The 72,089-nt window shown below is 33.4% G+C and overlaps 4 protein-coding genes and 1 pseudogene across 4 annotated transcripts in view; 3 read left to right on the plus strand and 2 right to left on the minus strand.

Moving 5' to 3' along the window:
• The window catches only part of LOC114194810 (uncharacterized), a 585-nt gene extending 222 nt beyond the window's left edge, over positions 1-363 (plus strand). Inside the window, exon 1 of the mRNA XM_028085221.1 lies at positions 1-363. This exon is cut by the window's left edge and continues 222 nt beyond it. Coding sequence (XP_027941022.1) covers positions 1-363 — 363 coding nt within the window.
• A 24,295-nt stretch (positions 364-24,658) lies between these two features.
• Positions 24,659-26,348, plus strand: LOC146884114 (uncharacterized; annotated as a pseudogene).
• Positions 26,349-30,772: 4,424 nt separating this feature from the next.
• LOC146884115 (uncharacterized) lies at positions 30,773-31,635 on the minus strand. The gene is made up of 2 exons (XM_085665857.1): positions 30,904-31,635; positions 30,773-30,820 (listed from the first exon to the last, which is right to left on the minus strand). Exons 1-2 carry the CDS (start codon positions 31,630-31,632, stop codon positions 30,773-30,775), a joined length of 777 nt encoding a protein of 258 aa, XP_085521983.1. The 5' UTR covers positions 31,633-31,635.
• Positions 31,636-41,463: 9,828 nt separating this feature from the next.
• On the minus strand, positions 41,464-47,054 carry SIGC (RNApolymerase sigma-subunit C). The gene is made up of 7 exons (XM_028085195.2): positions 46,757-47,054; positions 46,117-46,274; positions 45,373-45,897; positions 45,060-45,290; positions 43,113-43,253; positions 42,812-43,012; positions 41,464-42,126 (listed from the first exon to the last, which is right to left on the minus strand). The coding sequence occupies exons 1-7, from the start codon at positions 46,854-46,856 to the stop codon at positions 41,845-41,847; spliced, it is 1,638 nt and encodes a 545-aa protein (XP_027940996.1). The 5' UTR covers positions 46,857-47,054; the 3' UTR covers positions 41,464-41,844.
• A 16,115-nt stretch (positions 47,055-63,169) lies between these two features.
• Positions 63,170-72,089, plus strand: part of LOC114195681 (uncharacterized) — a 10,315-nt gene continuing 1,395 nt past the window's right edge. Inside the window, exons 1-13 of the mRNA XM_028086227.2 lie at positions 63,170-63,414; positions 64,358-64,402; positions 64,729-64,769; positions 64,861-64,942; positions 67,566-67,610; positions 67,967-68,023; positions 68,574-68,633; positions 68,720-68,847; positions 69,267-69,534; positions 69,626-69,692; positions 70,344-70,414; positions 70,480-70,569; positions 71,197-71,305. Coding sequence (XP_027942028.1) covers positions 63,289-63,414; positions 64,358-64,402; positions 64,729-64,769; positions 64,861-64,942; positions 67,566-67,610; positions 67,967-68,023; positions 68,574-68,633; positions 68,720-68,847; positions 69,267-69,534; positions 69,626-69,692; positions 70,344-70,414; positions 70,480-70,569; positions 71,197-71,305 — 1,189 coding nt within the window. The 5' untranslated portion in view covers positions 63,170-63,288. The remainder of the gene's footprint in view (positions 63,415-64,357; positions 64,403-64,728; positions 64,770-64,860; positions 64,943-67,565; positions 67,611-67,966; positions 68,024-68,573; positions 68,634-68,719; positions 68,848-69,266; positions 69,535-69,625; positions 69,693-70,343; positions 70,415-70,479; positions 70,570-71,196; positions 71,306-72,089) is intronic.

Here is a 72,089-nt window from a genome sequence, read left to right on the forward strand (position 1 = left end):
GCTGGGATGAAATGTTGTGTGTTGTATGATTTTGGAGCGACACACTCCTTTGTGTCAGATACATGTGTGGAACGTTTGAATATGTCGATGTGCGACCTGCAGTGCGAGCTTGCGGTGTCTACTCTGACATCGGGTTTGGTCAAGACGTCGTCCTTATATGCTAGGTGTCCGGTGGAGGTAGAGAGACGTAGGTATAAAGTGAATATGATATGCTTACCTATACAAGAGCTGAAGGTGATCTTAGGGATAGATTGGTTGTCTGCTAATTGCATTCTTATAGACTGTCGAGAGAAGAAGTTGTTATTTCCCAACTCAGAGGAACCTGAGTTGTTATCATCTCACGAGGTTATGAAGGAGCTGTAGGACGGTGCTCAGTGTTTCATGATCTTCACACATCTAGAAGTAGAGGGAGAAGAGATGAAGTTTGTCATACCAGTGGTGCAAGAATTTGAAGACGTGTTCCCAAATGAAGTACCAGGGCTACCTCACAATAGAGAGGTGGAGTTCTCAATCGACTTGGTGCTTGGAACCGGTCCAGTATCGATGGCTCCGTACCGTATGGCTTCGGCAGAGTTAGTGGAACTCAAGAAATAGATAAAGGAGTTGCTGGGAAAGCAGTTCATACGACCGAGCACTTCGCCTTGGGGAGCGCCAATGCTGTTGGTGAAGAAGAAGGATGGAATTTCACGTCTGTGTGTGGACTACAGACAGTTAAACAAGATGACCATCAAGAACAAGTATCCTCACCCAAGAATTGTTGACTTGATGGATCAGTTGCATGGATCGTCAGTGTTCTCGAAGATCGATCTACGGTCGGGATACCATCAGATATTGGTGAAGGCTGATTATGTACAAAAGACAACCTTCTGGTCCCGATATGGGCACTATGAGTACGTGGTTATGCCTTTTGGCGTGACCAATGCTCTGATAGTGTTCATGGACTACATGAACATGATCTTCAGACCATTCCTGGATAAGTTTGTCGTAGTCTTCATAAACGACATCCTTATCTATTCCAGAACTTAGGAGGAGCATGCCGAGCACCTGAGACTAGTGCTTGGTGTCTTGAGAGAGAAAGAGTTGTATGCCAAACTGTCTAAGTGTGAGTTCTGGATGGATGAAGTGCAATTCTTGGGCCATGTGATATCTGCACAGGGCATAACGGTGGATCCGACAAAGGTTGATGCAGTAGTAAAATGGGAGAATCCTAAGTCAGAAACAAAGATTAGGAGTTTCATGAGTTTAGCTGACTACTACAGGAGATTCATAAAGGGATTCTCCAAGATAGTGGCACCTCTGACATAACTTACCCGGAAGGACCAACCTTTCACCTAAACGGATAAGTGTGAGGAAAACTTCTAGGAGCTGAAGCGAAGGTTGACTAGTGCCCCCATATTGATCATCCCGGATGTTGGGAAACCTTTTGAAGTATATTGTGATGCCTCTCACTTGGGGCTAGGTTGTGTGTTGATGCAAGAAAAGAAGGCGGTGGCCTGTGCTTCAAGGCAACTTAAGGTGCATGAGAGAAACTACCCCACTCATGACCTGGAGTTGGCAGTTATAGTATTTGCCTTGAAGATCTATAGGCATTATCTCTATGGTGCCCAATTCCGTGTGTCTAGCTATCATAAGAGTCTCAAATATCTATTTGATCAGAAGGAGCTGAACATGAGGCAGAGAAGGTGGATGGAATTCTTGAAAGACTATGACTTCGAGCTACTATATCACCCGGGGAAAGCAAATGTAGTAGCAGATGCCTTGAGTAGGAAGACAGTGCACACCACACATCTTATGATAAAGGAGGCAGAGCTACTAGAGTAGTTCAAGGATATGAAGTTGCAGGTTGAGTTGGGATCCGAGTCCATTAGGTGTAGTACCTTAACTATATCTAGTGATTTCTTGGACTTAGTTAGGGAGAGGCAGTTGTTAGATGCCAGCTTGAACAGCGTGTGAGAATAGCTCATATCAGATGAAGTGAGGTATTTTGCCTTGGGTAATGATGGTATATTGAGATTTCAAGGCATGGTGTGTGTACCAGATGACGCAGAAATGAAAAGGTTAATCCTTGAGGAATGGCACAAAAGTCGTCTTAGCTTGCATCCTGGCATGACTAAGATGTACCAAGATCTCAAGGAAACCTTTTGGTGGCAGGGGATGAAGAAGGATGTTGCACAATTCGTATCAACTTGTTTGACATGCCAAAAGGCGATGGTTGAGCATTAGAGACCCGGTAGGATTCTACAGGCCTTGGAAATATCAGTGTGGAAATGGGATAACATCTCCATGGATTTTGTGACCCATTTGCCACGAACTTTTAGGGGGCATAACACCATTTGGGTTATAGTGGACCGACTGACGAAGAGTGCTCATATCTTGGCGATGAACTTGAGGATGTCCATGGCCAAGTTGACCCAGTTGTACATTAGGGAGATCATGAGGTTACATGGAGTGCCTTTGAGTATAGTATCCGATAGGGATCCGCGGTTCACTTCCCGATTTTGGCAAACCTTGCAGAGTGCTTTGGGAAACAAGTTGACAATGAGTTCGGCCTATCATCCTCAGACCTATGGCCAGTCTGAGAAGACGATTTAGTCGCTTGAGGACTTGCTGAGGACATGCGTACTGGATCATTTGGGTGATTGGGATGAAGCGAGTTCACCTACAACAACATTTTCCACGCGAGCATTGACATGGCACCATATGAGGCTTTTTATGGCAGGAAGTGTAGGACTCCCTTATGTTGGTATAAGGATGGGGAGGCAGTATTGGTTGGACCAAAGTTGTTGGAGCAGACCACCGAGAAAGTGAGATTGGTGAGAAACATAATGAAGGCTTCATAGTGCAGACAAAAGGCTTATGCAGACCGCAGGAGGAGGCCCTTGGAATTCGCAGCTGGAGATCACGTGTTCTTGAGAGTGACCCGAACCACTGGTATAAGAAGGGCTCTCCGCTCAAGGAAGCTTTCTCCAAAGTTCCTTGGCCCGTATTAGATATCAAGGAGGATAGGGCCAGTGGCTTACGAGATTGCCTTACCTCCACAGTTGGCAAATCTCCATCCAGGATTCCATGTATCACAGTTGAAGAAGGATGTGCAGATTAGGGAGGATCTCACTATGGAGGTACCACCAGTGGCTTTGGAGGATAGCAAAGTTGAGGAACGCCGAGGAAAACACGTCAGTCTAGTCAAAGTCATCTGGGATCGGAGGACAGATGACTCTACTTGGGAGCTTGAGGAGGATATGAGGAAATCACATCCGCATCTTTTAGCTGGTAAGTTTTCATTTTCGAGGTCAAAAATTTTCTTGTTGAGGAGAATGTAAGGCCCACTATTTTCTCTAATTTTTATTCTACCCTAATTTAAAGGGGCTGCCTAAATCAGTTGGGCCTAGGATTGGCCCAAAGGGAAACCAGACCCTAATCTACCCTAACACTCCCATTCCCATCTCATTTCAGAAAAACAGATCTCCCCTACTCCTAAAGTAGCTGCAACTCTCTGCTAGGGTTTTGGATCTCATTCGTTCCCAAGTTCATTCAACCATTTTCTACTCAAGTAAGTTGATACTCTAACCGTACCTTCATTGTTCTGGCTCTATGGTCATGATTCTAGTTAGGGTTTCACCCTAGTAACCCGTTTTGAACCTGTTATGCCTTTTTCCAGTTCGTAAATCTGCTCCGAGGTCCGTCGTACTCACTAGCTTGGGGTCGAGGTATTCTTCTAGCTATTTCCAAGTAAAGGAAGCTAGGACTTACTCGTATATCTCGATTTTTGTTTGTTCCGTTGTCATTTTTCGGTTATATGGTTAGTGTGATATTATAAACGCATCAAAGGCTTTGGTATGTTGGTTTGGATTCGTGTGTGACTGTTGCAGGGAAACAGTGACGAGAAAACGATGCTCTCGCCCAAGCGAGCCTGCCTCGCTAGGCGAGACTCGTAGAAAAAGGCCAGGTCCACATTCGAGCTCTCGCTCAAGCGGAGAGATCTTGTTTGAGCGAGGTGACATCTCACTCAGGCGAGAGAGGCTCGCCTATGCGAGAACGCGTTGAGACCTTGGCACGTCGCTGCAGTTTTCAGCCCAGGCAAGGAACCTCACCTTTGGGCGAGGGGTGGCTTCGCTCAGGCGAGAAGGGCTCGCCTAAGCGAGAATTCGCGTGATCAGTGACCTTCACTGTTCGCCGCCTCGCTTAAGCGAGAGCCTGTCGCTTGAGCGAAAGGATGCTTTCGCTTGAGCGAGGATTCCTGGCTTGAGCGACACTAATGCAAGTGTTTGTTTAGTGTAGGTTCTGTCTCATGTTTTTGATTGGTGATTTACTGTATGATTTTATTATCCTGTTAAAGCATGAATGGGTTAAGTATGCATTTGTTAATTGAGTAATGGTTTGGAAATTATAAGTTTGACAAGATCTCAGTATGTAACTTGAATGGGATGGTTGGTTATAAAAGTGACATGGGTTTTTGCATGATCCTAAGATATGATATAATTGGAGGGAATATATTATCAGTATGGTTATGGCATGATAGAGGATTTGATGTGTTTATTGGAAATCTGATTTGTATGAGGTTAGGGCGTAATTCCTTGAAATCTCTATGTGAGATTTCAGGGTGGTGCCTTAGTTGGTCGGGACGTAATTCCATGACCCATGTTAGTGGGAGTTCATGGTGCTGCCCCATCTATATAATTTAGTAAGGATTCAAGGTAAGGTTGTATCCTGACGCTCTAAGGAGTCAGTTAGTCTCACATAGAGCGGACTGACTCTTGTGGTGAGAGTAGCAGGAGGCTTGAAATTCATTAAGGGCTAACCTTTTGTGTGGAGGATTGAGACATTGTAACACATAGCTCGAGGGTGAGCATCTCGGGGCGAGCAAGGAATTCCACCACAAGTGCAAGCATCCGTTGAATCCGACTAAATTATACGTACCTGGATGAGTCGTGTCGAGTCTTAGTGTATTGTTTGGGAGGTCATTACATGCTTAGGTGACGTATGTATAATTGACTGTGAAAGTGTATATGATTGCATGATAAAAATATTTTCTTGGCTCTAGCTTACCCTTCTGTTGTTTGTTGTATGTTCCGTATGTGTGATTTTCTCTTTTTGCGATGATCATCAATTTATTGATGGGAGCAGATGCGAGAAACCTCCGTGGTCAACAGGGAGGTGATGGTTCCGCTGCGTAGCCCACCTGAGCTGGATTCTACTGTTTTAGGCTTTATTATAGGGCTATGATCCATGTATTGACTTGTCCTTTAGATCTAAAATTTGATTACTGTTGACCTTTGGCATCGTTAGGTGCCTTGAATATTGTAAGGAGTAAGGTTTAAACTCCAGGAATACGCTTCTGTATTATTCTGTGTGACGCTTCCTTTAATTATGATTATAAATTAAATGGGATGTTACAATTTTCGATAATTATTGTTAAAATTATTAGTAAAATTTATTAATATCATTAGTAGTTGTAAAATAAAAATTATTATTATTAATAGTAAAATTTAATATTATTATTATATATGTTTATCGTTAATATTGTAAAACAAGTAACTAGAAAAATTATTATTACTATTATTATAATTATTGTTGTCATTAAATTAATTAATATTATTAGTAGTAATAAAATTAAGGCTTAAATATACATTTGGTCCCTATTTTTGTCAAAATTATTCAATTTGGTCCCTATTTTCGTTGTTTGTTCAATTTGGTCCTCATTTTTGTAAAATCGCATTCAATAGAGTCCTTTTGGCAAACGGTGTTAAAATTATTAACGGCGCAGTGACACGGTGAAACTGTTTGGGTTACGTGTCAAATTTTTGAATATATGATGGCACACGTTGGCACAATGTTTAGTTAAAAAGAAATTGGGGAAAAAAGTTTGAATTACGTAAAAAGATAAAACATGGTTAAGTGAAAAAAATTAAAAAGTTTGAATTGAGGGTTTACTACAGCGAGAGTTATCCTTGAGTGAAAAACTGAAATTGGGTATTGGAGTGGTCGAGAGATAGGGAAAAATTAGGGTTGGTGAGAAAGGGGAAAATTAGGGTTCTTAGGTGGTGGAGGTTCTTGTTCATCAATTAGGGTTCGCGAAGAGGGGAAATTGCGCTTGGAGAGTGATTTGTGATTGAAGCTTGGAGATTGCGCTTCGAGATTGCGCTTGGAGGTTGTCATTCGAGATTGGAGCGTCAACTAGGTTCAGGTTAGTGTTTAAAAAGTTATACTTTTTTGGTTGATTTCTGTTCTGGCTTTTCGTTTGTGGTGGCGAGACATACCTCTCAAACAGGAATTCCAAATCACCAACTGGATTGTACACAAGTTTCTTGCTAGCCACAGTTTTGCTTGAAACCCTAATTTCTTCCCCAAATCAATTTAACTAACTTTTAAACCTACAACGGTCATAAAATTTCACTGTGCCAATGTCACTGCCAAAAATTTGACACGTAACCCAAACAGTTCCACCATGTCACTGTTCCGTTAACATTTTAACACCGTTTGCCAAAAGGACTCGATTGAATGTGATTTTACAAAAATGAGGATCAAATTAAACAAACAATGAAAATATGGACCAAATTGAATAATTTTGATAAAAATAGGGACCAAATGTATATTTAAGCCTAAAATTAATAGTGATAATTGTAATATTAATTAATAAATAATATTTTAACATTATTGTTATATATTATTATTGTTATTATGAGTAAAAAGTAATTAGAAAAATTATTAAAAAATAAATACTTAAATTAGTAGTAAAAATATTAGTATTACTACTAGTATTATTACTATTATATTTTATTATTATGAAAATTATTAATATTAACGGTAGTAAAATTTTATTATCATTAGTAACATTATTATTAGTTGTAATTGTTATAAAATAAAGGTAATAAGAGAGACAAAGGAGAGGAAGAATAGAGAATGAGAGAGTAGGGAGCAACTTCTGTTTGTATGTGTGTCTTATTACTGATAGGACGAGTCCTATTTATAGATACAACATGGTAACCCAGAAAGGATATAAAATCAAATAGTAAATACAAAATATTACATAAAGAGTAATGAATAATATGATTATCAATCATATGAGTAATTGTATAAATCAATAGACGACCATTAATTCATAACACTCCCCCTTGGGTGTCCATTGATAAAAGAATGTGCCTCGTTAAAACCTTACTAGGAAAAACCCTTTGGAATAAAAACCTAGTGAAGGAAAAAGAGTACATCATTCTATATAATATTGTTCTTTGCATCTTCTATTTCTCCCCCTCATGTAAACTTACATCATTAAGATGGCGGAGTCCAATCTTGTGAACCAATTGCTCAAAAGTTCTCCTTGGCAAAGACTTTGTAAATAAATCTGCTAGATTTTCACATGAGCGAATCTTTTGGATCTCTACATCACAATTTCTTTGAAGATCATGAGTGAAAAAGAATTTTGGAAGAATATGTTTTGTTCTGTCTCCTTTAATATATCCTTCTTTCAATTGAGCAATGCATGCACTATTGTCTTCATATATCGTTGTTGGTTTCATTTTTCCCAAGGATAAACCACAAGTTTGTCGCACATGTTGAATTATAGACCTTAACCAAACGCATTCACGACTTGCCTCATGTAATGCTAAAATTTCTGCATGATTTGACGATGTTGCTGTTATTGTTTGTTTCACAGATCGCCATGAAATCGCTGTGCCACCACATGTGAACAAATATCCTGTTTGTGATCGACCATTATGAGGATCTGATAAATAACCTGTATCTGCATAACCCATTAGATCTAATTTTGAATCATTTGGGTAAAATAAGCCCATATTCATAGTGCCTTTAAGGTAACGGAGTATTTGTTTTACTCCATTCCAATGTCTTCTTGTAGGTGAAGAACTATATCTTGCTAACAAATTTACAGCAAATGCTATATCAGGTCGAGTATAATTAGCAAGATACATTAGTGCTCCTATAGCACTAAGATATGGTACTTCAGGACCAAGTAGTTCTTCATCTTTTTCTTGAGGTCTAAAAGGGTCTTTATCAACATCTAATGACCTCACCACCATTGGAGTGCATAGTGAATGTGATTTGTCCATATAGAACTTTTTAAGCACTTTCGTTATATACGCTTCTTGATGTACAAGAACACCTTTGTTTAAATACTCAATTTGTAATCCCAAACAAAACTTTGTCCTTCCAAGATCCTTCATCTCAAATTCTTTCTTTAAACAATCAATTGCCTTTGTGAGCTCATTAGGAGTTCCAACTATGTTTATGTCATCTACATAAACAGCAATTATGGCAAATTCGCTCGGATCTTTTCGTATAAATACAAGGACAAATAGGGTCATTTTTATACCTTTCCTTTAATAAGTACTCACTTAGACGGTTATAGATCTTGAGGTCTAAAAGGGTCTTTATCAACATCTAATGACCTCACCACCATTGGAGTGCATAGTGAATGTGATTTGTCCATATAGAACTTTTTAAGCACTTTCGTTATATACGCTTCTTGATGTACAAGAACACCTTTGTTTAAATACTCAATTTGTAATCCCAAACAAAACTTTGTCCTTCCAAGATCCTTCATCTCAAATTCTTTCTTTAAACAATCAATTGCCTTTGTGAGCTCATTAGGAGTTCCAACTATGTTTATGTCATCTACATAAACAACAATTATGGCAAATTCGCTCGGATCTTTTCATATAAATACAAGGACAAATAGGGTCATTTTTATACCCTTCCTTTAATAAGTACTCACTTAGACGGTTATACCACATACGTCCTGATTGTTTCAATCCATAAAGGGACTTATTCAATTTTATTGAATAATCCTCTTTAGAATTTGCTTTATTGGGTACATTAAATCCTTCAGGGAGTTTCATATAAATATCATTTTCCAAAGAGTCATACAAATAGGCTGTAACAACATCCATGAGGTGCAAATTCAAACCTTCTTGTGCAACAAGGCTAATTAAATATCTAAATGTTGTTGCATCCAATACTGGAGAATATGTCTCCTCAAAATCAATACCAGGTCTTTGTGAAAAACCTTGAGCAACTAACCGTGCTTTGTATCTAACAATTTCACCATTCTCATTTTGTTTTTGTACAAAAACCCATCTGTACCCAATAGGTTTTACACCCTCAGGTGTGCGAACTACAGGTCCAAAAACCTTTCGTTTAGCAAGCGAATCTAATTCTGCTTGGATTGCATCTTTCCATTTTGGCCAATCATTTCTTTGCCGACAATCTTCAATTGTCATTGGTTCTTGATCATCATTATCACTTATAACATCCTTTGCTACATTATATGCAAAAACCTCGTCAATATTGACTTTATTTCGATTCCATATTTTATGATTGATGACATAATTTATTGAGATCTCATCATTTTCAACAATTTTAGGTACCTGAGGTTCTTCTAGAACCGAATCATTGATTATGTCAAAAGAATCTTTTGGGACTTTTACCCCCTCGATTAGGCCATCTTGCCTTTTTTCCCTTTTTCTCACACGAGGATATTTATCTTTGGAACCCACAGGCCTACCACGCTTTAGGCGTGTTTGAGATTCATTTGCTATATTAGATTGTCCAACAGGAATATCAATTCTGATTGGAGTATTAGCAGCGGGTATATGTGACTTAATTACCCTTTTTGTGTCAGTAAAAGCATCTGGTAATTGGTTGGCCAATTTTTGTAAATGAATTATCCGTTGAACTTCTAGTTCACACTCTTTTGTACGAGGATCAAGATGAGATAATGATAATTCATTCCAACCAATATCCTTTTCCAGTTTCTTTCTTTCTCCCCCTAACGTTGGAAAAACTGATTCATCAAAATGACTATCAGCAAATCGAGCTGTAAATAAGTCACTTGTTGATGGTTCAAGATATTTTATTATCGATGGAGAATCATATCCAACATATATTCCCAAACGTCTTTGAGGACCCATCATAGTCCTTTTTGGTGGGGATATTGGGACATATACAGCACACCCAAAAATTCTTAAATGAGAAATATTTGGTTGCTGACCAAAAACCAACTGTAAAGGAGAGTGTTTGTGATAACTTGTTGGTCTGATGTGAATCAATACTGCAGCATGTAGAATTGCATATCCCCAAGTAGTCATTGGAAGATTAGCTTTCATAAGTAAAGGTCTTGCAATCAATTTTAGACGTTTTATCAATGATTCTGCAAGTCCATTTTGAGTATGAACATGTGCTACTGGATGTTCAACTTCAATTCCAATTGACATACAATACTCATTAAAAGCATGAGATCTAAATTCACCAGCATTATCAAGACGAATTTTCTTAATTGGATAATCTGGGAAGTGGGCTCTTAACTTGATCAATTGTGCTAATAACTTAGCAAATGCTTGATTTCGAGTTGATAGTAAACAAATATGTGACCATCTAGTGGACGCATCAATTAATACCATGAAATATCTAAATGATCCACATGGTGGATGTATTGGACCACAAATATCACCTTGTATTCGTTCTAAAAATGAGATTGACTCATTTCTAATTTTTTCTGGTGATGTTCTTATTATCAATTTTCCCTGCGAACATGCAGTACATGAGAAATCATTGTACTGAAGAAGCTTTTGACTTTTAAGTGGATGTCCACATGAGTTTTCAGCTATTTTTCGCATCATGATATATCTAGGATGACCCAACCGATCATGCCAAACAAGAAATTCATTCTTATTTGTAAGCTTCTGGCTTACAATAACATGCGTCTCAATCGCATTAATATATGTGTAGTACAAGCCATAAGAGAAGGCTGATAATTTCTCCAATACACATTTTTTATTTGACTCAATTTGAGTGATATAAAGATATTCAACATCTTCTTCATTATTTGTCTCAATATGATATCCATTTAGACGAATATCCTTGAAACTTAATAAGTTTCTATTGGACTTAGGAGAATAAAATGCATTTTTAATATGCAATCTTGTACCTCTTGGCAGAAGTACTGTAGCTCTTCCAGAGCCTTCAATTATATTTGTAGTACCAGAAATAGTACTAACATTGACTTCTCGCATTACCAAACAAGAGAAAAATTTATTACTCTTGAGAATTGTATGAGTTGTTGCACTATCAGCAAGGCACAGATCCTCATCATTGGTGTTAATGCCAATATTCATTCTTCATATAAACATAAATATCAATATTAGAGATTACTTTGTAAGAGGAGAAAAAATAAAAATAAAATAGAGGATTTTATTCATAAAAACATAAAAACTTGTACATATAAAAGCAACATGAATTAAATATAAAACATTGTCTTAAAATTTAATAACATAATATAAAATAAAATAAAACTATTTTCTAACACTCCCATCACCAATAAGGTGATCAATGCTTCCATCGGGTTTAGAAAAGAAATCACCAATATCAAGATGAGTAGTATCCATATGACCATAATCAGAATCACCATCTTCATAAGCAAAGTGTGTTTCTACATTCTTCTTTTTAAGTGATTCTTGGTAGAGTTCAACAAGATGCTTTGGTGTATAACAGGCACGGGTCCAATGACCTTTATTACCACAACGGTAACATATATTTTCAGCCTTTTTGCCATTATTTTCACCCCTTTCTTTTTCCTTTTTTTGCATTCTTGTTCCACTTTTGTTGATGAAGTTTCTCTTTGAAATTTCCTTTATAACCATGTCCACGACCATGATTAATAGCACGACCACGACCATGACCATGGCTACGACCACGACCAAAATTACGACCACGATTATTATTATGGTCTTGACCTCGTCCATGATTATATGGATCAGATGTTGTTGCATTCACTTTTGGGAATGGAGCAGAACCAGTTGGTCGGGCCTCATGATTTTTCATCAAGAGTTCATTATTTTGTTCAGCCACAAGAAGGCATGAAATCAATTCAGAATATTTGTGAAAACCTTTTTCACGATACTGTTGTTGCAAAAGCAAATTAGTTGCATGAAAAGTTGAGAATGTTTTTTCCAACATATCCTCATCAGTAATTCTTTCTCCACATAGAGTCAATTGAGAAGTAATTCTAAACATTGCAGAATTATATTCACTTACAGTTTTAAAATCTTGCAACCGTAAATGCATCCAATCATAACGAGCTTTTGGCAAAATCACAGTTTTTTGGTGGTCATATCTTTCTTTTAAATTTTTCCATAATACAGAAGGGTCTTTTATAGTAAGGTATTCAATTTTCAACCCTTCATGAAGATGGCGACGAAGGAAAATCATAGCTTTAGCTTTATCTTGTTCAGATGCTTTATTTCCTTCTTTAATAGCATCACCCAAACCCATTGCATCTAGATGAATCTCAGCATCTAAAATCCATGATAAATAATTCTCCCCCGAAATATCAAGGGCCGCAAATTCAAGCTTTGAAAGATTTGACATGTTTTAGAACTAACACATAAAATATGAATATAATCAAATTTCATGTATGAAATTATTAAAATCAAATAATAATAATAATAATAATAATAATATGACAGAGAAAAAAAATAAATCAAACAATTATCATTACACAAAAAAAATGAGATAAAGTTTGTGAATGAGAAAAAGATTAGAAAGAACCTCGGTTGAGGAATGTAGAGCGTTGTTCTTAGGGAGAAAAAAAAATGCCTTCACGCTCAGTTGGATAACCCTCGTGCTGATAACGTGTTATAAAATAAAGGTAATAAGAGAGACAAAGGAGAGGAAGAATAGAGAATGAGAGAGTAGGGAGCAACTTCTGTTTGTATGTGTGTCTTATTACTGATAGGACGAGTCCTATTTATAGATACAACATGGTAACCCATAAAGGATATAAAATCAAATAGTAAATACAAAATATTACATAAAGAGTAATGAATAATATGATTATCAATCATATGAGTAATTGTATAAATCAATGGACGACCATTAATTCATAACAGTAATGATATTATAATTAATAACATTATTATGATTATTTATTATTATCGGTAGTAGTACTATACTTATAAATAATATTAGTGTTATTACTATTATTTCAATTTTGACACATGATTATATTTTAATTACTTGCATTTTTATTATTTGGATTGTAGTATTTAGATACATATTTTACTTTTAAACTATGAGATTATATTTTAATTATTTGTATTTTTATTTACATTGTTGTTGATTTATCTTTACATTTGAGTAGTTAGTAATGTATTTTTTTAATATGAATAATCATTTAAATTTAAAAAATAATAATTAGTATTAGTATTGATATTAATATAATAATAATAATTATTAATATTTGTATTTTTATTTTAAATAATATTAGTGTTATTATTTGAATTGTAGTATGTAGATTCACTTACATTTTTATTTGTTTTATTGTTGATTATCTTTACATCTGAGTAATTAGTTGAATTAAAAAATGTAGGTACTAAAATTAGTAAAATAATAAAACTAAAGATTAATTGTTTTTATTAAGAATAATCATTTAAATTTAAAAAATAATAATTAAAAGGATATAATAGTAAAAACAAAATAGGACATCGTGTATCTCTATATATGTAGCTGTATTATTATTATTATTATTATTATTATTATTATTATTATTATTATTATTATTATTATTATTATTATTATTATTATTATTATTATTATTATTATTATTATTATTATTATTATTATTATTATCAATACGAAATATTATTATTATTAAAATTAAACACACATTTTATTTTTATTTACTACATGATCATGTTCGAATTACTTGCACTTTTTTTGTTTCGTTGGTGATTTATCATTATATTTGAGTAATTAATTCAAAAAAATAGTTACTAAAATTAGTAAAATAATAAAATTGAAAAATAATTTTTTTTATTATGAATAATTATTTAATTTAAAAAATAATAATTAAAAGGATAAAATTGTAAAAACAAAAAAAGACACCAAAGATGTGTATTCATATATGTAGTTGTTGTATTATTATTATTTGTATCATTATAGAATAATATTGTAGAGTGGTATTATTATTAATGTTGTTATTATTATTATTATTATTATTATTATTATTATTATTATTATTATTATAGTTAGACACACTTACTTTTATTTACTCCGGAATCATATTTCAAATACTTGAATTTTTTATTTATTTTGTTGTTGATGTATCTTTTTATATAGTTATACATTATTGTTGTTAACATTAACATTAGTATTAATATTCTGTTATAAAATAATTGAGAGAAAAAAAATAGAGAGTAAAGACTGATTTTCTGTGTGTAATTATCAGTAGGAGAAATCTCTATTTATAGATACAAAAGGAAACTCAAGGGATATACAACAACTCAATGGTTACAATACTAATGATAACATCAATAGCAATCAATCATAGGTAACTGCTAGCAACTCAATGGACATCTATACATTTCATAACACAACACTCCCCCTTAGGTGTTCATTGAGCAAAGAATGTGCCTCATTAAAACCTTAATAGGAAAAACCCTTTGGGATAAAAACCTAGTTAAGGCAAAAAAGTACATCATTTTTCATTCTTCGATATAATATTATTCATCACATCTTCTATTTTTCCCCCTCATGTAAAATTTCATCTTTAAGATCCCAAACTTGTGAAGAAATATCTTGTTTATCATCAATTGTTGTGAGGATTAGATAAATAACCTACATCTACATAACTCATTTGATTTTGAATCATTTGGATAAAATAAGGCTATATTCAAAGTACCCTTAAGGTAACGAAATATATGTTTTACACTAATTCAATATCTTCTTGTAGGTGAAGAATTATATCTTGCTTAACAAATTTATAAAAAATACTATATCAAATTAAGTATAATAAGCAAAATACATTAGTGCTTTTATAACATTAAAAATATGATATTTCTTAACCAAGAAGTTCTTCATCATTGTGAGGTCTAAAAGGACATTTATCAATTTCTAATAACCTCACAATCGAAGTACAAAAATGATATAACTTGTCCATATATAATCTTTTAAGCACCTTCATTATATAAACCTCTTGATGTACAAAAATACTTGTATTTAAATACTCGATTTGTAATCTTAAACAAAACTTTGTACTTCCACGATCTTTTATCTTAAATTCTTTCTTTAAACAATCAATTCATCTGTGAATTCATTAAGAGTTTCAACGATGTTTATGTTATATGCATAAACAACAATTATGATAAATTCATTTTTCGATATTTTCACATAAATACAACGATAAGTATCTTTCCTTTAACAAGTACTTACAAGGAAAACTATACATCTTGATTGCTTTAATCCATAAAAGGGACTTGTTCAATTTTATTGAATAATCCACTTTAGAATTTGCAATGTTGGGTAAATTAAATTCTTCAGGGATTTTCATATAGTTATCATTCTTGATAATATTGTTTTGCGCAAAAATTCATTTTTACTCAATGAGTTTTACACCTTTAGGTGTGCGGACTACAGGTCCAAAAACCTTTTGTTTAACAAGCAAATCTAATTTTACTTATATTCAACTTTTCATTTGGCCAATCATTTCTTTATCGACAATCTTGATCCTTATTGTCACTCATAACATTCATCGTTATATTATATGCTAAAACATCGTCAACATTGACTTCATTTTTTTTTGTTCCATATTATCTTATTCATGACATAATTTTATTGAGATCTCATCATTATCAACAATTTCAAGTACCTGTGGTTCTTCTGCAACCAAGGTTCTTTTAGAACCAAATTATTAATTATGTCAAATGAATCTTTTGTGATTTACAGCCCCTCGATTAGGTCATCTTGTCTTTTTATCTCATTTTCTCATTTGAGGATTTTTATCTTTGGAACCAATAAGCTTACCACGCTTCAATCATGTTATGAATTAATATCAATTATATTTAGTGCATTTAGCAATTGATATATGTGATTTAATTACCCTATTTGTGTCAGTAAAAATATTTGATAATTAATTGACTAAGATTCAAATGAATTATCATTTGAACTTCGAGTTCACATTCTTTTGTACGAGGATCAAGAGAGACAATGATAATTCATTCCAACCAATATCCTTTTCCAATTGTTTTCTTTCTCCCCCTAATGTTGGAAAACCTCATTCATCAAAAATGACAATTGACAAATCAAACTATAAATATGTCTCCTCTTGACAGATCAAAATATTTTATTATTGATTTGAGAATCATATCCAACATATATTCTCAATCATCTCTATAGACTTATCATAGTCCCTTTGGTGGGGAAATTCGACCATATGTAAAAATTCTTAAACGAGAAAATTAGATTACTAACAAAAAACCAATTGCATAATAGGGTAATTATGATAACTTATTGGCTTGATGTGAATCAATACTGTAGCATGTAAAATTGTATATCTCCAAGTAGTCATTGGAAGATTAGCTCTCATAAGTAATGGTTTTGCAACTAACTTTAGACGTTTTATTCATAATTCTACAAGTCCAATTTGAGCATGAACATATGTTCTACTGGATGTTCAACTTCAATTCCCATAGACATACAATACTCATGAAAAGCATATAAGATGTAAATTCACCAGCATTATCAAGACAAATTTTCTTAAACGGATAATCTGGGAAGTGATCTCTTAACTTAACTAATTGTGCTAATACTTTTCAAATGCTTGATTGCAAGTTGATAATAAACAAACATGTGACCATTTAGTTGATGCATCAATTAAACCATGAAATATCTAAATGATCCACATGATGGGTGCATTGGACCACAAAATCACCATGTATTCATTCCAAAAGAGGAGATTGACTCATTTCTAAAGTTTTTTGGTGATGGTCTTATTTTCAACTTTCCTTGTAAACATGTATTACATGAGAAATCATTGGATTGAAGAAATTTTTGACTCTTAAGTGGGTGTCCACAAGAGTTTTCAACTATTTTTTTTTTTTGCATCATGATAATCATGCCAAACAAGGAATTCCGTTTTGATTTGTAAACTTCTGGTTTACAAGGATATGCATTTCAATTGTACTAATACATGTGTAGTACAAGCCATAAGAGAAGATTGATAATTTCTCCAATACACATTTTTTTTCTTATTCAACCCAAGTCCATTGATATAAAGATATTTCATATCTCCTTTATTGTTTGTCTCAATAAGATATCTATTTTGACAAATATCTTTAGAACTTAATAAGTTTCTATTAGACTTCTTTGTAGAAGTGTAGTAGCTCTTCTGAAGCCTTTAAAACATTATTTATGATATAAAAATAATGTTAATATTCATTTCTCAAATAAGCAAATAAGAGAAAAATAAATTAATAATCTTAAGAGTTTATTTCTTGCACTATCAACAAAATACAATATATTTAGTCTATTTAATATTACTGCATATCAAAATGATCATATACATATATATATATATATATATATATATATATATATATATATATATATATATATGTATATGATCATTTTGATATGCAGTAATATTAAATATGTATATATATATATATAAATTAAATTTTAATGAACTTAATAACCTCAATTTGTTGTAGGTACCATTCAGAATTAATCAACTTCGCAAGTCATATATCATATCCAAAATCTTTGAACATATATATATATATATATATATATATATATATATATATATATATATATATATGTATAGTATAATAAAATTAGAACCACAAATCCATATCAAAACTCTTCACATTCTTACAAAAAAAAAAGTATTTTCATTTTAATATATCATTTAATGTAATCTTAATTTACCCATTATATTTTAATACTAATCAAGTTCAAATTTATTACCTTCCAAAAACCTAAATTTCCTCCACTCAAAAATGCATGGTCCCTTTTATTTACTCTTATTTAAAAGTTACTTCATTGTCCCTTGTTACGTTAATTTACTGTACAAATTCAGTTACATCCTGTAATTCAATTTCAATCAATTAATGCACCATAAATCTTCTTTTTTTCATTTAATTTGTACACGTAAATGCACAAATGATGACTTTTTGTATTCAACATTTAAAAATATGCAATTAATAAAATTCAACATTTCTATTTCTATCTTGGGACATTATATATATTTTTTATAAGAAAGACATTTCAATTACCATGTATATTCACTACATAATACCAATTCAAGTTTAGTAATGTTATTCATGTGTCATCCAATATTAGAAAATATCAATATTATACATTCACACTTTTATAACAATTACTATATATAATAATAAATGTTCATTATACACTCATTTCACATATACATTTCATGATATAAAAGAAAATATTGATTCTTATACATAACCAACATCAAACATGCATATTTTATATAGTAATAATGTCATAGAGAATTCACCTTCAATTAAATTATAATAAAAATAATTTAATATATAAAAATATATTTTATACACAGACACTTTTCAACCATTTTATGCAAAAAACACAAATTCTTAATACCTCCATCACCAATGAGGTGATTAATGTTTCCATCTTCCATTTCATTTAGTTTAGCAAAAGAAAAATAATATCAAAAAGAGTGGCATCTATATGGCCAAAAACAAAATCATCATCTTTATAAACACAAAGTGTGTTTATATGTTCTTATCCTTGTTTTTAGGATGCTTTGATGTAAGAGAAGTATGACCCAAATGGCATTTACCACCGTAGTGATAAATTATATTGTCATATTATTTGTCATTGTTTTCATCTTTTTCTTTTCCCTTTTCACACTATTGTTTGACTTCTGATGACAAAATGTCTCTTTGAAATTTCCTTTATGACCATGAAAATATGAATTAGATGTTGCTATATTCACTTCTGGGAACAAACATTAGTGCATAAATTGATTTTTACCTCGCCTTATATGCCTCGGTTGTCCAGAAACCGAAGCATATAATGGCACAATGGCATTTTTGCAATTTCAGACAACTTTTATGCCTCGGTTCAGTTTAACCCGAAGCAAAAGAGGCTCACATGCTTCGGTTACACATACCCGAAGCCAAAAACCCACTAGTTGTTACCTCTTTGGCCTCGGGTGGGTCTGAACCGGTGCCATATGGTTTAATTAGGGCACCAAATTCGCGAACCCCCTTTCTCTTCTTCTTCCCCTTGCCCCTCTCTACAACAATACTCTTTCTCTTCTCCCTTCGGCATAACTGTTCCAGGCGCAGTGGTGATGTCGTCGACGTTCCAGATGCAGCGTGGTGGCTCTGGTGGCGCGGATTCGCTGCTACTCCGATCTATTCGAAGGTGGTGGTGGCGTTGCGTTGTTGCAGTGGCGCTGCTCTCTGCATAACAAAACCCACCATTAACAGTTTCGGCAGAGCCACACTCAAAAAACACCGAGCAAATTAAAATTCAGAACCATACAAAATTCCCAGAAAAGAAAAACGCGAGCTTTCAGTGACCCAAAAGATCTTAATAGAAGAAAGATGATTGAAGAGGTAAAAAGAAGGGGAGAAAAATGTGTACGAGAAGAGAAGGAGGAGAGAAAGATGTAGAAAATGGAAAGTGAGTCGCAAAGGAATATGAAAGGGGTCCAAAATTGAAGGGTGGTCTTGAGAGCCTTCAATATTGATGAAGAGAGAGAGTAGCGGAGAGTTTTGTGCATGTAGTCCATGTTGTCGAATTGTTAGACAGAGAGAGAAGTTGTTGCAGTGCAATGGTGCGTTGCGAAGAAGAAGACGAAACTGTTGTGGCCGGAAAGTTTGCTTCCGACAAGGGTGGCGGCTGCCATGGTGATGGAAAGAGATGATGAAAATTAGGGTTTCTCAGATTCGTGGAAGAAGATGGTGATGGTTGTTGCGTTTGCCGGCGAGGATGATTGGCTTCGGTTCAATTTTGACCCGAGGCAGAAATGGAACTCTATGGCTTCGGGTAACAATCGAGGCCAAAAGGGGTACCTTTTGGCCTCACCCCAATATGCCTCGGTTCCAGACCCGAGACAAAATGAGGAAAATAACCGGGGCAAAAAGCCTTTACTGTAGTAGTGAAAGCATAACCAATTTAGTCTAATGGATGTTGTTGCATTCACTTCTGAGAATGAAGCATAATCAATTTGGTCTCATGATTTTTTCATTAAAACTTATTGTTTTGTTTATCCATAAGAAGACATTTAGATGTTTTATTTCCACCTTCTTTCTCTCTTTTTTTTTCTTTTTTTTAGAGTATCATCAAGACACATTGCATCTAGATGTATTTCAACTCAATGAACATCTATACATTTCATAACATATTCATATTCATATTAATATATATTTTTAACATAAATTCATTATTATTGACAACAAAAATTAACAAACCGTAAAAAATATAATTTAGTTATTATAAGATTTTCATATAAGATTAATATAAGATTTTTTCTTGCTGATTTAAACTTCTAGAAAATTTCACATAAAACTTTTATATTTGTTGCAAATGTTTTTACAAATTTAAATTAGTAAAAACATGTTAAATAAATCTTAAAATTTGACGGGAAACTACTAAATTTTCTACTGATTTTCATTTTAATTTTTTTTTGTATGATTTTCATGCGAAAATTACTGAAAATTTATTTATTATTTAATTTTATTTCATACAAAGTTTTAATTCATAACAAATTTATATTATTTTTAAAAAAATTCTATACATTTATATTTGTTAAAAAGTTACCATAGTAATATCAACAATATTTTAATATATTACTGAAAAAATAGATATTTTTCAATCATAAATATTTTATATATGTAAAAGATTTTAAAAATATTTATTTTAAATATTTATTTAATCAAAATTGATAACATTATTTTTTATTTTATTTAAATATTTGTAATAACCATATTATTATCAAATTTATAAAAATATAATATCATATTTTATGAGATAATTTTATATCATATTTAAATAAAAAAGGTACGCATACGTTCCTATTATAATATATATATATATATATATATATATATATATATATATATTTCACTATGTTTCTTTTAAAAAATTTTACTTAGAGAATGATTATAAATTTTTCCATAAATGATAATATATTATTGATTATATTATTTTTCTAAAAAATACAAAGAAAATCTGTGTGAATACACATGTCAAATACTAATTAGTATATAAATTGATTACTATCATGACTAACAATTTTTAATCACTAAAGTTTATTGTCATCGGAGGATTTTCTTATATTGTTTTTACTATCTTTTATTCTCTGTTTCTCTTTAAATACAAAAGTTAACTTTTATTAAGACTATTTTAATCTTATAAAAATTGTTAAATTGTAGTTAAATGATGTTAAAATATAATTTTCTTTTAAAAAAATAACACAAATTCATTTTTTTATCGATAAATATTAATTATTATTATTATTTTATTTATAGGAAAGTTGAATCACGTTCTCTCACGTCCTCTTTCCAAATCTTTGGTACCAACTTTATATTTCTCAAATTGCTAATTGCTGTAAACAAATTATTAGGTAGCTAGATATATAATTTCCTCATCATGAACTTGTTCAACTTCAAGTGGTGACGTGTAAGTTGGTTAACTTTTGTTAGGTGAACCACATTTGCAAATTCAAGTACGTAACTCGATTACCCATTGATGTGATTCTCCTTAAAACCTTGCAAGAACTTGAATTCTCAATAATAGAGAAGAATTTACAAATATTTTCAACATAGGAAGGTATAAGGTTGATGGAATTCAATATTCTTTCAGACAACGATGTTCATGCACCGTTTCAATTACACGTTATGCATTTTCTTACATGACAAATCAAAATATATTGATGAAAGATTGTGTGAAAAAGGTTTAACGATGTATCAATGAAGTATCAACCTACATATATGTAACTAAACTTAAGAACGTAAGTAAAAATAATAAACAACAAATTAGGTTCATGTACTCAAATGCGTAAGATATAGTTAAAGTCGATATTATAATTAAAATAGAAAGAATTCACAAAATCATGTGAAATCGTAACATAAATAATAAATTTTGTATTTTAAATGAAAAGTACACTAGAAAACAATATGTTTTATTTTAATTTGATTTTATTTTAATTGAAATTTATTCCGAAAAAGTAAAGGCATAACAAAAAATATCATTTATTTTTAACTGAATTTGAATTTTGTTTTAATTAAAATTCCATATGTAAGGCCCAATTTTTCTGCCCTAATATTTTAAGGGCTGCCTTATAACCGTTGGGCCTAAAGGCTGGCCCAAAGAATAAAACCACTCCTAGTTTGCCCTAACTCACTTTCACTCTTGCAGAAAAATCAGCCATCACCTTTCCTTTTCTCTCACAGAACGCTCTGCTAGGGTTTGCCCTAAGTCTTTTTCGAACTAACTCAAACTCAGCTCCTACTCCACGTAAGTATCTCTTTCTAGCTCGTATGGTTTTCCATTGATCTTCCTTCGTATTCCCAGTTAGGGTTTCGTAATAATCCATCCCTTGGTTCTGTTTTCAGCTCTCTAGTTCATTCCTAGAGCTACAGTGCTCGCTGTCGTGCCATCGAGGTCTCTGCTAACCCTTTTCCAGGTACGAAAAGCTAGGGTTTCTGCGAAATCGTTAGTATCATGATTGTTTGTGTATGATTCATGTGATTTAATGTTCTGTATATTGCTCTGAGTTTGTGAAGTGTGCTATTGCATTTGCTTGGCCTGGTTTTGTCTGTTATGTGAGTGAACAGTGGGTGGGGACTGATAATCTCGCCCAAGCGAGCTGGCCTCGCCTAGGCGAGATGAGCAGAGGCTCGCCCAGGTCTTCTTGCGCGAGAGGTCGCTCAGGCGACCAGCTCATTTTGAGCGAGCGAGCATCTCGCTCAGGCGAGGAGGGTCTCGCCTAAGCGAGACAGTGCAGAAGCCACTGTTCCAGGATTTCGAGCCTTCGCCTAGGCGAGGAGACCTCGCCTGAGCGAGAGACCCTCTCGCTTGAGCGAGACTCCTCTGTCTGAGCGAGAGGCTAGGCGAGAGTGTGTGATTCAGTTTAGCTTTTCTTTCCTTTCGTGGATGTTTGGCGTATAATTAATGGGATTACTTTATGATGGCATGATGGGGATGAGTATATATAATTAGAGGGAGGCTTACATGTAATGAATGGTGAGTTTGGCATGATCTTATGTGAATTATACATGAGGGGTTGGATACGTATGTGGTCACAAATCTAGCATGAACAACGGTGAACATTGATGATTGGTAATTCAATGGCATGATATTGGTATGAGAGGAGACACTTTTCTCATGGTTGGTAACATGAGTTGGTACTGGTTCGACATGAGATAAATGAGGGTTGATTGTGGATGTTGGTATGAAGTTTCTATGCATGATGTATGTGTTTATTTCTTGGCTGTTTATATATGTTTGTAAATGGTCAGTACGTAATCCCTTGGAGTCTCTAGGTGAGGCTTCAAGGTCGTGCTTCAGTGGTCGGGACGTAATTCCATGGCCCCTGTTAGTGGGTGTCTATGGTGGTGCCCCATCTGTATGGTTTGGTAAGGATTCAAGGTAAGGTTGCATCCTAACACTCTAAGGGGTCAGTTAGTCTCACTTAGAGCGGACTAATTCCTGTGGTGAGAATACCAGGAGGCCTGTAATTCATTAAGGGCTAACCTTGTGGTGAGGGAAATTGATTCATTGTAACACTTGTAACACATAGCTCGGGGGTGAGTAGAGGTATCCACCACAAGTGCAAGGATCCACTGAATCCGACCAGATTGTATGTATCTGGATGAGTCGAGTCGAGTCCTTAGTGTATTGGTTTGAGAGTCATAGCATGTTGAGTGTTTTATGTATTGTTGATTGTGAAAGTGTATTAGATTACTTGATGAAATTATTTTGTGCTCTAGCTTACCCTACTTTTATTGTTGTGTGTTCTGCTGTGTGGTACTCTCTTTTGCAATGATCATCAACTTGTTGTTGTGAGCAGATGCGAGGAACACCCGTGAGCAACAGGGAGGTGGTGGTTCCGCTGCATAGTCCGCGTGGACTGAACTTTAATTTCTTTATGGGTTTTCTTTAGGGCTATGGCCCATGTACTTGTTCTTTCTTGGAATTATATACTTTTGTTAAACTCTTTATCCAGTTTTCTTTTGGGCATCGTGGTGTGCCTTGGGTTGTAAGGAGTTGAGTTTCAAACTCCAAGATTGCGCTAGTATGTTATCTTTATGTGACGCTTCCTTTAATTTTGCTGATTAAATTAAATGGGGTGTTACACCATATATCAATCTTAATTGAATTTTATTTTATTTAAATCCATTCAAAAAGTTGAATGGTAAAAAAAATCCCCTTAATAAGTTTGTGCCTCTAAAGAAAAAGGTGAATTCAATGCCATTATTAAGGAATTTTTTTATTTGGATGATGTTAGAGTTGAATATACCAATAATATGATAAATGTTTAATTATATTAAATTTTAATTAAGTTACGAAAAAAACATCAATTTTAATATTTTAGAAAGTTTTCTTTTATATTATTCTTATTTTATATATATATATATATATATATATATATATATATATATATATATATATATTCAATGTGTATAATTAGTAAGTGAGAATCATTTTATTATGTTTTGTTCTTGAGATGGTATTAGAGTTTCTGATCTGTACTTCATTATTGTTCACTCAGACTCTAATATTTGTTGTGTGTTTTAGAATCCATTATTGTACACAATTGCGGTTTTCATTGTTGTATTCTTATCTTGATCTAGGTTTGTATCATTTTTTTGTGATGGCTGAAATCGAAAATGGAGACAAGTCTCAGACTAAAGTAGAGCTACAGAGTGTTCATTCAGCCTATCGGTGGAATGGAAAAAAGTATCTCAAATGGTCTCAACTTATTAAGATTATTTTGAAAGGAAAAAGTAAGGTTAACCATCTCCATGATGAACCTCCTGGTGTAGATGATACTACGTTTAGAACTTGGGATGAAGAAGACTCCATGATCATGACATGGTTATAGAATTCAATGATCCTAGATATTAGTGATACTTGCATGTTTTCGCAATTTAGCCAAAACAATATGGATTGCTTAGAGAGCAAACATATTCCAAGGAAAAAGATGTTGTAGAAATATATGATGTGAATGTGAAAACCATGGCTGCAAAACCAGGTAATAAATTTTTCACTAAATATGTTAATCAACTTAAAGCCTTATGGATGAATCTGGATCATTATATGGTTATTAAAGTCAAGTGTTTTGAAGATTCAACAATTCTAAGAGCAGGATCGGGTATATGATTTCTTAGTAAGCCTAAACCAAGAATATGATCATGCTCGAATCCAAATCTTTAGCAAGGAGAAGGTTCTATGACTTAATGAAGTCAGGGCGATTACTGAGTGAGGAAAGTAGAAGGAGTCTAATGCTAGAGACTCATATTGTAGAAAGTTCAGCAATGATTGTTGAGGGAAAAACTGCATCTACACAGCCGAGGAAAGGATATTTTTTCATAAATTTGAAAAGAAATATGAAGGAGTATGGTGTACATATTGCAACAGGCCACCTCATACAAGAGATAAATGTTGAAAGTTGCATGGAAAACCCAAAGTAAAGAGTGGGATACAAAGGTGGTTCTCCAAAGAAAAAGGGTCAATATGCTCATGTTGTTATTATTCCTAGTAATCAAGGAGGGTTTGTCCCACAACTCAACCATGATGAGTTAGAAATAGTAAGATCCTTCCTTAGTAACACGGGAAAACAAACGGGTATATCTTCATTGACATATTCTAGTGAGTTACCATTTTTTATTGGATTGAATGTCTCAAATACACCATTTATGAATCATTGGATTTTAGACTTTAGAACCACTAATCTTGAGACCATTTCCTAATTTTTTTTTCCACATATTTCCCATGTCCTAGTAATAAAAAATCTCCACAAGTGATGGAAACATGATAATTGCAGCGGGTTGAGGAGATATATAGGTAAATCCAACCATACTCCTTAAAAATGTCCTGCATGTTCCTAAATTGTCCACAAATTTATATCCATTAAAAAACTTACCAATGACCTCTTTTGTAATGTGGTTTTTCATATTAATTTTTCTTTGTTACAGGATAAGGAATCAGGGAGGACGATTGGACATGCTAGAGAGTAAAATGGCCCTTACTATATGGGACACTTGAACCCACCTATTATGAGTCACTCCAATGATTGTATCCTCAACACACAACTTGGAAAAAAAAAATATTTGTATCACTATTGTCTTGGACATCCCTCCTTTCGTGTTATACAACTTTTATTTCGTTCTTTTTTTAAGGATTTGAATTTAAATATGCATAATCTTCATTGTGATGTTTGTGAATTGGCAACACACAAACATGTTTCGTTTTCTTTGTCATGTAGTAAAATAAGTCCTAATCATTTTTATCTTGTATGTGTAGATCCATTTATTGTTTCAAATTTTTCAATAGCCAAATGATTCATTACTTTAACTGGTGATTGTATAAGGATAACATGACTTTTTATCCTTAAAATGAAATCTGAGGTTAGTTATATTGTTATGAAATTTATGGCACTAATTAAAAATCAATTATGGTGGTTATCAATAAATTTAGGTTTGATAATGTTAAAGATTACTTTAATCATACATCATATTTTTTTCTTCAAAAGAAAGGGATAAGTCATGAATCTTCATGCGTTTATAGATTGTAACAAAATAGAGTTGTTGAACAGAAAATAGACATATTTTAGAACAAAATAGAGCACCCGTCTTTCAAAATAATGTTCCAAAAATGATTTTGGGGTAAGTCATTCTCAGTGCCACTTATTTAATTAACAAGTTACTCTTTACTGTTGTACAATTAAAATGTCCAATAGAGGTACCTCCATTCTTTTTACCAGCATATAATTTATTCTCTTAGCCTTCCACCTAAAATGTTTGGTTGTGTTTCTTTTGTCCATATTCATAAATACCAAAGGAAAACACTTGATCCAAGGGCACTTAAATGTAATTTAGGGTAGTCTGTCACACAAAAAGGGGATAAGTGTTTTCATTGTCCTTCCAAGAAATTTTTTGTCTCAAGGGATGTCACTTTCAATGAGAAAGTTAGCTATTTTGACCATCCTCATCTTCAGGGGGAAATTTTAGGGAAGATGATGAGACTGTGGATGATTTTATATTTCCAAATTTTTCTAACATATAAAAGAATAATACTACTTAAACTGAACCTATTGAAAGGGAAATAAAGTAAATCAAAATCCTTTTAAAACTGATCAGTTCAAAATTTCACCCATAAAGATCTACTCCTGTTTAATAGTTCAACTCATTACCATTACAAGAGGTAAATATATCTGAACTTGTAAATCTTAATTCTAACTATGATGAATTTTCTTATGATAAGTCTATTATAGAGATTTAGAATTCATATTCCCCATATAAAAAAGGAACTAGAGTCGTGACTAAACCTTCTAAACCTTTTGTATCTAAGGCATTAATTGACAAAAATGGAAACAAGTTATGGATTTGGAAATAAAGGCATTGGATAAGAATAATACTTGCAAGCTAGTCACTCTACCACTTGGAAAAAACCATGTTGGGTGTAAGTGGGTTTGTACAATAAAATACAAGGTTGATGGAACCATTGAGAGGTACAAGACTAGGTTAGTGGCAAAAGGATTCACTCAAACATATGGAGTGGATTACTTGGAGACTTTTGCACTAGTTGCTAAAATGAATACTATTAGAGTAATATTATCTTTGGCAGCAAACCATGATTGAATATTTCAACAATTTGATGTGCATTTCTATATAGGGGTCTTGAATATGTATATATATATATATAGGTACTACCTGAATACACATAACATATTGAGGCAAACACAATGTGAAAATTGAAGAAGGCATTGTATGGGTTGAAATAGTCACCATGGTTTGGGAGGTTCACCACAGTCATGATGAGCCTTAAGTATAAATAGCATCAAAGAGACCACATTTTATTTTTTAAGCATTTTGATTCAAGGGGATTAACCATTTTATTAGTCTATGTAGATGATACTATTGTGACTGGAAATGATGAACATGAACAACAAAGATTGAGTTAATGTTTGGCAAGAGAATATGATATTAAAACCTTGGAGAAATTAAAATATTTCCTAGTCATTGAAGTTTCTGGCTCCAAGAAAGATATTTTTATATCCCAACAAAAAGTATGTCACTAATTTGCTAAAAGAAACATGTAAAATGGCCTAAAAACCAGTGAGCACACCAATTGATCCAAATGTATAGTTGAGATATGAAGAGGATGGTGTATTGTTGATAAAGAAATGTATCAAAGGCTTGTAGGAATACATATTTATTTATCTCACACTAGACCTGATATTGTTTTTGTTGTGAATTTAGTATATCAGTTTATTCATCAACCAAAGGAAGCTCATTTACAAGTTGATCTTATAATTGTCTAGTATTCGAAAGGAACACCAAGAAAAGGAATTTTGTTCAAAATAAACAAGAATATCACTCTTGAAGCATATATTGATGTTGATTATGCAGGATCGGTTGTTGATAGAAGATCAACTACTGGTTATTGTACTTTCCTTGGTGGAAACTTGGTAGCTTAGAAGAATAAAAAGCGGAGCTTGATAGTTATGTCAAGTGTTAAAGTTGAATTTTGAGCAATAACTTCAGGGATATGTAAGCTATTATGGTTAAAAATTGGAAGATAAAATGGGAGGGACCTATGAAGCTATATTGTGACAACAAATGTGTAATTAGCATAGGCCCATAATCCATTACAACTTGATATAACCAAACATACTGAAATGGACAAATATTTTATTAAAGAGAAACTTGATGGTAGATTGATTGGCACACCATATGTTCACCACCTTAAGGGGTAGTGTTAAGATATTTTATTAAATTTCTCATATTAGTCTCATTAATTATAATTATGCATTTATTGGATTTTAATTCAATATATTTTATTTTTATTTCTACAAATGTCGTAGGATTTCAGAAATTGTTCAAGAGGATTTATGTATATATATTCAATATCTATAATGAAAAATGTAAGTGAAAATCATTCTATTCTCTTTTATTCTTAAGAATTTTTAATAGTATCAATCCTTTACGTAGATTAGACTCATATTTCATTATTATTGAATCTTGCTTTGAAAAATCTCTCGTTGGAGTTGTTTTTATCAATATTATTGATATTAATTTTTATTCAAAGTTGACTTAGATTTTTTTTTTTCTAATGTCTAGCTAACATTTAGAATAATTTTTCGCCAATGTTAATTGAAGAAATTTTTTTAGTTAAAAATGGTAAAAGAAAAGAAGTCTACTAAATTATAATTAAACCAACAATATCGATAAATTAACTTTAATTGTTATTTGTCAAAATAATTGTAGACAAATAAAAGTAATCTCTCTTCATATCAATTGAGAAGATCTTTTGTTGATGTTAATACAAAGTTTTTGATAAATTTTGATAAAAAAATAGTTTGTCCAATATTGCTAAATTATAGTTTTAAAATATTAAATTAATTGATATTATTATGCACCTAGGGTTGAAACTAGAATAAAGAACAACAAAATAAATAATGTAATATTGATTCAGAATTACACTATAAGAAAATGTGAAATAAAGAAAACACAAAGCAAAATAAAAATAAATACTCTCTTGTTTATTGAACAAGTAAGCATCACAATTTGGTACTTCATTGCATGAAAAAATAATTACAAACTACCTAAATAGATTGCAAAATAATTACATGTTAATTAGTGTAAAGGAAACAAATAAAAGGAATTATGTGTTGTATTTTATTGAAAGGAAGAACAAAATTATATACAAGAGAGAGTATTTATAATTAATATATACAATCCTTATATTCCTATAATAATGCAAAATTGTTCTTGTAATTAAGCTATTTTAATAATTAACAAATTTTCTCATGATTTAATTTCTAACACTCCTCCTCAAGTTGGAGAGTGAATATCAAGAACTCCCAACTTGCACTTCATGGTAGAGAAAACTTCTTTTCCTAGTGGTTTAGTGAACACATTAGCAAGTTGTTCAGTGGAAGGTACATATTTTGTTGCAACTAACTATCTTGAATCTTATCACGAATGAAGTGGCAATCCATCTCTATATGTCTAGCACTCAAAAGGTGTCTAACGTGATAGAAGAGGCATAGACAACCTGTTAATAATATGGACAGTAGTGGAAACACATTAAGCCCAAAAGTTTAAGGGAAGATGACCTGTAAAACGAAGAGCGCATGCTGACTCAAGGATATGTCTATGCTTACGCTCGATAACTCCGTTTTGTTGTGGTGTGTAAGTGCAAGAGTGTTGGTAAGTTGTTCCTTGTTGTGTAAAAAAATCACGCATAGAAAAAAGTTCCCTCCCATTGTCAACCCGAATATTGGCTATATTGGTATTAAAATGGGTTTTGACAAAAGAGAAGAAATTGGTAAGGAGATGTTGGGTTTCACTTTTATGATGCATGAAAAAAATCCAAGTGAAGCGAGAAAAATCATCCACAACAGTAAAAAAATATCGTGCACTAGAAAGAGAAGAAACTTTATATGGTCCCCAAATATCACAATGAAGTAATTCAAATGGTTTAATGGAATAAATTGAGCTATTTTGGAAAAGGAAGGCGTGTCTGTTTTGCAAGAGTACAAACATCACAAATTTTATTTGACTCTAAAGAGAAGATTAACAAAGTTTTAGCCATGAAATCTAATTTAGATGGAGATGGATGTCCTAGTCATCGATGCCACAAGGTAGTATAAGTGTTTGAAGAAAGAGATGACTTGGTGACATGGGCTGCGAATGATGGAATGGGAATGGGTGACTTATTTAATGTCATTGCAACCAAGTAATAGAGTCCACCTTATTGTTTACCCAAACCAATTCCCCTTCTCATCATCAAATCCTATAAAATACACCTAGAAGGAAAAAGGGTTACTAAACAATTTAAATCTCTTGTGACCCGACTTACTAACATCAAATATACTTTGCAAGATGGTACCCCAAGCACATTTGTTAAAGAAACAATTGGACTGAAAGGTAACGTTTCAATAGAGATAATAGGGGTCTGATTACCATTTGGCATAACAACTGGGGGTAAAGAAGTGTTTTCTTTACTGTTGACAAGCAAGGTTGGTGAAGAAATAATGTGATCGGTGGCCTCACTATCAATTATAAGTTTGGGTGGTGACAAACCTGAAGGAACATTGGCATTGTTGACCTTAGGATTAGCTGACAGAGATGATGTATTACCTTGCATAATAAACAATATTTGTTGAAGTTGTAGTTCAGTTAATCCATTCATTGTGGACTGCAATTGTTGCACTATTGGAGTCGTTGTTAAATTATTTGTTGAAAATTGACTATTCCTATTAGGCTTAGAATAAGCATTTTGGTTGACTCCATGCTTGGGGTGTTTAGGAGGATAGTCGTGTAGCTTCCAACATGTTTCTTTTGTATGATGATCTCTATCACAATGAGAACAATGCAACGACTTTCGATTAGATGAATTAAAACGAGAAGGAGGACCTTGTTTGTGGCGAACAACAGGGGTTGTTGGTTCATTCTTTTGAACAACCATGGTTGATGCTTCTATTGTGTCACGTGTGGTGCCCAAATTTTGTTGTTTTTCTTCTTGAATGATGGAAGAATAAGCCTGTGTAACATCAGGCAATGGATTCATTAAGAGAAGTTGACCACGAATAGCACTATAAGAGTCATTCAACCCCATAAGAAACTGTGTCAATTTGCACCTTTTATTGTTTGTTCCATAGGTGCATGTTGCATTACTATAGGAGTTCTAACTCATCCCATAACTTCTTTAACTTCAAGTAATAGGTTGCGACGGTCATTTGATCTTGAGTCAAGCAAGCAATGTCTCTCTCAATCTGAAAAAATCATGGTGCATGACTTTGAGAGAAACGATTTTGAAGATCTTCCCAAACTTCATGAGTAATGTCATAGAAAATAACACTATCTACAATATCAAGTGTCAAAGAATTAAAGATCCAAGATAATACCATGTCGTTGCATTTTTTTCATGCTGCATATCCTTCTGGTTTGTCTTCCGCTGAGGGTGCCTTAAGAGTTCCATCAACAAAAATCCAATTTGGATTTTGCATTTAAAAAGATGACCATGGCTCTACGCCGAGTCGAAAAGTTGTCTCCATCTAAAGGTTTTGAAACAAGGACCATTCTGGGATGGTCAGAATGATGAAGAGAATAAGAACTAATGGAATTTGGTTATTTTCCATCATTAGCCATGGAAACAAAACAAGGATAGGAAAATAAAAAATGAATGATTGAGCAAATGATCGTTTATGCTCCTGATATCATGTAAAGGAAACAAATAAAAGGAATTATATGTTGTATTTTATTGAATGGAAGAACAAAAATATATACAAGACAGAGTATCTATAATTAATATACACAATCCTTATATTCCTATAATAATGCAAAATTGTTCCTGTAATTAAGCTATTTTAATAGTTAAAAAATTTTCTCATGATTTAATTTCTAACAATTAGAATAATTAGAAGTACACAATGACTACTAACATAATAGCACACATATATGCTAGTTCACCACAAGAAGTAGTTTCTCAAACAAGTTATTATTTATTTCCAATGCTTCTCAATTTTTTGTGTAAAATACAAAAATGGAGAGTAATATTTTTTTTTTTTGAGTTAGCAATATGTTTCCACAATGTATATAAAATATTGGGTTCAATATGTTTAGTTCCTAAACTTTTATGCAAAATTAAAATTTTTTTATGTCTGAAACTTTGATACATTTTAGTCCCCAAACTTTAAAAATGAATAAACATAGTATTTTTAACCCAATTACATTATTTTTTTATGTGTCAAACGTGTTTCATGCTACCATTTGAGTTATTTACACCGTTTGACACTCGCTTCAATGTCTAATGAGAAACGTGTTTGACACATAAAAAAATTAACTTAATTGGGTTAAATGACTATATCCATTCATTTTTAAAGTTTGAAGATTAAAATAAATCAAAATTTTATATAAAGATGAATTACAATTTTGCATTAAAGTTCACGAAATACAAACATAATGATAAATATGTTATATCCACTTTGTATTCTTAACAACAATCAAAGATAAGAAACTTGTTACGGTCAAATGAACATGTCAATTCAAAATATAATATTTTCGTTAATATTCAGCAATGTTATGTCAAAATATAATTAGGTACTCTAAAATAGTAACTAGAGTCTCATAGTTAAATCATACTTGTGATTGTCTTCAAAATTTATACATCTCATTCGCATCGATGATCATTTTCTTCTCGTGGAAAGAAATAAGGGTGAGACTTATTCTACCACTAAGCTTTAACTTGGAAAATTCTTTCCCCCACACAATTATAACACACCAATATAAATCACAACTTCAAGCATTTATATCTACATATAGAGAATTATTAAGAGATCAAACAATCTAATGATATACAAAGTTTCATGCAATAACAAATTACTACAATTCAATAAATTTGTTGAAACCATTCAGCATCCATTTTATTTAACTATATCCGCATATTTAACATGCAATTTACATATAATCATAAAATTAAAATTTTATCTATCACATACAATACATTTGCACATATTTAAAGTACATGTAATCATGCACAACTTCCCTATATCTCTAGTCAAATAGGTATTGTGGAAGCACGAATAGTTGTAGTTTACACAATGCAAGCTCGTTTACAAAACACGAGTCCATTTGACCATAAAATATAGGTTGTCTATTTCTGCACTCGGTCAAATTTCTTTCTGCACCCCATCAAATATATGAATTTCCAAATTTTACTTTTTGGAACACATTATACCAATTATGGAAATATTTTTTTAGCAAAAACTCATCAATAATATTATGGATTTTCTTTTTCAAAAGTATATATTATACCTCTAGAAACACAAATCCAGATACCAAATTCCCACCACCCATCCCAATTCTGAATCAAAATTAAGCACATAGTTTCGTGATGGGGTGCAAGAAGAAACAAACTAAAATATAAAATATAGTTCCAGAGTTTAGGCTAGAGCGAAGAATATGGCCTATAATTCTATTTTCCTTAGATAATTGTGTACAATAATTAAAAGATTTCTTCCTACACCCTCATTTTATCTTATTACACCCTCAAAATGTTTTATCCCATATTATTCCTTAATAAAATATATTAAAAATTCTAAATATTTTTTCTCTTTCTTAACACGGACGTTCTTCCTGACCTTCATGTTGTCATCTCCAACATCTTTCTCATCCATCACCAATTTCATCTTCATCTTCTTCACAAAAGTGTTTTCGGATTTGTCAATCCAGAACGCACTCTTAGATCTGGTAATACATACCGGATTGGTCAATCCAGTATGCATTATTGAATTCGGAAGTGTATACCGGATTACCCAATTTGTAAATTTACATATCGAATTGGTCAATCCGGTATGCATTTTTAGATTTAGTAATGCATATTGGATTGACCAATTTGATGTGTAATTTTATATATCGGATTGGGTAATTGGATATACACATTCGGATCCGATAATGCATATTGGATTGTCCAATCCAGAAGTGCATGTTTTTTTGTTGTTTTTTTTTTTATTTGGGTTAGTTATGCATGGGTTGTTATGCAAGCCCCAAAATGGGCTCAGCTACATGAGCCAATGCCTCACTTGCACCCATCTTGTGCAGCCTAAAGTGATCATATAATATGTGCCCTCACTTTTGAACAAAGTTGGAGCTCTCGTTGTATGCTACTCCAACAACTGCTTTGGTGTAGTTGGCATCACCAATATGCCTCCACATCACATACTTTTTGATATTCTCATTGTAAATAAATTTTGGCCTCTCAAGCACATTAGATGTGTGCAAATCATGGGTTTCATTTGTTTCTGTTAGAATATGTGGTTCTCATTCAATTCCTAATACCACACGTTCTCATTCAATTCCTAATACGAGTACAGTTTCTGAAGCCTTTTCATATAGCTTATTAACTGGTCAAGTTTTGAAGCCTATAAATAATATCTCCATGACTTGAAAAAGAATATAGAAAAACATTTAGAGAGACGCACTTTGTAATATACACCTGAGTGTATTTTGGTGAGGATTCTTGTTCCCATTCAAGAACTTTGTACTCTTTTTCATAGTGGAACTTTGTTCATTATCGTCCCGTGATTTTTCCTCTTAAATTCAAAAGAGGTTTTCCACGTAAATCCTTGTGTGTTATTTCTCTTGCTCTTTTACTTGCTTCCCTTTAATTTCCAATTGTCACGATCCCGTGCTTTCGCATGCTACGATACCATAACAAGTGGTATCAGAGCTCTTGGTTGGAAATTCCAAAATGTCTACAAAATTTAACATTGAGAAGTTTGATGGCAAGATTAGTTTTTCTATTTGGCGAGTCCAAATGAGGGTCATTCTAACCCTTAGTGGATTAAAGAAGGCTTTAGATGGAATAGAAAATAAGCCAGCTTCCATGACTGATGAGTAGTGAGAGGAGCTGGATGAAAAGGCGCTGTCATCAATCCAACTCTCCTTATCAAAGGAGGTTCTCCGTGAAGTAGCAAATAAAACAACCACTGCTGAATTATGGCTAAAGTTAGAGTCTTTATACATGACTAAGAGCCTTGTAAATAAGCTTCGTCTCAAAGAACGCTTATATACCATTCGAATGGTTGAAGGTACTCCTATTCAATCTCATCTTAATGAGTTAATTCTATCCTTTTGGATCTAGAAAATATTGATATTAAAATTGATGATGAAGATAAAGTTGTTTTGTTGGTTGTCTCTCTACCTTCTACCTACAAACACTTCAAAGAAATTATGTTGTACGGAAATAATGATACCTTATCCTTTGAAGATGTTAAATCTAATTTATTGTCCAAAGAAAAATTTCATCTCGATGTTCATTCTATGGAGAAGGGTGATGGTTTAAGTGTCAGAGGTAGAACTCAAGAAAGAAGGAGTACAAGTGACAAAAAGTTCAGATCCAAGTCCAGGGGACGCAAATCCAACAAATTTTGTCGCTATTGCAAGAAACCTGGACACGAGATTTATTATTGTTTTATCTTGAAGAAAAACAAGAAAAAGGAAAAGCCACACAATCCCCTGAAGCTGCCAATATTGAAGCTGACTTTGACGGTGACATTACTTTGTCTGTTGTCTCTTCTAATAAGAGGAGTAAAACAAAATGGATCATTGATTCTGGATGTACTTTTCATATGTGTCCCTATAAGGACTTATTCACTACTTTTGAATCTGTTGATTGTGGTGTTGTTTTAATGGGTAATGATGCCCAATGCAAGATTGCAGGAATAGGTACAATTCAGATCAAGACTGATGATGGTGTCGTTAGGACTTTGTCTGATGTTCACTATATACCTGAATTAAAGCGAAACTTAATTTCACTTGGCACTCTTGAATCTCTCGGGTGCAAGTACTCAGCTGAAGGTGGAGTTCTAAGGTATCAAAAGGTTCTCTTGTTCTCTTGAAAGCTAACCGAATTGGAAGCTTATATGTCCTGCAAGGGACTGTTGTAACAGGTTCAGTAGCTGTATCATCTTCTATGGCTGAAAATGATGTCACTAAATTATGGCACATGCGCCTAGGTCATATGAGTGAAAAATGCATGCATCTTCTAAGCAAACATGGATATCTTGGTAAGCATGTCATTGATAAGTTGGAGTTTTGCAAACATTGTGCTTTTGGGAAACAAAAAAAGGTTAGTTTCTCTACAGTAACTCATAGTACAAAAGGTATTCTTGATTATATTCACTCTGATCTTTGGGGGGCCTTCTAAAGTTCCTTCCTATGGAGGACGTCGTTATATGATGACTATCATTGATGACTTTTCCCGTAAGGTCTGGGTATATTTTTTGCGACATAAAAATGAGACTTTTCCCACATTCAAGAAGTGAAAAACTCTTGTTGAAACTCAGACAAGGAAGAAAGTAAAGAATCTTAGAACAGATAATGGATTAGAGTTTTGTAGTGGTGACTTTAATGAGTTATGTACAAATCATGGTATTGCTAGACACAAAACCATTCCAAGGAATCCCCAACAAAATGGTGTTGCAGAACGAATGAACAGAATTCTACTTGAGAGAGCTCGTTGTATGCTCTCAAATGTTGGGCTATGGCATCGACATGATCTTTGGACCGAGGCAGTATCTACTGCATGCTATTTGGTCAATCGTTCTCCACATTCAGCACTTGACTTCAAAGTTCCAGAAGAGATTTTGTCAGGTAATCATGTTGACTATTCTAATTTAAGAATTTTCGGATGTCCTACATATGCACATATTAATAATGGAAAATTAGCTCCAAGAGCTATTGAGTGCATATTTCTAGGTTATGCATTTGAATCTAAGGGGTATCGTTTATGGTGCTCTGAATCAAAGTCTCAAAAGCTAATTCTTAGTGGAGATGTAATTTTTAATGAGGATGCATTATTATCTTCTGGAAAACAGTCTTTTGTGTCTTCTTCTACCAATATAGGGAATATACAGGGTACTAATGACAAGGTAGAGTTTGAATTCAAATTTGCAGTTCCTGGTATTGATGTCCCATCTTCCTCTACAAATGAATCCAATATTGATGATCATCATGATGATGGTGAGTGTGATGATAGAACCACTTCTCCTATTCAACAACAAGGAGATGATTATTCTATTGTTCGGGACAAAGCTAGAAGACAAATCATAAAGCCAGCCAAATACATTAATAATTATTTAACTGCCTATGTATTATCAATTGCACAAGAGGTTAATGATGGTGTTGAGCCTGTCAGCTACACTGAAGTTGTTTCTTGTGTTGAGTCTTCTCAGTGGCTAGGGGCTATGAATGAAGAAATTCAGAGTCTTTATAAAAATAATACTTGGACTCTGACAGAACTGCCTAAAGACAAACGACCATTAAAGTGCAAATGGATCCATTCCCGGGATTGAAAATGCAAGATGCAAAGCACGATTAGTCATACTTCCATTCGTCTTTTGCTTGCTTTTGTTGCTTTGTTTGATTTGGAGTTAGAGCAGCTAGATGTAAAGATAACATTTTTACATGGAGAGCTGGAAGAAGAAATTTACATGGAACAACGAGAGGGATTTATTGTTCTTGGAAAAGAAGCATTTTGTTTGTCATTTGAATAAATCTTTATATGGCCTCAAGTAAGCACCCAAGTAATGGTACAAGAGGTTTGATTCTTTCATGATTGGGCAAGGTTACTGCAGGAGTCAATTTGATGATTGTATTTATTTCCAAACATTCCAAGATGGATCTTTCATATATTTGTTACTATATGTTGATGATATGTTAATTGCATCATGTGACAAGTTTTCTATTAGGAAATTAAAAACTCAACTAAGCAATGAGTTTGAAATGAAAGAATTAGGTGTAGCAAAGAAAATTCTTGGTATGGAGATTTGCAGGGACCGTCAAGCTGGTAAATTGTTTTTATCTCAACAAAGGTATATTAAGAAAGTACTTGATAGGTTTAATATGAATGATTGTAAACCTGTTTCTACTCCACTTGCTGCACATTTCAAGTTATCCTTAGATTTTTGCCCAGATACAAAGGAAGATATGGAGCATATGTCACATGTTCCTTATGCTAATGTTATTGGCAGTCTTATGTATGTCATGATATGCACCAGGCCAGACCTTGCATATGCTGTTAGCATGGTAAGCCAGTATATGCATAATCCAGGCAAGAAACACTGGAGTGTTGTAAAATGGATTTTTCGGTATCTAAAAGGTACTTCTCATATTGGCTTGGTATTTGACAAAAAAATGGTTACAACTGATAATGTTGTAGGATATGTTGACTCGGATTATGCTGGTGATCTTGATCGAAGAAGATCTTTCTAAGGTTACATCTTTACCCTTTGTAATAGTGTTATCAGTTGGAAAGCTACACTTCAATTTATTGTTGCATTATCTACAACCGAAGTAGAGTATATTCCAACCCTAGAGGGAGTGAAGGAGGCTATTTGGCTCCGAGGTTTGGTAAATGAACTTGGTCTAACACAGAAAGTTCTTACTATGTTTTGTGATAGTCAAAGTGTTATTCATTTAACCAAGAATAATCGTTATCACGACAAGACCAAACACATCAAAATAAAACATCACTTTATTAGAGATGTTGTTGTTGTTAGAAAAAATATGGTTGAAAAGATTCACACTTCTGATAATCCAGCAGACATGCTTACCAAGCCACTTCCAATTACCAAGTTTGAACATTGTTTGGACTTGGTTGGTCTATACAGCACTTGAATGCCCTTTGGGGCTTTATCGAACGATGAACACTTGTAGAATTCGAACCAAGGTGGAGATTGTTAAAATATGTGGTTCTCATTCAATTCCTAATACTACACGTTACTTAAGCACTAATTATTAATCATTACCCTGCTTAAGTTTTGAAGACTCTTCATATGGCCTATTTACTGCTTAAGTTTTGAAGAGCATTCATATGACCTATTTACGAGTGCAGTTTCTGAAGACTTTTCATATGGCTTATTAACTGGTCAAGTTTTGAAGCCTATAAATAATATCTCCATAACTTGAAAAAGAATATAGAAAAACATTTAGAGAGACACACTTTGTAATATACACCTGAGTGTATTTTTGTGAGGATTCTTGTTCCCATTCAAGAGCTTTGTACTCTTTTTCATAGTGGAACTTTGTTCATTATCGTCCCGTGATTTTTTCTCTTACATTCAAAAGAGGTTTTCCACGTAAATCCTTGTGTGTTATTTCTCTTGCTCTTTTACTTGTTTCTCTTTAATTTCCAGTTGTCACGATCTTGTGCTTCCGCATGCTACGATACCATAACAGTTTCATATGTTGCTAATACAATCTCCTAATGTTTCCATGTCCAAAAATCCTTCGAAGAAAAGCAACCAACTCCAATAATGTAGACCAATTCAATATTTATATTTTCATACTGGATTAGCCAATCTGGTCGGATTTGAAAATGCAATTCAAGTTGGCCAATCCAATATCTAAATTTACATAATGGATTGGGTAATCAGGTATACACTCTCGAATCTGATGCATATTTGATTGACCAATCCAGAAATTTAGTTTCATATTAAACAATATGGTATGCATTATCGAATATGGGAGTGCATTCCAGATTGGCCAATCCAAAAATAATTATGTGAAGATGATAAAGATGAAATTGATAATGGACGAGGAAGATGACGAAGACGACATAGTAAAGGTCAATAAGAAACGTTGTGTGAAGAAAGAGGAAAGAAATTTAAGATTTTTAATATATTTTATTTAGGGTAATATGGGATAAAACATTTTATAGGGGTGTAGCTAGAAAAAGAAGAAATGCTCCAAACAATTTATAGTAGGTAACCCATTTCATCATCCTCTTATCCTTTAGGTTCTTATGATTAAACTTTATATATTTTAGTTATAGTGTATTTTTGGTTCTACTGCATGCTTTTCCAACCAAACAATTGTGATGACACTAAAGTTCATATTTAAATGTTATCTCAAGTAGCTCACACTTAAATTTTTTTTTCAAATATTAATTTTTTTAAAATTTAAAAATAATAATAGTGATAATAATTTGAAGTAAATAGCTTAGAACTACTAAAATCAAGCTTTATTTTGTAATTAAAAGGTTATAATAATATTTAAAAATAGACAATGAGTTAATTAGATTTGACATTTTTTAATTATAAAATAGTTGGGAAACTTGTTATTTTAATTTTATTTTAAATAAAAAATGTATAAAATTTAATGTAATAAAAAAACAATAAATAAAAAAATAGATAAATATATATTAATGAATTGGTTTGGATATGTACCTCTATCATTTTTCTTCACCATGCATGAATTCTAAAATAATAGAAATTTGAATATTATCGTTACACAAATACTTTTTATTTTTACCAAGAATTATTCTCTTTTAGAAAGGAGATATACATCCTTATATAATATAATATAATATGGAAATGCAATATTAGCATTTCTCTTATATAATACTTATGCCCAATTTAATCATAAAATAATAAAACACATATTAATGATTGTTTAAATTAATGTTATAATTATTTTAGGATAAGAGAAATATTTAAAAAATATAAATAGTATACTAATTAATTATAAATAATTATCTTTGTAATCAACATTGTAGAATATTAATACGTTTCTTGAAATAAACTCCCAAATTCAAGAATTTAGTTTAACAAATTAACATTTTTTTCTGAGTGATTTTTCTTTTTTTTTTTTCTAGAATTCCTTAATTCTTTTTTTTTTTCGGTGTCCCACCGCAACACCCAGTTACCACATTCCTTTATTAGGGAGGTCAATTTAAAAATGACTATAAATGTAATTCAAGAATACCATGAGGTATTAATGTAATATACTTTAATTACATTTTTTTCCCTTCTTATAACCTTCATTAAAAATTATTTTGATAGGCAATGAAAACTTTGTAAAAGAGAAACTATTCAATCTATCTCATCCATTCATCAGACATATTTTGAAGTGGAATTAAGTGAGCATAGATTAAATAGATGGTAAATATGAAAAAAAGAATGTAATACTTTTTACAAATATACCATTATATGACATGTATTTTGAATATACATAATAGACCAGCACAAATATTCTGTCATTCATTCTCAAGGCCAAATCAAGATCAAGCATATAAGCATTATCACATGATTTGAAGGATAACCACAGAAGAGATCATTAACTTCATGCAGCTTTTCTCTGTTGTCGACACCTTTCTCTGTGTAATGAATTGTTGAGAAACACAAGGTCAAGAGGGTGCCAAACTTTACACATATCTCATCCAACCAATTCAGGACCAAGAGTTTGTACACATCCTTCATTGCCAGATGAAACCAAGAAACTATTTAAGCTTACCAGAACCTAAAGATAATATATGTATATATATGTACTACAGATCCAAATAATAATGCAACTCTGAGGTGGTGGTCTCATTTCTTAACTTTGTTAGAGCGATTTTCTCTATTTTTCTTATCCTCTCTTTGCTAACTTTGAAAAGGGTCCCTATATCCTGCAGAGACTTGGGCTGGTTATCAATAAGGCCAAAGCGTAGGGTTAATACTTGCCTTTCCCTTGAGTTCAAGCCTTTCAGGAGATCATGTACGTCTTTTTTCATATGTTGCTTCAGGACAGCATTTTCAGGGCTCTCGATTGTTGTATCGGGCAGAAGTTCCTATAGCATTAATCCACAAAACAGTTTATACTTGACATAAGATTACAAGATAATTGTTCTTCAAAATTTAGTATTCCCGCACAGGTTAAAGCCTTCAAATCTTATTACTGGTTGCAGATTAAGTTAAAAACAGTGATGGAAACTTTGAACCCACCTACCCAAATAAGAATTTTGTATGCTTTATGACTCTCGATGGGTATAAAAAAATTAAACAAAAAACTGATTGAGTTATACAAGTGAGGTAACATTGGTGACTTGAAAATTATACATCTCTCAAATTGCGGCGGCAGCAGCACTTCAACCTTGACTTGGGGAAAGCATGCTCAAAACATGAAAATACCAACATGCACGATCAACAAAATGCCGTGAGAAAAAATAAAATTGATAATATGGAAGAAAATGAAGTTCTCATGGACATTGGATGCACACAAGAGAGCATGTTTTTCTGTTTTAGTTAATTGATGTGATAAACTGGGCAGGTAATTTATCTTCCATTTTCCTTCTTTTTCTTAAAGGTAGAAGCCTTTTTCATACTCCCAGACATTTATAACGCTTTGCATCTTTCTTCTTACACAACACAGCCAATGATGATTAAAAACAAAATACCACCACTCAGATCATAACACAATAAAAACAAACAGGTTGCAGGTAAGAGAGGTAAAGACAGGGAGAATAGTAGTCTTACATTATATTCTATACTAAGGCAATTCCCCACCTTCTGATCAATTGAAGCAACTATTCTCAGACAATTGCTTGCTGATTTGATTTTATCTAGTGAAAGACCTGTCATCTTTGCAATTTCATAATCATCTGGGCATTTCTTCTGTGTACTTTTCAAGACTTTTCGAGCTTTCTGGATTTGCTTTATTGCCCTGTTTAATGACCACTAAAAGAATAATAATGATTAAAAGAACACGGGATCAAAATTTAGGTTGTCTTGGAAGAAACTGGTACTAAGAAACAATCTCTTAAGCAAAAGAACATACAGGAATTATGATTCCTCGAGAATATCGTTCCACCACTCTTAAAATTGATTTCCTTATCCAGTACTGCACATAGGTTGAGAATTTATATCCCCTTGTACTGTCAAATCTCTCAGCTCCTTGGAGAACACCTACATATCCTGCCTATGAAATGTGAAGAAAACGCATGGGTCAATGAAAATCTAATCTAAATAGGATTCATGCAGGTCTTGATAGTAACATTATAATTCTACATTTCCACTTCAGTCAACTTCACAAAAAACTTTGATCAAAGTACCAATGATGGAAGCACCATGCAAATTTCAGTTGTCCTTTTGTTATCATATATTTACAAAATGTTCAATAAGAAATTATTAAGAAGCGAACTTTAAATCTAACTCAACCTATAATGCACCGATACTTCAACTTGGATCATGTATCCGTGTCCGATACTTTAGGATACTTTAACAATACTTATGAAGTATTTAATTTATGAGGAAGTATTTAATTTATGAGGAAGTATTTAATTTATAAAATCATAGTACATTACAATAAAATCTTTGAATAGTGACCAATTTTAGTGACAAAAAATAATTAGTCACTATATAGTGACCTAATTGACAACTAAAATAGTTCCAAAAAAGTATAATTGGTCTTTAAATTGGTAATTAAAACAGTTTCAATTATGAATTGATTTTTAAATTGGTCACTAACATTAGTTACCAGGTTTTGGCTACCAAAATAATTGGTCTCTAATTAGGAAATTTGGATTCACACATTAACAATCATATATTTATTATGTTTGTAAGAATTATTGTACACTTTTCAATATTCATATATCATGTATCTATCACGTATTGTATCCTATTATTTTGAAAATAAACGTATCAACGTATCAGATACGTGTCATATCCGATACACGTATCGTATCTTGCATCATAGAACTCAACCATATAAACCCGTCTTATAAGATGAGGTTTGTACCCACTTATTATATATTATAAATTTACCTTATCTCTAGCAGATGTGAGATCTCCAACATCCCCATCACACCAAGGTATATACATCTTAAGCTTGAAACTAAATATTTATGGGTAGTCCAATAGTGAATGGCAGAATAGATCCAACAAATAACAAATGTCACTAGGATAGACTTTTAACCTAATTTTGATACCATATTAAAAATGAACTTTAAACTTAACTCTACAAAGACTTATAAGACGAGGTTTTCACCCATTTATGTATTGTAAATTTGTTTTATCTCTGGTAACAATAAAGAAAAGCATGAGACATTGATTCTAATTTCTAAGTGATAAAACTGACAGAAACTAAAAAAATCATTAGATTCATCATGTGTAGTAGAATGACATTTCGGGTGGAGAGGACTTAAATCCTATGATGTTTTGGGTCTATATCCTACTATGGGATGTTTGATGGAGTATTTATGAAATTGGTTTCCCCCACTTCCTTCCTAGTATGGGATATTTTGGGTCTATATCCTTCAATGCACAGTGGTAAGAATTTAAGATCAGAGCGGTTTATCACTAAATGAGAATATAATAAAAGATCACATGTAATAATTGTCTTCAAAATTAGAGGTGATAAATTGTTGGTGCACTGGAATAAGTATAGATGTAACCATCAAGAAGGGAAATGCCTCTATGCGTGTCCTTTCTTTCAATGAACTGATACAATCAACTCAATATACATTCCACCCATCCCCTTCCTCACCCACAGTATACACATGCATATATCTTGACTTATTTGCTTCAATTTTAACTCTCAGAAATTGTTCATTGTTGGCTCCATAAATGTCGGCTCTTAATCAGGTAAGTTGGGTTCTTGAGATATAATTTACAACTACACACAATGAGTGCACAAATAGATAAAAGACAAATAGAAACATGTCCTCGTCAACAAATGGCACATTATGTATATAATCAATCATGCATAATGACATTTGGAACTAACCTGAAGTAAATCATCCAAAGCTATTCCCATACCCCTGTATTTTCTGGCAAGAAATAGAACTAAGGAACGAGAACTCCGTATGAGTTCATCCCGGCAATAATAACCATGATGCAATAGCTGTGGTAGCACCTTCTCATCAACTCCAGATGCTTCAGCCCAGTGATTCAAGCTCACTACTCGCTTGGTATCCTCTTCTATAGCTGTCCTAATTTTCTCTAACTCAGCTAGCACCTAGAGTAGTAAAGAATTTCAGTATTTATGTAATTTACAATCACGGAACAGAATCTCTCTATTTCTTAGATCATACACTAACCTTTACACCTTTTGCCATCTCTGCCTCCCTTTTAGCAACCATCACTCTTTTACTTTTACTATTTGTTGCTCTTTTCACAACTGAAAATGAGAATCCTAATAGATCTTCCTGATTAGCTTTTAAAGCCAATGACTGTGATGAAACTGCTTTGACATCAATTTCTCTCTTTCTTCTAGTTTTATTTTCCTTTTTCTTGCTAGACGGGACAACACTTTTGCCCTTGTTAGGTACTTTATCAGCATAGTCTGACACAAATGAGCTTCCAAGTGATCTTGATAGACAAACATTGAAAAACTCGAGAGCACCAAGCTTCTCTAGTTGCAATCTAATAGCCTTTTCCAACCTCTGTGCTTCAGAATCGGCAAAAGTCTCTTCTAAAACACCAAGGTTCTTCATTAATAAATGGAAATGCTGTGGCGTGAATGACTCGAACTTCTTTGAGACAGTAGATACCTCTCCAAAAGGCATTTGGGTATTATCAAACATGCCATGTACACTACTCATTGACATCTTCCCTTTGCTTACCTGGGAAATTAGCATCTCATAAGACCTATGTTGGCCATCAATATAATGGACTCGACACTTCTAAAGTGAAAAAGTAAGGATACAATCACCACTAATTTAAAGAGAGTTGAGTTATCAAATACTACAATTCAAATCAAGAACACATACACCATAAGGAGTCAAATCCCAATATAATAAGAAAATCACAACACTCATAATAGAGAATTATGTCGTACGTACCCCAGTTTCTTCTCTTCCTAATGAATCATTTTCCAAGGTACCCAAGGCCGAAAATGCATAAACCCTTCCAAAATCTTTCTGCAAAGCTTCTCCTTCCTCATAAAATGTCGACGGCAAAGACAACTTCGTGAAGTTGAAAAAATTCTCCTTGGCTCCAGCTGCACCATATTTCACCCAAATTTTAAACCAACAGAAACGAATTACAAACATAATCTGAAGTAAGTAACATGTTAATAACATTACACTCTATCAAAATAAAAAATAAAAATGATTTTACTACCTTCACGATTGTTAAGTCTTTCTCAGTTTCAATTTCTGTGCATTAGGACATAATTTTTACGAAGAATTTTAAAATAATTACAAAAAAAAAATTCACAATCACGATTCTGTAAATTCTACATAATCAGAATTAATGGTTGATCTAAACTTTAAGATAATTATAGTAACAATCAACAATACAGTATAATTTCTAATCCTTATTCTAAATTTTAAAATAAACACTGTAAAAATCAATAGATTGAATGAATACATAAAATCTCATTCCTTAGTTTGTGATAAACTAACTGTGGTAACAAGACACAAGAAATATATAACCATACAAGAATAAGATGATGATTTAAAAGGAAAGAAGAGAAGTGACCAGAAGATGGAGAAAGAGAAACAGGTGAATTGGTGAAGGAATGAGGGGTGTGAAGAGGCACGCAATATCTGAGTCTGTTGGGGTTTAGGCTGAGACCCATATCGTTTTGTTGCGGTGAGTGAGAGAGAGAGAAAGAGAGTCCATGAAACAACGGTGGTTGAAGTTCAGAGCACAGAGAAGAGAAAGAATCCGAATTGGAAGGTCATAAAATGCGTTAAGCAATTCGCAATGTGGATATCGCGTTGCGTTGCTGTAACTTCCACCACCAGTTCTTCATCTCGCTCCCAGTGGCTGCGATATTTTTCTTCCTTATTACATATTTTTACTTAACTTCTATTATTTTTATCAGCTTAAAATTTCAAATAATTATTTATTTAGTTTACGTAAAAATAATAATTATATTAAGACTTTATAAAAATAAGTGAATTTTGTTTTTAATGATGGTGAACTTTATAGTGGTTATTGATGTATAGATACATTTTTATCATTGTAATAGACCCTCAATTACAATAGTGCATAAAACACCTTACACCACCATTGTTTATTAATTCATTGTTTGACCTTTTAAGTTATTTTTATTGCATATTGATGTTTTCTTCCTCATTCATAGTAAAAAATATTTCATGAAAGGAGTTTTCATTGGATGTCAATGACATTATAAAATCAATGTGATAAGAATCTAAGTAGAAGCATACAAAATTATAGAAGAACCATTTGTAACAATATACAAGTGTAAGAGAGAATCTCACTTAATTTTGATTATAACTTGTTCATGGATGTTTCTAGGATGATTATGTTAAGGCAAAGGGAACTCAAGCTCTACAAGATGCAACTTTTAATTTTTTCTTTTTCTTTTTTAGTCATTAACACCTAAGTTGTATAGTATGGACCAATCACCTAATCAGTCAAAGCTATTAAGTGTCCCAATTTAACATTAGTCACTGATTGGTTGGTCGGCAGAATCATACAAAGCCTAAAAACAAGAAATAAGCTAAAGCATAATCAACTCGGCAAAACCTTTGTTAACTAGAAAAACTGTGAAAGATCCAACGGGGTTGTCACCGTCGTAGCAGAATCCAACGCTATCCATTGCTCTCCAACTCATTTAATACTCTTTGAAAAAATGTAGGCCGATTGGTAGTCCTCATCGACGCAACTAACCAATCTACAATGAGGTTAACATAAATCAGCTTAGTAATCGTATTAAGGTATGATTGGGCCGTAATTAGGTTGGTGGTAAGTGAAAACCCATTACAAGTAGTATAAATAGAAGGTCCAAGTAAGGTATTTAGTTACATTCATTATCGCATTTAATACCCTTACACTTAGACACTTTTTAACTTAAGCATCAAAGTGCCTTCTGCAGGTACCATCCGAGCGGCTTTGGACAAAAGGGATTATTTGGAGACTAAACTGACAAGAAATAGAAGTGACACAGGACAAGCTATCTAGGACTTGAGAGTACCCCTTCGACCATATAGAAACATAAGTTTTTACCATAAAAAGAAAAATAGAATATTTGATCACAAACTATGTATAAGATCTTGATGAGATGCAAACTAAAGGTTCAAGCCCGGAACACAATATTAGACGAACTTGTAAACATGCATTATAGAATTATAGACAAGTCAACAATAGGCACTTGAAGTGTTAGATAACCATGTATTAGAGGACACCTTGTTTTGATATATGACTTCACTAATCGACTCATTCTTTAAAAGATGAGTATATAATAGGCTTGAAGAAAACAAGTTGAAGTAATCACATATGAAGAAAACGTCAGAAGAACAAATGAACAAAAAGTGTTAAACACCAAATTAAATAATAGATGAGTCCATTAAAGCGCAAACAACATGCAACATATACCTAATGAATAGATGTAATTCATATATGCCTAACACAAGACATATCATTATGATGTCACATTGTCTAAAGCCTATGAGTTGTGTTGACATGAATAACACTTCAACAAGATGATTGTCTATCAAGCATTGAGTACTTGGGGCGACTTTGGAATAATGTAATAATGTCACTCAAAGATGAAGGAGTCTAACACGCATGCATGACCTATCAACATCACTATGAAAGGTATGCTAACATGACTAGTAGTTTTAGGGAACACTTGCTTACAAAGCATTGGATGGTTCGGTGGCTTTATAAAGATGTTACTCCAAGATGAAGAACTTTATTACTCGTGCATGAATTGCCCAAATCAATGCAAAAGGTATGTTGACACGAACAACGCTTTGAGGGGACATTTGGTTGCCATGCCAACACATTGTTTGAAGTGGATTGTCAACTTTATGCAACCACTTTCTCAAACATGGAGAGACTATTTTTTTTTATGGATATTCAACCGATAAAAAGGAAAACTTGTATAGATTGGTTGGACAATGCGTAGACACTACTCGTACCCAACTTGTTGCCATCCCAACTCATACTCAATGTTTCCAATAAGACAACTAGCTTCAAGCCAATTGTGTAGTTCACCCCTTATCCTAGGCCCAAATACATTCATTATAGTGAGAGTCATGAGCATTCGATTAGCAACAAACTTTTAAGGTAGTTCAAGCACCATCGTTGAGTAAGGCAATGAAGGCAAATATCAAGGGTTTTCATCCTTCCCAATTGGCTGAGAACTTCCCCTACATTTTCTTTGTGTTGCTTGTTATCCGCCAAACCAAGTCTCCTTTCTAAAATGTCCTCGATTTGACCTTAGAGTTATATTTTCTTGTTGTCATGCGCTTAGTAGCTACTTCTCGTGTCTGAGCTTTTTCCCGCTTCTTGCATAGCAAGTCTAGGTTGATATAGAGGCAATCGTCATTGTTTTTCTTCTCATATTGTGCTTGCCAAGAGGAAGCCTCCGCTATTTCAACCAATATCATGGCATTAGTGTCATAACTTTGGTTGAAAAGGGTTTTGTTGGTGGTTGATTAAGGGGTACATACACCCATAAAACTTCTAGCAGATCTTCTGATCACCTTTCCTTGGTTGTGCCCAACCTCTTTTTGAGTTCTATAATTTTAAATTAATAAGAACTCATATTAAATTTTAACACTTTTTTAGAGAAATCTTTGGATATGTTTTGTCATTTAGCCAATGAACCTATTAACAAATGAAAATAGGAAACATTCTTTTCAATATATTTATAAATATTGAATGAAGTCTTTTTTATGCTTGTATTATGTAATCATTTTTTTATACTAAACATCACATTTTTGTTTTTAAAGATGTTAAATTATATATAGGTAGTGTTGCATTTTGTTTATCCTCTTTGTGTCTTTATAGTGGTTATTGATGTATAGATACATTTTTCTCATTGTAACAGACCCACAATTACAATAGTGTATACAACACCTTACACCACCATTGTTTATTAATTCATTGTTGGTGTTTTCTTCCTCATTCATAATAAAAAGCATTCTATTGAAGAAGTTTTCATTGGATGTCAATTACATTTTAAAATCAAAGTGATAAGTATTTTAAAATCAATGTGATAAGTGATAAGAATATAAGTAGAAGTTTACAAAAGTGTCTAAGAACCATTTGTAACAATCTAAAAGTGTAAGAGAGGATCCCATTTAACTTTGCTTAACAAGGGTGTTCATAGATGTTTTTGGGATGATTATGTTAAGGCAACGAGAAGTCAAACTCTATAAGATGCAAGTTTTAATTACTTTAGTCATTAAAACCTAAGTTTTTATCATAATAAACAAATACAATTTTTTTTGTCTCATGCATGTGCCTACTGTAAAACATGTACAAAACAAAGAGAAGAGTAAAGTATTTCATTACAAACTGTGTATAAGATCTTGGTGACATGCAAACTGAAAGTTCAAGCTCAAAGCACAATAAGATGACAACAAAGGCATTAGAAGATGCTTAATCTAAGGCAAACATTCATAGAGTACTTGTCTTTGACGAGAGGAGCACACAATTTTTTGTAGAGGAAGTAAAACTTCAGCAGCGGTCCTACTAGTGGGGCAATTTGTAGTTCAGTTATATGAACTCTGGTGTGACTTTGACAAATTACCAAAAACTTCACTTATTAGACACCCATGTGATTACAACATACAAACATGCACACCACAAATTTCTTATGTATATTGCTTAAATGTACACATCAGAATGAGTTTCTCATGTTCATGAAGGACTCTATTGAATTGAGAAATGAAAACTATTGACCTCTTTACACTATGTAGATATTATGTCCAAATCCTAAAATGAAAACAAGTTCAAAGGGTAAACCTATGTCAAATCAGAAAAGGGTGGATCTGGATACTAAGGAACAACATAATTGTGAAAAAATGATTATTGAAGTATCTTGGAAGCCAATGTGGTGAATTTGCAGGTTCTTCTTTAAATCTAGCCAATATTCTTGGACAAACAGAACCTTCATGTGTACTTATCTTCAATCTATTCTTAGCCCATCTTCGCGTGATGTATGCCCGAATTTCCTCAAGCATTGTTATTATGGGCTTACTCCTTGATGTAACAATAAGACTGTTAAATGATTCACTCATGTTAGTCACCACTATGTCACACAAATTTGTTTGAGTAAACCTTGATCTTGACCACTACCTGTTGAAAGAAATTCACATGTATTTATCAAAACATAATGGTGCAACACGAAATTTAACTTAGAAAATATAGCAACAACTAAAACTTGCCTTAGGGGAATTTGAATAAGATATTTGAATGTCTCATCGTATATGTCTTTGATCTTCATCATTTCTCTTTCCCATGCCTATGGGTAAATGCATTTAGTTGCCTTCCACATCAACCGCATCAGATTTGCACTAGGAAATTTTTTCCTAAAGTTAGTGTATAAATGGCAAACACAAAATCTTTGACTAGCTCCAAGAAGAAGTGTCTTTATATAGCTTACATGAGACCCTATACAAGAATTAGTACATTAGTGAATGTCAATCATGGTTACAAAAAAATTTAAATGGTTTGAAAAGAAAGTACCTTTTGTTGGTATGAGATGAATGTACACAAACCAAGAACATGTGGTCCACCAAGATCCTCAATAAACAAATCCATGAATCAAGTCCAGGTTTCCTTGCTTTCTACTTCAACAACAGCCCATGCTATTTGTAACGTCCTAGCTGGATATTATTTATTTAAATAAAATTAATAATAAATAAATAAAAGATATCATTTATTCAACACATTTCCCAAAACGCGGGAAATAAAAGCTTTATTATAAGCACCAAAATGTTGAAAACATAAAATTTAATTCAACCTTACATCTCCAAATCCAAAATTTAATCTAGATTACAGAAAAATAATATAAAACTGTAGAAATAAAAATATCCCCACACTACTCCGCTCTGACGCTAAGTCTCACTAGCACTTCCTGGAACATAATATGCTCCCATGTAACAAGTTACATGATCATTGTCAAACACAAACATATAGGGTGAGCTTAAATAAAAAGAAATACGATATAAAATAAAGTAATGATTTAAAACCCATGACTCCAATGAAAACCCCAACCGTCAAACCTAACATTCACATATTCTTTTGGACGCCTCTTGATTCTACACCATTTGATGATTACATTGGTCGATACTTGCTGCCACGAGTGTCTACTCACCCCTCCGACTACAGGTCACCACCTATAGTCCACACGTGGGAATGATCTTGTCATTGCCACAATCTGCAACACTAACTGGAGTTCCTCAATACGAACCTCATTCTGTATTTGTCCCAAGACTACCAAACTCGTCGGCTAATACCGAGGAGGGCAATCTTCCGGAATCCATCTATACGAGCAACAAACCACCAGGCTACAACCTCAAGTGACCTAATGTTACCCCAATACAAGCTTTGCTCGTAACTAGGCCCCCAACAAATCATCGCCTCAAGACCTCCATCTAAAGCTGTGTAGAATCCTCGGCGCAATCCAACTCTGCACCCAGAACCGCCTGGCGCTTCATACTCGTCGCTAGGCGAAACCAAGTTCCCGATCGCCTGTTGGTAGCTATCACCTAGCAGTCCAATCCCCCCCCCCCCCGCCAGGCGCTATACCAATAACGCAAACTTTCTTGTTTATGTATTCCAAAACACAGGTTCTAATGAACCAACATTCAAGGCACACAATTCTAGAATACAAATATATATGTTTAATCGTAGTAACATCAATATTCAAAATTTTTGAATACCCCATTGCAGTCCCCTCAAGATGGATTAAATTTCTTAACCTTTTATATTATATATATATATATATATATATATATATATATAATAAGTATACTTTAATTGTTTATAATACCAAAACCAATATCTATATATATATATATATATATATATATATATATATATATATATATATATATATATATATATATATAATGGCCAATGGGAGTAACTACATCATGTGAAAGTTGCGAAAGTGTGAAACAAAAGTCCATGCACCACATTTCCATATTCTTATACGTATAAAGAGGAAGAAAGGAAGCCAACGCTGCAACAATTCTTAACTTGAAACCCAACACGGACCCTATTGAAGCTGGGCATCACCCACGTATATTGACTCAAGTCGACTTATTTAAAGAGAAACCAAAAGTATGTGATTGCACCTCTAACGAAAAGAAGAGGCGGGTTCTTGGTTGTACATGTGAAAACTAGAGGAAAATAGACCTTATGCATACAAGAAAAATAGTAGTAAATGCACACCAATGTTTCATGGAAATCAATAACCCAATCCCCCACGACATTACTCAAGCCACAGGAACAGGAAAAACATTCTCAGCAACAAAGTTTCAACATCCATAATTCTTTAAACATAACCACACACAGAACAAAAAGAAACTATGTATACACTTTTAAAGCCTCACTCATCAACCATCACAAGATAAAAAGAAGGAAACAAGATCAAGCTTCAAACACAAAAATCAAACTCAGCTTCCCCTACCTAGAAATCCTGCTAAAATGCTCCACTAATGTTCTTCCTTGCTCCCATGTTGATCCCCACTCTTGAGACCTTCTCCCAACCATCAACACTGTCCTCACTCAATTCCTTAAGGTTCTAAAATTTTCTTGTTGGCAGCCACACAAAATTAACCTAGTTCCCCTCACTTTTCAGCCCTAAAACTAATTTAAAAAAAATCAAAACGAAATTAAATTGGGATCCTCTCCTTAATTTTGTCCTTAAAGTCTTATTATTCCTTTGTCTGTGTCCATATTCGTAGAACTCACCTCCAAATCTTCGCTACTCAAATTCGTCACCAAAGCAAAAATAAAATACTTAGTATACATTTAGGATTATATTATCACTCACGATCAACCATATTATTAAAATAATAAGCAATTAAAATAACACAAAAATGTCAAACACAAGACTTGAACCTAAGTTCTCTTAACACAATCAAGTACTCTCAACCATGTGAACTAGTACTTTTCCACATCAAAAATCCCAACATTAAATGCCATAAAGATTTCCATTACCTGCATTTATTAAATAATTATTTATTTAATTATTTAAATTCCTCGGGTCTTACATGACCTTATTTGGTCATTAGCATCTAGGAATTACAAATAAACTCCTCCTCGTGGATATTGCCCGAACTCGTCCCCGTGTTGACGGGGAATCTCCGCATTGACTAGGTATGAGTATAGGTATGGGGAATCCCTGACTTTTTCAACTCCATATGGGGATGGGTATGGGGAGGAACATCTCTGCCCCGTTCCTGTTCCCACACCAGCAAAAATGCTCGTCCCCGCCATATCCTCATCCTCGTTTAAATTATTAAACCATTCATAGTCAATTAAGTAAACTTATATATACACACACACATACACTTTCTATTTTCTATTTCTTCTAATTGTTTGGTTTGCCATAAAAGTCTTTTGCATCTCCAATATATTTTTCATCTTATCATAACTTTTATGCAATTATGTTCAAATAATGTATGTTAATTAAATAGTTTTTATGTCTCACATTTGAATATTTCTATTTATTTTAATATTTTTATTTAATGTATATTTTATTTTCTCATGAGACTGTCTAACACTCTCAATTTAAGCGTTCAATAACATAAACTTTTAATTTACTACGTAATAGAAAAAAAACTATCTTTTCTACACTATTATTATTATTATTATTATTATTTTCATTTGAAGAATTATTTTATTTCGTTAAAACAATTTTTGTTATTTCTCAACCATTGACTATGTTGATATTTGAAAATTTTTCTTAGATATCTAAAGTATTTTTCATTTTATTATACCCTTAATCATATATTTCCTTTGTATGATTTCATACAATAGTCTCTCAAATTGTTTCTAAGACACACATTTAATCATTTTTTAATATTTTTATTTCTTTTTTATTTTTATAATATAAAATACTAATTTGATATATTTTATATAATTATCTTTGATTTTTAACTCATTATTATGCGGTGACTTTCTCACTATAATTGTCTATATAATTTTTATTTACTATAATATAAAATTTTAATGTAATTGCCATGAATTTCTTTTTATCACCATTCAACATATATTGAAATTCAAAAGATACAATATCTATATTAAACTTTTATTGTTATTATTAGTTTAATATTTGTTCTTTGCGTTATTTGGATCAAGTGATTTACTATAAGTTTTATTAATGTATAAAAAAGAGATTTATTATAATTTAAAAAATTGAAGTAAACATACATTTAACATATATTTTAATATGAATATTTGTTTTTCTTTTATATATATTTTTTTTTAAAAAAATAAATTTTGTCAACTACAATTCATTAATGGTTGCAAATTTAATAGATGTTTTGGTTCTCATGAAATTTTATTTGGTATTTTAATTTAAAATGTATACAATTATAATATAATTTATTTATAAATATTTGATATTGAAGAAACAATCTTCCTCTTAATATTGAATATTTAATTATGTTTCATTTGCCGTAATTTTTTATTGTTTTGTAAAAATTAATTAATTAATATTGAAATAGTAAGAAAGCAAGTACGGGTATGGGTACAAGTATATACCTGTTACTTGGTGGGGATGAGGATAGGACAAAAATTTGATACCCGTTGGGTTTGGGTATGGGAATGAATTTTTCAATGGAGATGGGTATGGGTATGAGTGTAAGACCCAAGAAAATTAAATAAATAAATAAATATTTATTTAATAAATGCGAGGGTAGGAATCTCTAAGTTAATCAATATGGAGAGAGAGAAGACAAAGAATAATATTAGCTTAAATGGTTCAGAGTACTTAGTTGCTATGAAAGGACTTAGGTTCGTCTTTTGTGTACAACATTAGGGTGTTAATTTAATTATTTTATTATTTTAATAATATGATGGACCATGGGGCGTAATAATATAATCCTAGATCCATAGAAATTATCATGAAACATGAATTGGTTTATTGGTAATTGGGAGGCCATTTAGAGTGAGAAATAGTGGGAGCCAAAGAGGTGGGATGCGGTTATGATCACGAAAGGACTTGGAACTCAACATGAGCAAGAAATCCAGGTTAGGAGCTGCCATTTTTTGTTTTAGTGATTTATATGCAATTACATTATATATTGATGCATGAAAGCATTTTCCTGAACCAAATTCTTTTATCGTTTAACCTCTTGATGTTTGTTGTATGTGATTTTAGAGAGAGTATGCGTGTGCTTATGGTTTTCGTTGTATTGAGTTCTCTTTGTGACCTCATCACTACTATAATTATTATGATTCTTCCTTTTGGTTTGGTGTGATGATTAGAGTTTTTCTTTTAAATATGACAAAATTATTATTATTTATTATTATTATTTTTATTTTACTTTATTATTGTTATTGTTATTATTATTTTTTTTAGTATTATTTCTTATTCTTATTATTATCATTTTATTATTATTATTATTTTTATTATTATTATTATTATTAGGTTTATTTTATTTTATATTATTATTATTACTATTATTATTATTTTATTATTATTATTATTTTATTTTTATTATTATTACTATTATTAATATTATTATTATTTATATTATTATTATTATTATTATTTTATTTTACTATTATTATTATTATTATTTTTGTATTATTATTTTATTATTATTATTATTACTATTATTATTATTCTTATAATTTTTATAATTTTTATTTTATAATTATTTTTATTTTTATTATTATTTAATTTTCTTTTACTATTATTTTTATTATTATTATTGTAACACCCCAACTAAATAGGTGAATTCAATTTAATAAAGCGTCACACATATAAAAATATCTAGGGAGTGCGGAAAAAGGATAAGGAGGTACACAATACCCCAATCATGTTCATAACGAAAGAGTGGAGGCACTACACTGCCTAACCTAATCAAAATGGGTCAACAAAACACAAGTTCTTGTACATAAAGATAAATCTAGATAATAAAACTTCTTCAGCTGATGGCTCCATAGTGAGCCCCATACCCGTCCATAGCATCCTCATTGCCATTACCACTGCCACGGATTCTCACATCTGCTCACATCAATAGAATTGATGATCATTGCAAAGGAGGAAAACCACACACACAACCATACAAACAAGCGAAAGGGTAAGCTAGTGCACAAAATTCATACATCATAATAATCATCATTCAATCATATAATCAAGCATAAATGACGGAAAACCCACACATGATATACCAAACCCCTTCAAAACTACAAGACTTGACTATCCGGATATGTAAACTGAGGCACCACCACTAAGCAGTGGAATTACGTCCTAACAATGAGGCGTCACCGCGAGGCCTTTGCAGAATTACACCCTTACAAGAGGCACCACCACGTGGCCTTCGTGGAATTACGTCCTGGCCTTGAGGCACCACCACGATACTCGCGTGGAATTACGTCCTTATGTTGAGGCACCACCATGAACTCTCACCACGAGGTCCATGGAATTAAGTCCACTAGGTGAGGCACCACCAGGGACTCCCATTAGGAAGGTCCGTGGAATTACGCCCTACAGATGAGGCACCACCATTAGCCCTCACTACAAGAGTCATGGAATTACGCCCTACTCACGCTTTGTACATGATCCACCAACCCATCAGAAAGTTCCCATAATACTAAAGTCATGTATAAACAACTACTCATACAAATCATGCTTTCCAATTCATACACCATAAAGCAAGATACCATTTCCATCTCCACCTCATATATCAATCATGGCATCATCCCTCAAACCCTCCTAGTAAAGCATTTAGATCAGACAATCAATCAACACATCAGTAAACCATTCCACAATAGTACCAAAACCTGCCCCCAGTCTCACTCAGGCTAACAGGTCTCGCTTAGGCGAGGGAGGTCCTTTCGCTCAGGCGAGCCCCATCTCGCCTAGGCGAGGACTCGAGTAGTCGAGCAGCGAACTCTGCGAGGTCTCACTCAGGCGAGCCCCTTCTCGCCTAGGCGAGATCACTCCTCGCTCAAAAAGAATACTCGTCGCCTAAACGACAATTCGAGTAGCAGGTCTTGGGCGAGCCTCTATTAATCTCGCCTAGGCGAGACTAACTCGCTTGGGCGAGAAAACCAGTGCTCGCCACTGTTCTCTCGTGCAACAGCCAAACATTCAAATCAAATCATGCATTAACATATCCCAAATCAAATACAATGGCAACCAATCCATACAAACACGAAGCAAAAGCAAAGCGGCAGAAAAATCACAAAAAACCAAAAACCTTAGCTTCCTTTACCTGGATATAGCTAGCAAAGGGATTTCTGACACTCAACAGCTAAGCACAACAGCTCTAAGAGTAGATTCAGGAGCTGAAAATGGGGAAATAGAAGAACATAAAGTTGTCACTACGAATCGTTGTTGGCTCAGAAAACCAGCTTGGAAAAGGCGAAGATGAGCTAAGAGCACTTACGTGGAATAGAGGAATATAAGAAATCGATTAGCTAGCTTGGAAGGAGGTTGACGGCAAAACCCTAGCAGAACGTTGAAGCTGCTCACGGAGGCAAGAGGTGTACTGTTTCTGAAAGTGAGGGAAAAATGGAACTGTTAGTGCATATTAGGGTCTGTTTTCACTCCTTGGGCCAACCCTTAGGCCCATTAGGTTAAGGGCAACCCTTAAAACAATAAGGCAGAAAACTGGGCCTTACAATTATTATCCTTGTTTTATTTTATTTTTAATTTTATTATCATTATTATTGTTTTATTATTATTATTATTATTGCTTCATTTGATTTTATTATTGTTATTTTTATTATTATTGTTTCATTTTATTACTATTTTATTGTCCGTGGATATTTTGAGGCAATGATTATGTGTTTTTCCTGGTTTGTATATTGTTTGGTTGTCCAGGATTGTGTGTTGGGTATAACACTTTATTTTGATGGTTTTATATGAATTTATTTTGATTCTTTGGGATCTATGAAAGCAAGGATATGGTGTTCATGTGTTGACATACACATATAGGAGAGGCATTGATGTGTCTGGTGGATACTAATCAGGAATGTGAATATTTATGTGGTTGTGTTTTATGTATGACCATGTGATATTGTGTACTTGAGTTAAACTTGATGATATGAAAGTTTATTTACTTGTCATAGATACATGTTTTGCGTGAATTGAGTGTCTTTTGTAAATAGGTTCATTGGAACCTATTTTGAAGTGCCAAAAATTAGTAAATTATTATTTACTAGTGTGGCACCTGGAGTAATGGTGTAAACCGTCAGGCGATAGGCCACAAAGTGAACTCTGGAGCAAAACCCGAGATCTGGCGTCTGACTGTGCAGGATGACCCACGAGGCAGAAGTTGTGAAATTGGGATAAACCCCATTTCAGAGGGTTGGCGCCTGGCGGCGCTGGAAGTTTCGCCAAGCGCGAGAAGTTTCGTCAGGTGGCTTGCATCATTTTCACCAAGCAACGTTGAGGTCGCGCTAGGCGACACAGAACATGTTGGTGGATTCGTTTAAGGATTGGTACAAGACTTTGGATTATGGTCTTTGAGAAGATGACTTGTTGGGGGCCCAGTTACAAGTGTAGCTTGTATTGGGGTAACATGTGACCACTCGAGGTTATAACCTAGTGGTTGTGGAAGTCTAGTGTGAGTTTGCGAGATCATGGCTCGTACGGATGGTTCTTGGAAGATTGCATCTTCGGTGTTAGACGACGAGTTTGGTAGTCTTGGGACAAATACAGACTGCGGTTCGTATTGGGGAACCGCACTTGGTGTTGCGGATTGTAGTCCATAACAAGATCATTCCCACGTGTGGACTATGGGTGGTGGCCTGTAGTCGGAGGGGTGAGTAGACACTCGTGGCAGCAAGTATCAACTAGAGGAATCATTAGAGGGTGTAGAATCTGGATGCTCACGGTGACGACCATGGGGGGCTAGTGACCAAAGATGGTACTTTTTGTGAGGGTCGTTTGATTAAGTTAGTAAATTAGGGTTTGTGGGGTTGTTTTCTTTTATACTGTCGTTATTTTCTTTTATTTTGAGCTCACCCTATCTGTTTATGTTTGACGATGATCGTGTAACTTGTTATATGGGAGTAAAGGATGTTGTAGGTGGAGTTGTTGAAGAGTAGAGCCTTACATGGGGATATTTTTTTAAAGACTTGTATTTATCTCATTCGTTTTCAGTGAAATATGAACTTGGAGTTGTACTCTTTTAATTGACTATTGGTTCTGGAATTTGTTTTCATTTGGCTCGATTAATAAAGATGAAAATTTTTCCTGCGTTTTTTAGTAAAAGGAATAATTAAATACAATTTAATGATATCTTATTTTATTTTAATTAATTATTAATATTCGGCGGGGATGTTACAATGAGATAGCGAAACCCGTCCCCGCCTCGCCCCGTTGCCATTCCTATTATCATCCCTTCCTATGGCTACCAACAATTCACCTTTATATTTAGCTTTCAAAAAACATCCATCTAATCCAATGATAGGACGACAACAGTTGAAAGTGTCTTTGCATGCTTTCAAACAGATGTACAATCTCATGAATATAGGTTGTCCATTATTTTCTTCAACCTTAACCTTGGCGGTAGATCCAAGATTTGATCTTATGATCTCGTGTGCATAGTCATAAATCCTTTTAAATTGTTCTTTTCTTGAACCATCAATATGTTCAGCTGCTAATACTTTTACCCTCCTAAATGTATTATTAGACACTTCTACATTCCATTTCCTAACTACCTTGTTGTGTATATCAACTGATTTCATATTTGAATTTTCTATTATTGAGTTTTCAATCTTGCCGCTTAACCTTTTAAAAGTGATTAAACCAACACTGAATTCTTTGTTGCATATGTGGTTACTATCAATTTTCCATAGTTACCATGTCTTAATTGGGGACATATACCCACAATAAGCAAACCAATTACATTTTCCTTTTACCCCAAAGCATTTGACATTAACCATTTTTCTATCGTTCTTCATGATCTTCAATCTTCTTCCATTATGCACGCCATATGTTCTAATCGCATTTATGAATTCAACCTTCTTTCCAAAATATGTTCCAACCTCCCATTCATAATCATCCATGTTTTTTAGCATGGTAAAGGTTGAAAAATGCCCATAACTTTGTCTGTCATCCTCTGAATCACTATCATACACACTACCTAACTCTTCTGACTCCCACTCACCAGTAGACCAACTTGAATCATCATGACTAACTTCCTCATCCTCTTCATCTATTACTTCTCTATCAAAACCAGCCTTGGATTTCCCTTTTTCCCTCTTTCAGGAGGCACTCCCACAAGGCACACTAACATCATTTTTATATTCTTCATGAAGGACTTCCAACCTCCACACTACCCTCTAATACATGACTCGAACCATGAACATCTTCACCAACCTAAACCTCAACTTTAACCTGACTCACACCCTCAACCCCACCCTCAACCCGTACTTGTACATCGACCTCACCCTGAACTTCACCATCAACCACAAAAATAACCCCATCCTCAACCTGAACATCAACCTTACCTAAAATTCACCCTCAACCTCACCCTGAACCTTAGCAGCAACCCCAACCTCAACCTTACCCTGAACTTCACCCTCAACCTCACCATCAACCCCACCCCCACCCTGACCTTCCCCCTCATAATTCTCCTGAATGTTATCTTCCACCGGATACTCTAACATTTCAACAATCTTAGCTGTAGATATTGTGTGTATAACAAATAAATGGACTTGACCCCATTGCTTGCCAATATGGACGATGTCCATTGCACCAGTGTCATTGCACAACAGGTGGAACCTTTTACCTAACAAAGAACCCAGACCTATAACATACCACAATTCCTTAATAGCCACATATCCAATTTGCTTAACTATATCTACTACCTCAAAGTAACTCCATCTATCTAGGTCACAAGACCACATACTTATATCCCTAATATATTCTAATGACCCATTATTTAACAAAATGGTCACATGGTGGACCACCATTTCAAAAAAATCGTTTGACATCTGAACCTATATATACACAAACAATAGTTACCCTGTCAAATATACATGCCCAAAAAATCAAGACATATTACAACACATGCCCACAAAATCAAGACATATTACAACTCATGTCCCCCGAAATCAATCAAAGACAATTTATAAATGGGGGACCATAAACAAAAAACAAGTGCATGGTGGGCATTAAACAACAATACAATCCATCACCCACAACCTGACAAAGCACAAATAAACAAAACGCATAGACAATGACACAACAACAGTAGGCAACACACATATCAACAACGTCAACCACTAAATAAAAACCCAAATTCGAACAACGAAAAACTAAAAGCACACCTTTAACTACGAATGCACAAAACCTTCCAAATTATAACGAGGCAAAATCGTGAACCGATGTTCTACCCTCGACGAAGAAACCCAATTTCTGCAATCACAATCACATGATCAAATTAAAGGACCACATTAAGTACACAACCAAATTACAATGAAAATTCGAAGACAGGGAGAAGAAATCAATGCACCTTCCACCACTACAGCAGAAAATCTTCACCCACGACAAAACCCTATCAAGAACCCTAAACCCTTATCGCTTTCTTCTTCCATGGTGCACGATGGTTTTTTAACCATGGCTTTTGAAAAGTTTTTCCTTTAACCCAATCACTTTCTTCTTCAGTTTTTTCAATTAATCCTATTAATTAAATATTAATTTTTAAGTTGTCTAAAAATGTGTCACATATACAATCGTATTCACCGTTCTGTTAGTTGTTCTAATAACGCCTGTAACTTAAACTTAATTGGATTTATTTAAAAAATTAAAGAACTAGGGACATGTTTGAAAATTCCAATAAAATTAAAATTGGTATTAAGGTTTTAATATTAAAATCCAATAAGTATGGGCCATAAAATGCTCGAACAAGTACTTGGCCATAAAATGGCCCGACCCGAATAACTTAACCCGATGACGTGTACCCTAGTTCCTTCCAGCGTCTTCTTCCCCAGCACAAAACAGACTAATACTCAGAATTCTCCTTTTGCAGCGGTTCATGAACTCTCGTCACTGGTTGAAATTGAAGGTTCCCACAATAACACGAAGTGAATCGTGGAATTGAGTAATGGAAGGGAATGTGAAAAGCGAGCAAATCGTGGACGTAGGATCGGTTGTGGAAGCCGTTTCAGCTGATGACGGTGACGCTCCTCTCTACAGCCTCGAAAGTCTTTGCATGCGCTGTGGTGAAAACGTAAGCTTCTCCCATTTTCCGTCACTGCTTGATTTTCCTTTGGCTTTTCAATGAATTCAGAATGTTCGTTGCTACTTTGCATGCGCTTTGGTTTTCTTCTTCCTCTACGTCAATGCGTTTAATTTGTATTCAATACTCGATTACTTTTACTCCTTCTTTTGGCGTTCTTCGTAATTACTTGGTGAACGTTAGAAGTTCATGTCCTGCTCATTTGTTATTTTTGTTTCTTCTTTGCGTCATTGCTTTTAATATAATATGTGCTGTGGTCCTTCATTTTTACTCTTTTTTTTTTCTCTTCCCTCGTAATTACTTGGTCAACGTTGACAAAGTTTAAGTAATGCACCTTGTTTTTTTCTTCTCCTGCGTCAATGAGTTTAATTTGTATCCATTATACCATTCATTTTGCACTTGTTGGTGAAGTTTCTCATGTTCTAAACCATGCACCTTGTTTATGAGCCGGTGGTGTGTTTAATTTATTCATCAATGCGTTTAGTTGGGGTTTATGAGGTAATGTAGTTTTCATTTTGCCCAAGTTTGTAAAAGTGACTTGTAATAGTACTATTTGTTTAGCATAAGCTTTTGGCAGAAAATGATCAGTGTACCATTTTCTAGTTTATTTTAGTAATCAAATTTTTGATATAAGTTTCATGTAATGGGAACTTAATTAAGCTCTTAATTATGGACTAGGACTAGTTGAATAGTTAGCTCTTCATTTATTTACAAGCGACATTGTTACCCGAGTAATAATTGTGTAATGAATATTTACACTTTTGTGTGTTTCATCTTTTGTGTTGTTCTATCCATGGCCATGTTTAAAATCAAGGAAACAATTATTTATTAGTCAAGAAATGATTCAAGTACACCCTAAGCCTTAATATTGTATCTTCATCCAAAGTTTTTAAATTTTATTACCTGACCTGAATTTCTGTCATGTTTTTGTCAGGGGATCACAAGATTTTTATTGACTTTAATTCCTCACTTCAGAAAGGTATGTCTTGTTTTTTGCTCCATTTGCTCTTGCGATTGGCAAGTGGTTACTGTTTTTGATCCTTCATTGATAGGTATTGGGATATATCATATATGTAGTTAAATTTCACCTTTATTTCTGTTATCCTTAAGCTTAGGCCTCATTCACTTTTTGTTTTTCCTGATGTTTTTTATTACATATTTTAATTAAATGAATTATCATTATTGATTCACAAATTAGACAATGGATCATATTACATACTGTTATTTTTATCTGCTGTTTCTTTTGTTTTGTCTGTCCTTTTGTTTTCTTAAATATAACACTCGCCACATTTACCTTTTCTGCAGATTTTGTTATCAGCTTTCGAATGTCCACACTGTGGTGAGAGGTAAGCCTTTTAGTCTATGCCCTCCTCTCGGGCATTCAATGTTATTGGTTCCTTTAATCTTTCTCATAAGTTATTGATTATTATCTGTTAGGAACAATGAAGTACAGTTTGCTGGTGAAATTCAACCACGTGGTTGTCGTTACACTTTGGCAATCCCATCAGGCGAGCAGAAGGTTGGGTTTATTCAAATTTCGACTCCCCATCCCAAAATGTTAATTATAAATGATATAACAAAACATATATGGCCCCTAGATGAATTCTAAAACATGTTGTAGTAATCAGGGTACATACAATACTGATATGGGTGGAGGTACTGCAATACTCTTTATCATCTATCTTCTTCCCATTCAGTTAATGTCCATGCTGAGGTTCTTGACACTAGTGACTGCCCTAGTTTGAAGGATGATTTTTCATACTTTTGCCGATGTCTTTCTCTTAAATAGCAACCATGTTTAAGTTAGACGACCATTGGTGTTAGAATCAATATTTACCTTGTAGGATCATACTGTCCCATGATTTGAACACACCCTGGAAAATTTCTTTCTTCTCATTTGTGAAGCCCTTCCCAACCCATTCGTAACCTTCTCCATCTTGCACTGTTCAACCTTTTCTTTGTCACAACTGCATACCTTGACTCTGATTCCATTGTTTCCTAGACTAGTGCCACCTTTAACTTCTATTATTGCACCTTCCTTTGGCTGTAGCAACATTTTCAGCTCAGTAATCCTTACCGTACAAGTTAATTTTGTGGGGTTGATTATAGCACTAATCTCAAATTCTATGACGGTACAAAGCCAATCCTAAATCAGTTTCTGGGTCACCTGCATTGGCCGAATCCGGACTGATAGGCCTTGGAATAGGGGTTGGCGGCTCTAATGCACATTAATTAAGGACAACCCTGGTCCACCATAATTTGCAGCCTCGTGAACCCTCATTGTGATAGGTGTGAGTGGGTGAACCCTCATTGTGATAGGTGTGAGTGGGTGAGTATAAATTCCGCATAAGGCTTGGAAGAATTTACTTAATAAGTATTGTGTGGTTAACCTAAATCCTAAACTTAAGTTATAAGAAAGTTCAACAGCATAATTTTCTAGTCAACTAAAAAAATAGAATTAACTATTTCTTTCCCACATTTCTGATTATACTATTTGGATACTATGACTTACTATTGTTATAGTTTTTAAATGTACTTTTGTTTTAATACTGTGATTTAAGAGGTTATTTTCTTTGTTTATGATAGTCTTATGCATATATACTATATATGTATAATTTTGCATTTTAGGTAAAATCCTAAGATCTTACCATCCAAGTTAAGATCCCCTATCTACGAGTTTCTAATCTCCTCCTTATCCTAGGTAGAATATCGAGTTGAACATTGTAAAAGACATTTATCATGTAATGATATGAAACTAGTTGACGCAAGATGGCATGCAATCAAGATTGTCAAACTTAAGAGTTCATAGAAGCACGTGGAGGCTTTTTAAACTTGTCTTAAACTCGTAAGAGTTTGCTTACCATAAAAAATGTTAACAATAAATAACATAGTAACATAGTCAACACCCAAATGGACAGAGACTCACAAGAGAGAACTAGTGAATCACAAAATGTGTGTTCTACATAGGCCCAAAACAAATTGATTCAGGGCCAATTTTGGCTTTCTCGTACTGTCCAACCAAGCTCACTAAATCAATCCAAATCTCAATTTTGATAAGCATGCATACAATGATAAGCATGCATACAATGATACAAATGCATGGCAAAACTTAATCATGAGAAGCTTAGTAAAAACAGTAATGGTGAGTTAGAGCATGATTGTGCTCTTCAGTCTTCTTCCATATTCTATCTGGTGAAAATTTTAATATACACATTAAAATATTGTAAGCCCCATTTTGGGTGACTGTGGGTTTTCAGTTCAAATGCAATTTTCAAAACAAAATGCATTTAGCCAAAATGGAGCTTGGAATATTTTTTCACTTAATTTTGAAACACCTCCTCTACTATTGCTATGACCATCATCATTATTGCTACGACTACTATCACTGTTTCTGCCAACACAATCATCATCACTACTACTAATATTGTCTTTGTTTTGAAATTTACAACTGAAAACTGTGCTGAAAAACTAAAAGCCATTCTGAATGAGGCTATAGGATAGTAACATCCGTTCAAATTTTAAAAGAACTTTCTGGTGTGGCACTATAATGAACTCTTTCTTTTTTTAATAATATGGTCTTACTTTGTTCTCTTAGGCATCCTGCCTCCTTCCTCCTGCCAGTGACTTTTCCAGTCTTAGCACCTTATTCTGATCTTTGCAATTAAAAACACTGCAACTGGCATGACTGGTATATTGTGAGCATTTTACTGAATAAAGTAAGACAGGCACCTCAGTGGTGGAATCTGGAAAGAATGCTGCAGTCCTAGTTCAGTTTTTTCTTACCCCTTTTCTCACCATGTTTATAAAGGAAATGGTCAAACTGGGATTACAGATCTAATTATGAAGCTAGGAGGCTTTTTGAAAATAGTATATGCATGTTTGTCATACAAAATAGGGAAAGAAATATGAAAATTTAAATTTTCCTGGGTAGAACATTGATGCATATACTAATTAATGTTTCACTAACCAGTAGGTTTTATTGCATGAAACATAAGCTCGTCCATAAAATAGCCGTATAGAATAAATTATGGCCTATGTATGCTTACTCGGGATTATTTTATTTTTATTTGTAAGCTTGTCTTTTTTGTTTACTGTTATGATAATTTGTTTATACAAGTGTCTGACAAGTTTATTGAATGTAGATGCTAAATCGTCAAGTGGTTAAATCAGAATCTGCTACCATTAAGGTATTTAAATTTGTTGTTTATTTTCTTTATATCTATTTAAACTTGTGTACTCTGTTTCATATTTAGATTGTAATCTTGAAAATTCTTTAGTTCATTGACACTGTGGTTCTTGTCTCTTTGAAGTCTTAGGGCTAAGCCACATAGTCTTAGTTGAGCTCATATTATTTACCTACCTATTTATCTATTTGCTATCTATCTAGATAGTTAGAAAGATAGATATTTTTTGTGAAAGAAGCAATTTAAAATGTTGATTCTAAATTTTAGTGACTAATCTAGCTCTATTATTGGAAAATTCACTGTCTACTTTGTAATAAATTTATTCAAAGGGGACCTTACTTATATGTATGATTGTGCAGATACCTGAACTGGATTTTGAGATTCCACCAGAGGCTCAGCGTGGTAGTCTGTCAACGGTACTTCTGATACATATTTCAATTTACTTTGTTGTTTTCCGTTCCTGATAATGACAGGTTTGCTTGTTCAATTTTTTTTTCCTGGGTAGGTCGGGGAGTTACCCGTTATTTCTTGTCAGTGGAAATCTCCATTCTCACACTGCATTTTTATTTTAAAATGGCTAAATTTACTCTTCCTGTGTATAGTCATCTACTGAATAAAGATGTCAATGTGTCCTTTCTGTTTGGTCAAAACAATTGCTGAATTAAAAAGAAGAGATTGCTATCCTTTTAGTCTATTGATTTTTAGTTTGTTTGGTTTAGTTTAGATTTCTGAAGCTCTAGGTCTGACTCAATCATATCATAACTTTGGCAGTTTCCATATGCACCCTGTATTTTGTAGCCATGATGATGCCCATCGTGAATATTATTCTTAGTTTCTACAATTGGAAATGTAAATTGTAGGCATCAGAGAACTGTAACGCTCCTTTTGTGAAAATTCATGAACATTGAACTGTTGAAAATTTGTTAGTCAAATTATTCAACTATATCTTTTGCTCTGTAATTATAGGTGGAAGGGATACTTATGAGAGCAGCTGATGAACTTCAGGCCCTTCAAGAGGAACGCAAAGTACTATTTGTTTCTGGGCTATTTTTGTTTGAAATATGAGTTTCTCTTTAAATAACTTAATTATTGTTATGCTTTCTACCTGCTAGAAAGTGGCTCCAGAGACAGCTGAAGCAATTGATCAGTTCTTGGTGAAACTGCGAGCCTGTGCAACAGGAGAATCAGCTATCACCTTTATTCTTGATGATCCTGCTGGAAACAGCTTCATCGAAAACCCGTAAGCAATTATACCTTGTTGATTTTTTTAAATTAATAAAAGTATTTTAATAGAGAAGATGTTATAAAAGTAGAGGCTTAGGTATCCTTCACATACAAGTAAATGACAAAAGGCATTCAGTGATAAAATATGGGGAGCAACCTCCTGGATTTGTTGTTCAAGAGATGAGTGTAGTTTAGTTTTTAAATTGTGTGGACCTATGTATGGGCTCAAATTTAGTCACTTTGTGCTTGTGCGTGACTTTGGTTTAGATGCATGCCTTTCTGAATCATACCATACTGTATCTTTTAACTTATTTTAAATTGGTCAAGACAAACATATTTTTGTTGGTTAGGCAAACTTGTACCGTCATTTGATACTTGGTAATATTAGTCCACTATCTGGTACTATTTTAAGTAAATGGAGAACACATTGAATAGGTTTGCACCGTCATCTGATCCATCTTTGACGATCAAGTTTTATGAGAGAACTCCTGAGCAACAAGCATCATTGGGATACGTTGTTGATTCCACACAGATTGAAAGAACTCATGTTGATGCTTCCGAAGGGGGAGAAGCTGTGCCTACTGATCAAGTAAGGAGAGAACCACATGGATCAATAGGTGCGACAGCTGGCCATCGAGCCATTGCTCAGAGTAACAGTGCCGAAATGGCTGAAGCCTTATTTCGATATACTGCACCGGAAGAGGTACAATTACTGAACTATATAGTTATCTGTACTGAGCTTTGGCCTTGTTTGTTTGTTCACTCGGTGCCAAATTGCTGCTTTTTCTTGACAGGTGATGACTTTCCCATCTACTTGTGGTGCCTGTGCTTCTAAGTGTGAGACTCGAATGTTTGTCACCAGTATCCTCTTGGCATTTTCAATATTTCCCTTGGGATATTGTTTGATCATGTTACATTTCTTTAGAAGGATTCTGTCATTTTAAACTCGATCACAACTATAATTTAAAATTTATTGGGTTAAAGAGGATTTATATTTTGTGTATGCAAGAGTGCATAGCTTTGTGGGGTAAAATAAACTTATATAAACTATTATCTTTCTTTGATTCCGTTTTTGTATTCGAGTTGAAATTTGGAGCTTTAGTCACTTTTTTGGTCTGCAGTAAACTGAAATGGTATAAAATATAGGGGATGGTTTTTCTTTATTTCAACTTCTGTTTTGATTCTATGTTTCATATATTTAAATTGAAACTTGAAGTTTAGTGTCATCGATTTGGTGCTGAATATTTCTTGGATAACCATGTGTTCAATAAAAATCCTGAAAATGATCTACTTTCAAATTTCAGAAACTTGACTATGGATTTAATCTACTCAACATTAATTTCAAAATGAAACATATGTCTACAATGTTGACATGTACATCGGGTAAAAACTAGATAATATTTATTTGCTTTCTTGATGATTGTGTCAATGCCAAGTGCCAATTTTATATCCTATATTGTTGCGTGAACAATTCTTGGTATTTCTTCCAGTGTTGAGCTTAACAATGGACAGATATTCCTTACTTTCAAGAAGTAATTGTTATGGCATCCACATGTGATGCCTGTGGCTACCGCAACTCTGAGGTAAGCTGATTCTTGAGTGTGGCTGTCTTTTTAGGGCTGGAATATAATTAATTTTCACCTTGCAGTTGAAACCTGGTGGACGAATTCCTGAAAAGGGGAAAAAAATTACTCTTTCTGTGAAGAATGTCAATGACCTTAGCCGTGATGTAATAAAGGTCTGTTATTCTTTTCGTGATCTTAACTAATCTCAATCCAGTATTTTCTTATTTATATATGTTAAGGGATGAATGATGGATCTTGTAGTTTATCCTTGCATTTAGGGAGCATGTAATTTTCTTACTTCTAGTATGCAATTACTGCAAATTGGGATCAGTAAAAGAAATCTCATTAAAAAGAAGGTACTTTGGGTTTTAGTTATTGAGGTTATAACCCAGGAAAAACGTAAGCTTCCAAACTTGTTTTGCTGAAAGTGTAAAGTAACTAAGTATAGAAACTAATCATGAGAGCTCTTTCAGTGCCCACTTTAAAATTTTGCTTTATTCTTCAATTTATTTTGACATCTCACTTGCATGGAACTATTGCATTTTAAGGAATTAAATTCGCATTTTGGGGTTATCAGAAGGCTGAAATGATTCGTCAAAAGATAACTTAGAAACGTTAACATGAACATGTTCTGTTTTCAATATGTCAAAAGTTGTAATGATACCCATACAGTCTTGCTTGTAAAGATAACCTGTGAAAAATGTCATGATGGTACCCATGTAGGCCAGACCATTTAAACATTATGCAATCTGAGATCTATACCTTTTATATCTATTGACTGAGTAGTTTGGTTTGATTAGTCTGATACTGCAAGTGTAAAAGTTCCGGAACTTGACTTGGAGCTGGCAAGCGGAACCCTTGGAGGAATAGTTACAACTGTTGAAGGTTTAATCACAAGAATTGGTGAAAGTAAGTATCCATTCTATCAATCACATAAACTATAACCTAGTCATCATCCTAATGAGATAGGAGGACTAGGAGTCATCTTTGTGAAAGGAAAGGACATCATAGTACCCATACACTTTGTTCAGCTTCAATTGTAACAAAATGATGAAAACATTTTTCTTTTCAATAGATCTTTCAATTTTAAACCACTTTAACGTCATTATTTGTTTCTCTCATTCCAAAATCTACCTCAAATATGTTTTGAAAGTCTTCTAAATGCCAAATTTGTATCCGTTTTGGAAGGGTAGAGTTTATAAACTGTTCTCTTTTATCATGTTTATGATGTTCTTGATCTTGTGGTGTGATTTAGTTTTTAATATAATTTAGGGTTAAATATGGTTTTAGTCCTTAAACTTTGATGCGAAATTGGAATTCATCTTTATCCCAAACTTGAACACAATTTGGTCTTCAAACTTTAAAAATGAATAGATATAGTCTTTCTAACCTAACTGCGTTAAATTTTTTGATGTGTCAAATGATATTTCAAGCTGGTATTTTAGTTGTTTACATTGTTTGACACTTTCTAGCTCAAATGGCATGCAAAAAAATTTTAACGCTATTGAATTAAAATGACTATATGCATTTATTTTTAAAGTTTGGAGACTAAAATGTGTCAAAATTTGGAACATGGATGAATTCCAGGCGTCCAAGTTTAGAGGCTACAAACATATTTAACCCTATAAACTATTTATTCTTTTTCTAGAATGTATCAATGTAGAATATAATTTTATGTGATTTGCATGTTCAG

This window comes from Vigna unguiculata, chromosome 8 (genome assembly GCF_037176805.1).
Source record: "Vigna unguiculata cultivar grain cowpea cultivar isolate G323 ecotype 2 chromosome 8, ASM3717680v1, whole genome shotgun sequence".
Classification (NCBI taxonomy): domain Eukaryota; kingdom Viridiplantae; phylum Streptophyta; class Magnoliopsida; order Fabales; family Fabaceae; genus Vigna; species Vigna unguiculata.

Bases quoted from the DNA above. Each gene is read 5' to 3' on its own strand.
- SIGC (XM_028085195.2), bottom strand. From the start codon at position 46,856: ATGGGTCTCAGCCTAAACCCCAACAGACTCAGATATTGCGTGCCTCTT. The intron at 45,898-46,116 runs GTACGTACGACA...CTAATTTCCCAG, and splicing joins TAGGAAGAGAAGAAACTGGG to GTAAGCAAAGGGAAGATGTC. The intron at 43,013-43,112 runs GTATGTTCTTTT...TTATTCTTTTAG, and splicing joins CTCGAGGAATCATAATTCCT to TGGTCATTAAACAGGGCAAT.
- LOC146884115 (XM_085665857.1), bottom strand. From the start codon at position 31,632: ATGGGGTTGAATGACTCTTATAGTGCTATTCGTGGTCAACTTCTCTTA. The intron at 30,821-30,903 runs GTACCATCTTGC...TTTTCCTTCTAG, and splicing joins CTTTAACAAATGTGCTTGGG to GTGTATTTTATAGGATTTGA.